General features: G+C 37.7%; 4 pseudogenes; 3 read left to right on the top strand and 1 right to left on the bottom strand.

Annotated features, from left to right (window-relative positions):
* Positions 1-6,276, bottom strand: part of LOC122143983 — a 7,190-nt pseudogene extending 914 nt beyond the window's left edge.
* A 27,364-nt stretch (positions 6,277-33,640) lies between these two features.
* On the top strand, positions 33,641-50,574 carry LOC122143982 (annotated as a pseudogene).
* Positions 50,575-53,784: 3,210 nt separating this feature from the next.
* On the top strand, positions 53,785-62,856 carry LOC122143981 (annotated as a pseudogene).
* Positions 62,857-68,506: 5,650 nt separating this feature from the next.
* LOC122143980 lies at positions 68,507-71,404 on the top strand (annotated as a pseudogene).
* Positions 71,405-72,089: the final 685 nt, after the last annotated feature.

Raw genomic sequence — 72,089 nt, 5'->3', positions numbered from 1 at the left:
AAATACATCATCGCTTCCAAGGGCTATTCACTGTGGGCTTTTGCCCAATTTTTTTTCTTACTAACAGTGACTTTTTTTACTATTTAAGCCGCTTCTTCCACTGTCGCGATACAAAAACTTACTTAAAGTCATCCTTTTCCAATGAAGAGTAGAGCGGGAGCTGCGGGGAGAGTTCACGATCCTATGGAGCGATGCTGAATTTTGTATCTGATTTGAGCTTCAATGCATTCAAATATTTGAACCGATGGCTAGACCTATACACCAACCCGGATGTGATGTATTCTATAAAAAACTATGGTAGCAAAGGTTAGAATTACCAATTTCTTTATTCACATTAACATTATTTTTTAAACACTATTTCTGTGGGGAAGGAACTCTATAGCCCTCTTGAGTACTGGAGGTTTGTTACCACTGCCAAGAACACATTAAATATGTTCAAATTTGAATGCTATCCTTAGTTGTATACCTGCTTGTGGCACCTGCAGTGCTGCACTCCTCTTCATCATTATAGTCATCCTCATCATCAGAATAAGTGGGGGCTGAGGGGGCCAGGTAAGGGCGTGAGCGACCCACACCTGCAGCAAGATCCTCCCTCTTCCTGTCAATCATCAAGCATACTGAATGAAAGCACACATCAGGCTAACTATTTCCAGATATCCTGAAAACGCAACCGATCTTACCTGCATGGGGGACTTGGCATAGTTGTGGTTGTCCAGGAAGGCTGGCAGACGCTGGACGATGGGACTGGGAACAGGTAGAGGGGTTGTTGGTAAGGTGGCAGGTTTAGTCATGGGTCTGACTTTTCCAGCAGGACTTGGGAGAGCAGCGGCACCTTCCTGAGTTTCTAAAGTGTCATGGGACATGTTTTAGGTTCTAATTTTAAATAAATTTAAGACATTCAAATTAAGTTAAATTCAAATATGATACCTGTAATGGGTGTGGCCTGCTCTGGCACACAGCTGCTGGCGTTAGTATGCCCCTCCTCCTTTTTCACAGCAGGAGGCGCGTGTCTTCTGAGGAGGAGGAGTCTTCGGTGCTTTCGGATCCTGGCCTGAGCCTTGTTGGGTCATCCCTGGACTACCTGTAGCATGTACATAGGTGTACAAAACATCCACAACTGACCTAGGATTTGACCACACATATGACGCCTTTTCCACTGTGTGATGCGAGCTCAGCTCAGCCTACTCTTGCTTTGTGACAGTTTGCTCTTCCACTGCGGTTAATGCTTGCGCAGTACTGATTAAAGTTGTGCTACTACCCCCGCCTCTACTAACCGCGATACAGCCATTTTATTTTTTTTTAAGTTGTGTCGCGCCCGGTTGTTTAAAACAAGTTGTTTAAAAAAAGTTTAAATCTAGCGCTTTTGGTGTCTCGTGTTACAAATCCAATGAATCTGCTGTGTTTACATCGTCACATTTAAGTATTGGTATAGCCAGCTTTGGAACCTCAACTGAGGTGGTACTAAAAACAGAGTACCAGGTACTGCAGGTACTGTACACAGTCAAAAAACCCCAAAAAGTGAGCCGTACCGAGGCCGTGCCACGGAAAAGTGCCAATGGAGGAAATCCTTCACAGAATGTTTGAGACTCCAAAATTTGGAATTTTATTTTACACACACACACACACACAAAAAAAATACTCACTTTTTTCTCTCCCTAACCTGCTGGAGCCCTTCCAGAATGATCTGCTTGTTCCGTTTCAAGATCTCCAGCTTAGACTTCGTATTTATCCTGCGATCTGTAACCACCGCCATAAGATTGAACCGGATGTCACTTGGTAAGGCTCTCTGAGGAACATTAGAATACATTGTGAAAGAAAAAACATTAGTTTTAATATTATTTTAATTATAAATACATTTATATCCCCTTGAATTCATATTAAAATATAAAATAAAACTGCTCAAATAAAAATAAAAATAAATATAAAAAATAAAAATAAAGGAAACACAGTAGTATAGCATCAAGTCAATTAAACTCCTGGGATACTGACCTGGTCAGTTAAGTAGCAGAGGGGGTTGCTAATCAGTTTCAGCTGCTTTGGTGTTAATGAAATTAACAATAGGTGCACTAGATGGGCAACAATGAGAAGACCCCCAAAACAGGAATGGTTTTTTGGTGGAGGCCATAGACATTTTTTTCCTCTACTCATCTTTTCTGGACTATTTTTCACAGGTTTTTGCATTTGGCTAGAGTCGGGTGTCACTATACTGGTGGTAGCATGAGGCCATTACCTGGCACCACCAGACACCTCTAAAGGCTAAACAATGGCACCCTGACTGCCATTAGGTACCGGGATGGAATCCTTGACCCGCTTGTCAGACCCTACGCTTGGTGCATTGGGTCCTTGTTCCTCCTGGTGTGACGATAAATGCCCTCGGGCCTCATGTGGTGAGAGTATGCAGGCCGTTCCTGGAGGATGAAGGAATTGATACCACTGAATGGCCCCCATGCTCGCCTGACCTAAATCCAACAGAACTTACCTCTGGGACATTATGTTTCTCGGGTCCATCTGATGCCAGGTTGCACCTCAGGACTGTCCAGGAGCTCAGTGATGGTCCAGATCTGGGAGGAAATACCCCCAGGACACCATCCGTCACCTCCTCATTAGGAGCATGACTCAAACATTGTCAGGCATGCATACAAGCACGCGATGGGCCATACAAAACTTTTCACTGAGTGCCATTCTGAGTTGCTGCAATGAAATTTGGACTCAGCTTGCTGCATAATATTTTGACTTTGATTTTGAGTGTCTTTGAATTCAGCCCACTGTAGGTTGATCATTTTCATTTCCATCAAAGGATGTGACATCCTTTTGTTCCCTAACACATAACCCAAAGTCCATATCAGTATAGATATCTAGCATGATATCTTTCCCCTCGCTGAGATCTGCTGATGTTTTCAAAGCGGTCCTTTAATTTTTTTCAGCAGTGTATCTATGTGTGTGTATATATATATATATATATATATATATATGTATGTGTGTGTGTGTGTGTGTCGCAATGTGTGTGTGTGTATTGTGTTCTATATATCCACTTTCCTCTCAAATCCTGGTGGCCAAAGATGTGAATATTGATCAGTTTAGCTCTTACCCAGCAGTGGGCCAGTCCTATTCGGGCTCCATTATGACCCGCCTGGCTTTATCCGTCCAATCTTCATCCTCACCCCACGGCCCTGAGGAAAACAGACAGATTCATGTAATCTCTCTTCTCCTTAAACTCTCACAAAAGACAGTTTATTGACATTATGTTCTCACCATGGTGCGATGGGATATTATGCCTTTCAGACCGCCCAGCTCAAAACACAGCCCGGTCTTTGATTGGCACATAACCTGACGGCGTGAAATGCCTCCATTGTCCGGTGACGGCACTGATTCCGTTCTGTTATGCCGGCAGGTGCCGCGGCTCCGGTCTACATGGAAAACAAGACAAAAACAATGACTACAAAACAGCAGATTTAGATCGGTTTGTGTAAAATCTACTTATTCTATGTTAATGGGGAAGACGTGTAATATTAAAGCTTGACTCTACCTGGCATGGCTGTTGTGGGCTTTTTGCCAGCTCAGGAGCATCTCTAATGTAAGTAACCTTTACTCTGAGAAGTCAAAACAACAAAGACTTGTTTTAAAACAGGCAGAGAGAATATGTAAGTGTGCCTTTAACGCTACTTTTGTTGACATTCAGATTTTTAAACATGACTTAAAGTGATAAAGGTAACCAAACAGTTAAAGGGTTAGTTCATCTAAAATGAAGGGCTCTGTCGAATTAATTACTCACCTTTTCAGTGTCGTTCCAAACCTCGTAAGAGCTCATTCATTCTTTAAACATACGGTAGAATATTTTTTGATGAAATCCGGAGGCTTTCTCCTGACCCTGCATAGACAGCAACATAACTGCAATGTTCTGGCAGGTCCAGAAACGAGCAAGGACATCGATTAAAGTAGTCCATGTGACATCAGGTTCAACCCGTAATCAGCGCTATTACGTTTAGTAGAAAGCATGCGATGCTGAATGTAAACAACATTGATTACGCTTGATTACGCTTCTAAGGGTACTCTTCAACATGGTGAAAGACGGTAAACCGGAGACAAGAATTGTTGAATAAATGATGTTATTATTGTTTTCTTTGTGCACAAAAATGTATTCTCACTGCTTTGTAAAATAATGGTTGCACCCTGATGTCACATGGATTATTTTTGCACCGATGTCCTTGCTACGCTTCTGGACCTGGGAAATATTTCAGTTTTATTGGAGGGTCTGTGCAGTCTATGGAGGGTCTGATAGCTCTCTTTGATTTCATCAAAAAAATATCTTAATTTGTGTTCTGAATGAGCGGAACGAGAATCTTACAGGGTTTGGAACAACATGAGGTGAGAATTAATGACAGACATTTTCTTGGGTGAATCCAACTCCTTGAACGCAGCCATTGATTTCTCCATAGTATTTTTTCCATACTATAGAAGTCAGTGGCTACCATCAACAAATTTGGTTACCAATATTCTTAAAAATATCTCTTCAGGTGTGTTCAACAGCAGAAAGCGGTGCATGTTATCAGTATGTTATACGGGTTTTGAGGGTGTTTAGTGTTAGTAATTTTTAATTTTTTTTTGATTTTTTTGTTTTATGTTTCTTTAAGTTTATATAAATGATCTTTATGTGTGTAACACTGAAGCCCTTGCGGAAAGCCTTCACACGCCTAGAGTCGTTCCCAGCTCCACGCCTCTGCAGTTCAGAAGCACACTCAGAAGAGCGTGAGTGGCACAGGAGTTCGGTATCAACTGCACACAACATCAGACAAACAGTCTAAAGAAAAGGAGGATAATAACTGCAGATTTATGTTGCAGTGCAAAAACAGTTGGGACTAACTTGGTGAGCAAAAAACATATCATTAACGATCTCGTCATCGATAACTGAGGTTTCATCCACCAGCGTGGAGACTTTACGCCGAGATCTTCGCTCCTCGATCCACTTGAAGAGGAAGATGAAGCCATAGACAGGACTGAGAAGACAAAAAAAGAGAGGACAGCTTTAGAATAATAATAATAAAAAAGTTTTTGTTAGATAGATAGATAGATAGATAGATAGATAGAAATCAATATTAAAATTTATATATTTTTTTAACAAAATGTATATTTTATTAATTGTTATTGTATAAACATAAATGCTTAAAATAGTAAGTGGTAAAAGAGGTAAATTGTTTGATGAAATAACCAATACAACATTATATATTTATATATAGATAAATAGATAGAACAAATTATAAAAAAATAAAAAATTAAAGGTTAACAAAAATCCAAATTAACATTATAATTAATATTTAAATTATTAATATCTTTAGGAAACCAATATAACTTATATAACAAAATTATACAGGCTTATAAATGACAAAAATGTAATTGTGATAATCATAATAATAATAAACATTAATAATATTAATATATGTATGTATACATACAACATTTAAATGATTAATATTGTTAACAAATTAATATTAGTTTATAAATATTAAAGGGATACTCCACCCCAAAATGAAAATTTTGTCATTAATCACTTACTCCCCATGTCGCTCCAAACCGGATAATGACAGAATTTTCATTTTGGGTGGAGTATCCCTTAACATACAGTCTTAAAATGACAAAAGTGAAAGCATTAATCCACCTTTTGATATTCTAGTTTCAAAGATCATAGATCTCTCCACCTGAACGCCCTTCACACCTGAGTCCAAACATAAACATTGCATCGTACTCCTATATGTAATAGATTGATAAAAGCACGCCTGTGCTGCACAACCACCAAAAGTCTTCCCACCAAGTATGAACAACCCTGAAAAGAACGCAACATCACTAAACAGACAGTATTAGAAAACGAGTAGACGTTTATATGATAAAGTATTTGTATATGAGAAAACCAGAATGAATACGACGTGCGTGGACTTGTAGCATTTTAGCAAATATAATGAAAATACAAGCTCAAAATACGCTATTGGGAGATGATAGTTACCTACAGAATACAAATATATTATTGTTATGTATATAGAGGATGTATGCCTAACTTGTTAATTTACGAGATTCACCCGGGTCACTTTCGATAACTCCAGCCAACCTTTGTCATTTTCGCAGAAGTACTCTCCACGCGCTTAACAAGTCGGACCCGAGTCCATAATATTATATAACACTCCATCAGGGTCAGTTCCATAATACATCATGTGCACAATATTTATCGGACGGATTCTGATTTTCGGATGGTAAACACACATAAGAGCCGGCCAGCGTGCGACTCATCGTTGACGTGCCGATCTGCGCTGACGCCGTTTTTGGCCGTTTTGAGTCATTGACGCCATACAGTGAGGCTAGACCAAGGGCGTGGATGAGCGCTGCGTCTGTGCTGTGCGACGTTCACAAGACGGATGAGTGTCACGATAAAACGGGGTTCAGTAATAGTTCATTTTATCTCAGTTTGCTGCTTTTTTTGGGTAATGTTTAGCTGTATGTGGTTGTCCTGTAAGCTCGATGCCCAACCGCTTTATGCGGACATGCCTTATGCCTCTGTGGCATTAAAATCACTCTTTACATAATAACAAAAGTGATTTGTAGGTACTGAATGCTTTTGAGGGCATTAAGGTCAAATTACAGGTATTGAGACATTTAATATAATATGTAATAATATGTATAGCCTATAGTTTAGTTGCATGCACACCTAACCGACCACACACCAACACCATAGATAATAATAATAATATCATAATAAGTAAACGAAATGAATTATTAAACGGCATGATATTGTTGTGGTACTGTTCTTTTTTCCTTTCTTTTGTTTAGTTTAATTTTATTTTTGTCCCAAACTACATATTAAAAAGTTTGCTAGTTTGATTATGCTCAAGTTCTAGACAGTACGAAACTTAACAAAAAAAAAAAAAACATCAAACTGCTGTTTTTTTAACATGCCATACAGCATGCTTTCCGAATAATATAATAGTTACCATAACATGAATAAATTTTATTTGTCAAATATTGTTATATTTACATAATTGCTCCTGCTTTAAAATATTAGAAGTTACATTTTCCGTTACGATATTTCTAAACATATATATTGAAATATCAAAACAATATGAAAATTCACAGAAGATATATGCTTTAAAGTAAAAGGCTTTGTATACAAGTATGAAACTTAGATGACAAAAGTAATTATTCTACATTATAAGATTAGTAATGTCAGTACTACAATATTGCAATAATTATAGTGTCTAGAAAGAAGATAAATACAATGAGCTTGTATAGGAACAAAAGTACAATACATTTAATCAATGCCTATATTATGTGCTAGTCTGCTAGACACGCAGTGCTGGTAGTCGCATATAGAAATAATATTTATAATCAAATAAAAAGTGAAAGTCCTCTACATGGATGTATGTTACAACAACCTTTTCTTGAAACGATGTTGTTTCTATAACATGCTATAAACTGCTTCTAACTATATAATAAAACATATAAACATACAATAAATCAAATTTATTGTGAACGCAATAACAGTAATATATTACATTATATCTCATAATAAAAAAGTTTGTTAAATTCTATCAGCAATATTTTAATTCAGACAAATGTTTAGAATGATATGTAGGCCCTACCATAGTATCTTTTAATGAAATGTATATTCTTATTCGCAAACAATTGTAAAACCAAACTCCCTGAACATTTTTGCCATTTAACCAACCTTCTGATCCAGAAACACGGTCTGTTTCGGTTAACATCTAACACTAGACTATAATGAACTGTATGTTTAGTATGTAATGAATTTACACAATACTGCAATGTAGCGTCACCCATCATAAATACAAAACATGTCACAGAGAGGACTAGCTATTTGTTAAGAGAGCATCTAATTAGTCATAATATCTTAAAACTATCAAAATGCACGCATAAACCTAAATGTAGCTACATCCCGAGAAGAACAAAACGCAGGCTTCGCGGATTGGAAAACGATGTCTATTTCGCCTTTGTACAATCGTTCTTGAGTTGGGTACTTCCCTTTTGTAAGTCAGTACTGTCACGCAATTATTCCCAAGGCTTTTGGCACAACACATCACCGTGTTAGTATTCTACATTTTAAGGCAAAACGCTGCTAGGTGAGTACTGAGAAGACTCAGAGGTGACCACTCAGGCCCCCGGACCGGTAAGAAGAGGCGGAAGACATTCAGAGCTAGTGTGCGCTCCTCGGGGCGTCTGAATGTCGCGGCTTCGGCTCAATCTGATAGATAAAATAAAAGAACTGGAGTACTGCATAACGACCTTAATATGTAATTACTTTGGACTGAGCTTCCTACAGCGCATGCCGGGGGATTTTCACTAGACCAGGGTTTTTGTAAAAAAGGTAAGATCGCCGGTTTTACCGCCCGGCAAACACGCTTGCTCTCCAGCGGGCGATCGTGTGTTTTATTACGTCATAATATGAGCAGCAGTTAAAGCGCGGAAGCTAACGTCATGACAATAAGAGGAGCAAGTCGCTACGCCCCCCAAGTGCTAACGCACGCTAACGAGATAGCACCCACTGGAGAGGCTTCAAACGACTCGGTGTGTTGAGCACAGCAGAGCATATAACGACAGTGCAGAACACAGCGGGCGTGAGTGATGTGGTGTTAAAGTGCGGGTGTTGGGGGTGCGTGATCGCGGATGTTTAGGTGAGTTTTCCGGGTGTGTTGGATTTAATCTTGGTAGCGGCGACTGATGGACTCACCAAGTGAACAGGTATTTAAATGTACCTCATTCGCGAGGTTCAGCCCCGCAGAAGCGCTTGTTACCCACCATTAATGTGCATAGGGCTACAATAATAGGGTGACAGGTGTTTAGTGTTATTCGATGTTTGATGGGGGGATGTTTGTGTTTTTGTTTGTATGGCACTCGCGCGAGGTGCGAGGAGTATAATCTAAGGTCTACCTGAGCTTCAGACATTTTTTACACCAATGGAAAAAAGATGTTTCTGGTCTCCACTATTGTTCGTAGCAATTACGATGATGTTGGAGTCAGAGGTCAGTGGGTTTTGTATTCAACATCTGGATTGGAGTCGTGGATATCTGCTGTTGATATCTGCTGTTTTTGTCTGGAAGAGCTGTACCAATAATAATAGAAGAAAAGATTTACAGCTTTAAACTGAATAGGTTCATTTTCCCAAACTACAAATCTTTTACTGTCCTCATGACATTTCCAAACTGTCTTTGTCATACTTATCCAATACATATATATAGCATATGTGTATATATATATATATATATATATATATATATAGAGGTGTATATATATATATATATATATGTGTGTATATATATATATATAACTATGTGGTGTGTGTGTATATATATATATATATATGTATATATATATATATATATATATAATATTTTCTGCACATATTACCAGTATATGTGTGTAAAAAAAGTTAAATTTTATTTTACGTGTGTAATTAAAAGAAACTATAACTATGTTAGAATCATATAAAATTACCACACACACACACACACACATATATATATATATATTGCATTTTACATTTAGCCCTTAGCAGACTTTGGATCAACCAGCAAGATTACAAATGGGGACAATAGATATAGCGATCAAACTCAACAAACAGAGCAAAGGAGATTAGTATGTAAATAAATGATGCGCTGTAATTTATGTGGTATGACATTTATATAAAAAGTTGAATGGCATGGCCATTATAAATTCTGTAGATATTATATAAATGACACATACAGAAAAATACATACAAACCCTGTCTGTAATTTAACTGAATATGAGAGCACGTTCGTACCATATATATTGTTTGGTTAATAGAAAGAGGATCGAATCTTCTGTGTATTTTATCGTTTAGTACAGTAGGCTATATATGTGTGCATGAATCAAGACTATACAAGAAAATACGGATAGTTAAAATGTATAGGGTGGCTGAAGTGACGTGAAGACTGGAAGGCTTTGGAGTCATGGAGGCCACTTTTATGGATTTATTTATGGTGCTTTTTTTTGTCATTTTTGGTGCTTGACAGCATCCAGCTTCATTCTGCTTTCACTGCACGGATACAATCTTCCCAGCACGCAGCATAATTCCCGTTCCTTGGTGGGTTACGGGAGAATGATAAAGTGATATACAGGCTTCTATGAAGACAGCCGGAGGCTTCTGCTTGCAAAGTTTCCATCTGTACCAAAAAAGATAAGCAGACGCGGGCTGATGAGGCAGGTGCGGGGTGGAGCGGATGAGTGTGTGTTGTGGAACAGGCTGTGCTGTACTGTGTGAATGTGAGGTTGGTCACGGGCAGCGTGGCCTTACATTCACACCGTCACTGCCTACAAGCGCTCGCTGCCTCTCTTTATATAACCCGCTCTTATGTAAGAAGCCTGAATCTCTTTGCTCCTCTAATTCCTCCCTCTTCTGTTTTTTTCTTCTTCTAGTTCTTTCTGTTTCTTCTCTTTTTTTCTTCTGTTGCTGAACTGTGGTTTTACACAATGCTGAATTCTGTTAACTGTTTAGTTTTGTAGTTACAATTTTGCGTTGTTTTTTCCCTCTTAGCTGAAAAGTGTAAACATGTAGCTGTAGTTTTTTGCTCTTTGTTTGCCTTTGTTTTTTTGGCTTATACATAAATCACGTTTGGGGCCAGTTCTCTATTACAAGCTACTAAAAATATTTGCATACATGGATTTTTGTATGTTTATTTTTATGTATTTAATTTGTTTGTTTTCTGTGGTGTTTTTTAGTTTTTTACTTTTTTATAATGTTTTTTGGTAGTTCCCTTTCCCTTTAAACTGTTTTGCCCAAATGTCAAAATTTTTCCACCCAGAAGTGTTTTAAATTTTTTTGGGAAAATTTTTTTTTTTTTTTTTTAAAAAAACAAAAAGGCTGGTGGGTGGGTGGGTGGGGGTTTTTTTTTTTAAACCCGGGGCATATTTTCTTGAAAAAAAAGGGGGGGGGGGACCAAATGGGGCAAACTCAAATTTTTTTGGGGGATTTTAAACCAAAACCAAAAAAAAAAAAAAGGGGCAAAAAACCAAAATTTTCCTTTTGTGGGGATGGAATACAAATTTAAATTTATTAAAACAAAACTAAAAAAAGGAATTTACAAAAAAAAAAAACTAACCCAAAAAACCACAAAAAGGGATTTTAATCAAAAAAAAAAAAAAAGGCTTATGGTGGGGGGGAAGGGGAAAGAAACCCCAAAAACCAACAAATTAACCTTTTTCCTTTTTTTACCGGGCAAAACCCCAGTTACTTCTTTCATTTTAAACAGTTTCAAAAACCCCCAAAAAAAACAACTGGTATTTAACCTTGGAATGGGTTTAAATTCAAACCGCACAAAAAAAAAAAACAAAACAAAAAAAAAAAAACAAAAACCAACCAAACTTTTGGGGCATTTTGAATTAGTGGAAATTGTTTTTTTTTTTAAAAATTTTCCCAGCCCGTTGTAACAAAAAAAAATTCCCAAATTATTTTGTACGAAAAGGGGGAACAATTGAAAAACAAGGGGACAAAAATTTTTTTGAAACAAACAAAGAATTTTTGGGCCTTGGGACACTTTTTGGGGAACACAAAAACGACACAAAAAAAAAAATTTAACAAAAAAATTTTCAAAAAAAGGAAAAACAAAAAAAAACAAAGGGGGAATTTTTTTCGGCAGATTTTGGGGGGCCCGGCCCCAAACCCCCCAACGCCACATTCTTTGGGTCCCTTGTTTAGGGTTTAAAAAAATTTCCCGGTTTAAATTCCCCATCATTCATTTAATTTAATTTGGGGGTTTTTTGGTTTTTTGAACAAAAAAAAACGTTTTTTGTTTGGCAGCGTTATGTTTTTTTCACAAATAAAAAAACCCCAAATTTTTTTGCAGAGGGACCGCTTTTTTTTTTTTTGCGGGGGGGGAAACGTTAAAAACTTTTAAAAACAAGGGATTTTTGGGAAGTTTTTTTTTTGGGTTTTTTCCAATTTGTTTTTTACCACAGTTTTGCCAAAAAACTTTCGGCCAAAATTAGGACGGGGGAACGGGTTGGGGAGGGGAGGTGCTTTTGGAAAAACAGGTTTTTTTATGCGGGATTGGGGAATTAGGTGGGGAACCAATTTTTTATTGTTCTGGGGGGGGAAACTTTATCCAGGGTTGGCGACCCCTTTTTAGAAAAAACAACAAAAAAAAAAAAAACCGGGAAAAAAAAAAAGCAAACAGTTAAAGGCTTTTTGGGGAAAAAGGGGGATTTTTTTTTTTTAAAGTTTTTTCTTTTCTTGTTTTCCCAAAACAAACAAAAGGGGTTTCCGATTTTTTAAGTTAAAAAAAATAGAACAAAACATTTGAGCATTCTCCCAAATGGGGCAGCCTTTTTTCCAACGGGGAAAAAAACCAAGGGGGAAAAACCTTGGGTGTTCCCGAGGGCCGACTTTCCAAAATTTTTTTTTTTAAACCATTTTTTAGGGAAAAAAAACGGTGTCAAAAATTTTTGTTGGCCTTTTATCTGCAACGAGTGTTCGCCAAAATTCTGCTTTTGCCCCGCCAATTTTGGGGGGGGAAAATTTTGTTTGTTTTGGGGCCGGGTTTTCAATTGTAAACCCCCCAAACCTGGAAAATAAAACTTTTCTACCACGGGGGCCCCCCTTTTTAAGAACTTTCCACAAGGGGGGCACAAAACCCGGGGCCCAGGGAAACAAAACAATTGGAAACTCAAGGGGATTTTCAAACAAACATAATTTTCTCAAACAAAAAAAAAAAAAACAAAAAAAACTTAAGAAACAAAACATTTTTCCTTCCTTTGTAATCGTTGGGGTTAATTGGTTAACAAAAAAAAAAACCCCCTTTCCCCCCCAAAACTTCTTAAAAAAATTTTTTGTTTTTTTTAAACGGCGGGGAAGGCTCCCTTCACTTTTCCAATTTTTTTTTTCGGGGGGTTTAAAATTTCAAGTTTTTTTTCCAAGTACTCTAAAACAGAAAAAAAAAACAAAAACAACTTTGTTGCCGTCCAAAAAAAAACAAGCGGTTTTTTTTTTTTTTCAAAACAGTTGGTGCTATTGAACTTTTTTTGTGTGCGGGTTTAACCCATTTACCTTAAAAAAAAAGGGGGGGGGGGGACCATTAAAAAAAAAAAAACAAAAAATTTTTTTTTTTTAAAAAAAATTTTTTTTTTTGTTTTTGTAATGGGGGGGAGTTTTCTTTTTTTCCGTTCTTGGGGGTTTTTGGGGGGTTATCTTAAAAAAGCCGGGGGGGGGCTTTAAAAAAAAAAAAAAAATTTTTTGTTTTTTTGGGGGGGGTTTTTTTCGGAAAAAACTCTTATTTTGCGCCTTTGGGGGGAGGTTTAAACAGTTTCCAAAACAAAAAGGGAATGGGAAAAACTCGATGGGGGCCCTTTTTGGTGGGCCAACAGTTTATTTGGGGCGTTTTTGTATTTTTTTTTTTAGGTTTTGTTTTTTTACATGGGGGGGGGGGACCCCCCTAATGTTCTAATATTTTGGGGGGCAAGAAAAAATGCGGGGGCCCAAACCACGGGTTATTTGGGGTTAAAAACACGGGCTCCGGGTTTTTTTTTTCCGGGGGACAAAAAACCCCCATGTTAAAAAAAAAAGGGCCTTTTTTTTTTGCAGTTTTTTTTTAAAAGGAAAAAAAAACAAAAAACCAAAAAAAAAAATTTTGTTTTTTTTTTTTTAAAAAAAAAAAAAAAACCACAAATACTTGTTCAAACAACAAAAAAGAAAAAGGGGGGCAAATTTTTTTTAACTTTTTGGGCACAAAAGGGGGGGGTGGGGGAATTAAAAGGGAAATAAATTTAACATTTTTGGGGGGGGGGGGGGGGAAAACTTTGGGGGGGAAAAAAAAGGCGGGCTGGGGAACAACAAAAAAAAATTTCCAAATTTTGTTTTTAAAAAACCCGGGGCCAGGGGGGGGGGGGGGGCTTAAAAATTTGTTTTTTTTTTCTTTTTTGGGTTTTGGGGGGGGGGACAGGGGGGGGGGGGACCGGGGGGGGGGAAAAGGGGAAAAAAACCCTTACCTTACCAGGGCACTTGGGGGGGGGGGGGGCATCGTTAGCAAAAAATTTTTTTTTTTGTTTCGGGGGGGAGGGAAACAAAACCTTTTAAAAAAAAAAAAAAGGGTTTGGGGGGGCCCAACGGAGGGGTCCCTGTTTTTTTTTTACCCCTTTTCAGGGAAAATTTTTTTGGGGGGGGGGGGGAAAAAAAAAAAAAAAAGGGGAAAAACCAAAAAAGGGGGGGGGGGGGGTTTTTAGGCCGGGGGGGGGGGGGCTTTTTTTTTTTTTGTTTTTTGATTGGGGAAAACCCCGGTTTTAAGGGGGGGGGGAAAAAAACATTTTTGGGGAACCGGGACGGGGGGCGGGGGGGGGTTTGGATGGCTGGGCCCCACCAAAAAGTAAAAGTTTTTTTGTGGGGTTTTTTTTTTAAAAAAACAAAAAACAAAAAAAAAAAACCCAAATTTTTTTTTTTAAACAGTTTTTTGGGGGGATAACAAAAAAAAGGGGGAATGTTTAAAAACAAAAAAAAAAAACCAAACCAACATTTTTTTGAATTCCCCAAACAATTTTTTTTTTTTTTTGGTTTTTTTCCCAAGGGGGGGGGGGGGGAAACTTTTCAAAATCCCGGGCCATGGGAAAAACTTTTTTTTAAAAAACCTCTTTGGGGGGGAGGGGCCCTTTGAACAAACCTTTAAAGGGGGGGTTTTTTTTTATTCTGGGGGTTGGGGGGGAAAGCTTTGTTGGGGGGGAAATATTTTTTTTCTTTTTGGGGGCACATTTTTATTTGGATTATTGGGAGGGGGGGGGGGGCTTTCCCCTTTTATTGGGGGCCTAAACCCAAAGTTTTGGGGGGCAGGGGCCCGCCCAAAAAGGGCATAGGATTGGAAAAAAAACAAAAAATTTGGGCCCCCGGGGGGAAAAAAAAAAAAGGGGGGGGGGGGGGGGGGGGAAAAAAAACCCCTTTAAGCCCCATGGGGGTTTACCCCCCCCCCTGGGGGGGGGTGTTTTTGCCCAAAAAAAACTTTTAAACAAAAAACTGGTAGGGCCGGCGGGGGTTTTTAAAAACAGCGGGGTTTGGGGTTTTTTTGGGGGGGGGGGGGGGGGGGGGGGGGGGGACCCCCCCGGGGGAGGGGGGTGGGGGGGGGGGGGGGGGGGGGGGGGGAAAAATGGGGGTTTTTTTTTGCGGGGGGTGAAAAAAAAAAAAAAAGGGGGGGGGGGGGGGGGGGGGGGGGGGGGGTCACCGGGGGGGTTTTGGGGGGGAACGGGGGGGGGGGGGGGGGGGGGGGTTTTTTTTTTTTGCCAAAACACCCCCAGGGAAGGGGGGGGGGGGGGGGGGGTTTTTTTTAAAAAAATTTTTTTTTTAGGGGGGGGGGGAAAAAAAAAAACCCAAAAGGGGGGAAAAAACAATTTTCCATTCCCGGGTTTTTTGTGTGGCTTTTGGGGGAGGGGGGGGGTGGGGTTATAAAAAAAAAAAACCAAATTTTGGGAAACTTTTTTTTTGGGGGGGGGGGGGACCCCGGGGGGGGGGGGGGGAGGGGGGGGGGGGGGGGGGCCAAAAAAAACAAAAAAAAAAAATGGGGGGGGGGGGTGGGGGGGGGGGGGGGCCCAGGCAACGGGGGGGGGGGGCAACAAACGGGGGTTTTTTTTATTTTTTTAAAAAGGGTGGGGGGGGGGTTTTTTTTTTTGGGGGGGGGGGAAAAAAAAAAAAAAAAAAAAAGGGGGGGGGGGGGAAAAAAAAACAAAAAAAAAGGTTTTTTTTGGGGGGGGGGGGGGGGGGACAAAAAGGGGGGGGGGGGGGGGGACGGGGTTACCCCCCAAAAAAAAGGGTTTTTTTTTTTTTTTGCTCCCCGGGGGGGCTGGGGGGGGGGTTTTTTTTGGGGGGGGGGGGGGGGGGGGGGGGGGGGGGGGGGGGAATGGCCCCCAACATTATTTTGGGGGTTTTTTTTTTTTGGGGGGGGGGGGGGGTGGGGGAAGGGGGGGGGGTCCCAAAATGTTTTTGGGGGGAGGGGGGGACCCTTAAAAAAACCAAAAAAATTTTTAGGGGAAATTTTTTTGGACCGGGGGCCGGGGGGCCCCGGGGGGGGGGCAATTTTTGGGGGGGGGGGGAAAAAGGTTTTTAAAACCAAAAAAAAAAAAGGGCAATGCTCCGGTTTTTTTCTTTTTTTTTTTTTTTTTTTTTTGGGGGGGGGGGGGCTTTTTTTTTTTTACCCTGGGTTCCTTTTGGGGGGGGGGGGGGGGGGCCAAACAAAAAATTTTTAGGAAAAAGGGGGGGGGGGGGTTTTTTTTTTAGGGGGGGGGGGGCGGTTTTTTTTTTCCAGGGGGGAAAAAGGTTTTGGGACAAAGGTGGGGGGGGGGGTTGGGGGGGGCAAGGGAATGGGGGGGGGTACCCCCCGGGGGTGGAGGGTTTTTTTTGGTTTTTCTTTTTTTTTAATTGGGAAAAAAAAATTTTTTTTTTACGGGGGGGGGAAACCGGGGGCCCCGGGGTTTTTGAACAAAAAAAACACTGGTTTTGGGGGGTTTAAAACTTTGTTTCCGGGGCGCCCTTTTTTTTTTTTTAAAAAAAAACAACAAAAAACCAAAAATCCGGGGGGGGGGGGTTTTTAAAGGGGGGGGGGGGGGGGGGTGTTTTGGGGGGGCATTTTAAAAAAAAGGGCCCCAAAGAAAAGGGGGCCCTAAACCCCCCCCCCCCCCAAAAAAAAAAACCGGGGGGGGGGGGGTTTTTGCTGGGATTTTTTTTGGGTGCTTGGGGGGCAATTTATTTTTTTTTTTTTTTAACGAAAAAATTTTTTTTTTTTTTTTCTTTTTTTTTTGGGCCCCAAAAAAAAAGGGGGTTTTGGTTTCGGGTTTTTTTTTTCCAGGGGGGGGGGGGGGGGGAAAAAACAATAAAAAAAAAAAAAAGCTTTAAAAAACTTTTTTTGTTCCTTTTTCCCAAAATTTTCTTTTTTTTAAACGGGGGGGGGTAAGGGGGGGGTGGGGGGGAAACTTTTTCTTGGGGTTTTAATGTTATTTTTTTTTTAAAAAAAAAAAACAAAACAACGGAAAAAACCCTGTTTTAAACTTTTGGGGGGGGGGGGGGGGGGGGGGTTGAGTAGGGGGGGGGGGTTTAAAAAGGGGGGGGGGGGGGGGGGATTGGGGGGGGGGACAATAAAAAAAAAAAAAAAAACCTCGGCCAAATCTATAAAAAAAACAAAATGGGGGGAAAAAAAAGGGAGTATGGTTTGTTGGTTTTTTTTGGGTTGGGGGGCTTTTACAAACTGGGGACAGGGGAGGTAAAACCACCTAAGGGGGGGTTCCCAAAATTAAACTCCAAGTTGGGATTTTAAAAAAGGTCACCTAAGGGGGATGCTTTTTTTAACAACAAGGGGAAAACAATTTCTCCTTTTTGCTTTTTGGGGTGGAAATGGGGGGGAGGTGTGGGAATAGGGTCTTTTTTTTTGGGTTTTTGGAGGTGGGGGGGGAACCCGCTTGGCCCCCAAAAAAATTGTTGGGGGGTGGGGTGGTGGCATGGACTCCCTTTTACCCAAAAAATTAAAAGGTCAAGTTGGGGTGGTTTGTTGCCAAAAAAGAAAACCAGAGGGGGTGGGAATTGGGGGGTGGGGTTCGGGGTGGGGGCGGGGGGGGGGGGGGAAAAGTTTGTGGTACAAAAAAGGGGGTCGGGGGGGGGCCAGGGGTTTTTGGGGGGAGGGAAAGGGTGGCACTTTTTGTTGTTTTTTTGAACAAAAGGGGATTGGGGGGCTTTGTTTTGGGTTTTAAACCCCCAAGGGTGGTGGATATGGGGTTTTGAAACCCGGTTTATTGGTGGGGTCAAATCGGGGGGGGAACAGGTTTATGGGTCGCTTCCAATTTGGAAACCCCTAAAAGTTTTGGGGATTTTAAATGCTTAATTGAAAAAAAAAACCAAAAAAGCAAACATTTTGGGTCGGTTACCCCCAAAAACCAATTATTGGTGGGAGGTAGGTGGGACCCCATGTGACCCAAATGTTGTGTGGCCAAAAAAAAAAACATGGGTTTTTTTTTTCTTTGGGGAATTCACGGTTGTTGGGAGGTTTATTTGGGAGAAAAAACACCCCATTTAAAAATTTTAAGGCAAATAAAAGTTTGAAACAGGGGATTTGTATGGGGCGGAAACCAAGGGGGGGGGGAAACCACAAATTTTTTTTTTTTGGAAAAAAGAACACTCAAGAAACCGTTGTGAAGGGGGAACCCCCCCCCCAGTATGAATGGTTGAAAAGCCCCAAAAGTTTTTGGGGGCTTTGGGGGTTTATGGGTTTTGGTATTGTTTGAATTCAAAAAAACCCATTTTCAATGGTAAATACGGTTTTTTTTTGGGGTTTTGTTGTATGAAAGCCCCAAAAACGGCTTTGTAAATGGAAAAAAACAAACAAATCAAAATGGGTCAACCACCATTTGGGGTTTTTTTTTACAAACACAGGGTGAAGGGGTCTTTTTGGAAAAAGGGTGGGGGTTCAAAAAACAAATTTTGGTGTTGAGAATTTAAAAGGGGGCTATGTTGTAAAATAAGTTTTGATTTAGTGGTTGGTAAATGGTTGGAAAACTTTTTGGAGTTTTTAATTGAATGGGAATAAAAACAAAAATGGGGGTGGGGGTTCCCCTTTATTGGGGCTTTTTTTTTTACAATAAAATGAAAAACAGACATAAGGTTTCAATTAATGGATGGTTTAATGGGCCACATTTAAAAAAGCAAAAAAAAAATTTTTTTTCCCAAAAATTTGGTTGGGTTTTTGTTTTTACCAAAAATTAATTTTAAAAAAAACAAAACCAAACTGGGTTTTGGGGGCCTGGTTAAAAAAGGGGGCTTTTACAAACAAACAATTTTGGTTCCCAGGGGGGACAAAAAAAACTGTTTTAAAAATTTTTAACGGTTACGGGACTTTAAAAATTGTTGGGTTTAATGAAAAAAAAAAACAAAAACGATTATGGTTGTGAATAAAAGTTAAATTGTATTACCTGTTAAAAAACTTGTCCCCTTTTTTTTGAGTGTGGCCATGTTTGGGTAAATTTAATTTTAATGGGCCTTAATTTGTTTTTGGCTTTTGGTTGGGGGAAAAAAAAATTAAAAAACCCATGTGCCCATTTGGGGTGGGTGTAAGTCTTCAAAAAGGAAAAAAACTGGTTTCGGTCTGTTTGAAACAATTTTTTGTTTAACACAAACAAAAAAAAAAAAACAAAAAAAGGAGAAAAAGGGGGGGTGTGTTTTGCAGAAAATTAAAAAAAAAGGCTAAACACAAGCCACCAACAAAAAAAAAAAACAAAAAGTTGCGAAAAAAAAAAAAAAAAAAAAAAAAAAAAAAAAAAACAACAAAAACAAAAAAAAAACCCGACAATAGGTTCCTGTAAAAAAAAAACAACTTTCTTCCCCGTTTTTAGTTGTGAAAAAAAACAAAACCCAGCGTGTGGACCCCTCGAAAAAAATTATTTAAAAAAAATTTTAAATTTTATAATTAAAATTTGTTTATTATTTTTATTATTTATTGTGATTTTATTAGTCTACATTGTAAAATTCAACGTTAATTTATGTTTTTTTTATTTTTATTTAATTTGTTTATCTTTTTTTTATAGATTTTTTATAGTTTATTATTTTATATATTTAATATATTAGGTTAAATTTATTTTTTTAATTATTTTTTTTTTTTTTTTTCATTTTTATATTAATTTATTTAGTATTTTTTAAATTATTATTGTTTTGGTTGGGGTATTATTTTTGGGAAAAAGAAGCTAACTTTTTTTCCCCCCTGACCCGGCGGGCTGATGTTCTCCGGGAAACACTTCGGCAAAAGAGGAGCCGGTCCTGGGAGACATTTGCCTCAGAGGGGGTCTATAGGTTTGAAACCCCTTCAGGGGGGCGGGAAAAAACCGGGGGGCTGGGCTACCTCTTTAAAATTTTGTTTTGCGCAAGGACTTACTCCCAAAGACCCACCCGTTTATACCTCATATATATATATATATATATAATATATAATATTATATATATAAAATTTAAAATAATATATATTGAAAATTGTGTGTTATATGTATGTGTGTGTGTATATGTGTAGTGTTTGTTACTTAGCCTATTTTTTGGCCCCTTAGATCTGTCATCCAGATTTTTTGTACAAAGCCTGCGAAGGAAAACGGGCCCAAATGACAAGATTTTTAAAGGGAGACCCCAACTCCCCCCGGGGGCCCCGCTGCTCCGTGGGAATAAAGGCGGGGGTTTTCCGACCCCCAACGCAAGATGGCTGCTATGGCCCCCTAAACCCCCTTACAGGAGGGGGCCAATCAATAAACATATAATGGGTAAATGCGAAACTTAGAATGTTTGCACTTTGCATTAAAATAAAACCGAAATGGAATGACTTACACAATGTAAATTGTGATGTTTTTACCAGATTTTTTCGTGGCTCAAAGTGCCTCATTTCACATACATTTTTAAAAAGGGGCCTTATAAACAGCTTTTTGTCAAAAAAGGGCTCTCTGCTTTTTTAAACCCCGAAGCTTTTGGTAAATTTTTAAAAAATACAGAAAATAAGATAATCAAAAATATGGGTTTATTAAATTAAAAATTTGTATCAAAAAACTAAGTTTTTATTATATTTCTTTTTGTTTTTTTTTTCAGTGAAATATTTCAAGGCATTTTATTTGTATTAAATGGTAATTTTTTTATTTTTTTTATTTTAAAATATCCACTTTTATTATTTTTTACTTTATATTTATTTTTTTTTTTATTTTTTTATATTTTATATTTGTTTTTTATTCTTTTTATTTGATTTATATTTTTGTTTTTATTGTTTTTTTTTATTTTATTTTTAAATTATTTTTTTATTATTTTAAAATGTTGGAAAAATTTTTCAGCCCACAAACAAAAACAGCCCCCTTTAAGCTTTTTTAAATTTTCAGAAAATTACAAATTGTGTTTTTCCCCCAAATCGTGCAGTCCTAGAAACATTGTTTTTCTTTTTCCTTTATTCTTTCTTTTTTTCAATAATGTAGAAAAAGCAATCTATTTTTTACAAGCCATTTTTTGTCTTTTCTCTTAGAATTAGAACCCGGTTTTTGTAAATTTTGTAACATTAGATTGGTCTTTTTTTTCACCAGGGGCTTTAACTTGAATAGATTTTTGTTTGGGAAAAGTTTTGGGGGTATGTTTTAATTTCCCGCTATAGAACACATCGAATCCTTTTTAAAACATTTGTTTTCGTGCGGGTCATACCAACTAAGAGGGGGTTTGGAGAACTCGGCAAATGGTTTGCTTTTCCTTTTGAGAAGTGTCAAAAGAAGAGATAAAATTTGTTTTCAGGGGGAAAAGTTTTTTTTTAATTTTGTGACAGTGTAAATTTGCCTTTTCTGTAATCTCCCTTAGGCATCCCAACTTCATCATGCTTTTTTTTACATTACCAAGTTCCTGGTTCTTTATCTGTGTTGTTTTGTAGTCAGAGTTTATCAACGCTTTTTATAGTTATGGAAGATTTCCCTGAGTTTGAGGCCCATGCCGAATCCAAAATGAAAACTGGATGGCCAACTGGGTCCCGGAACGCCAATTACTAAGTGAGTTTCTTTTAAACTGACATGCCATGACCAGCGGCGAAGTTATTTTTTGTTAATCAAAACTTAAAATGATAAAAAAAAATAAAAACAATATAAAACCAAACTAATACAAATCATATATATAAAAAATTTAATAGAAATCTCTGGATGTACCAACAAAGTTTTTTCTGAAAGCCTCCTGACCTTCTTCCAAAGCAGGATAAGAAGCTATGGCATTTTATGAAAGAAAACAAAGGAGGCGGAGTTATTAGGAATTAAAAATGAAATTTTAACCCGGTGATTTGAATTTTAACTCTACTAAATTTTGGAAAAATAACAACAATACTAATAATAATAATAATTATAGTTACTAAATGATCCATAACTAATTCAAACATATTTTAGAAAAAGAATTAAAAGACAAACATATTTTTTAAAAAGCCATTTATATTGTATTGGGATAAAAAAGAAATATGTGTGGGAAGGGTCCCATAATTTTAAATTCTAAAATTATTTACCAGGACAATGGAGTAATATTCATGCATCGTTGGTTCTTTGAAGTCATAAATTCTGGCTTTGTTTTTGAGTCATAATTTAAGGTTTTACTATGATCTTTAATATATCTGCAGAAAAAAATGTTATAATAGTGGGAAAAAAAACGATAATACCAGGCTTATCTCAAATGTTTTGGTACATCCTAAAAACATTATAAACAATTGACCCATGATTAATCATATCCAAAAAAATAAAAAGTTTTGCCTGGAATAAATATAAGGTAAAAATTTCGCATATTTATGCATATATATAAAGGTACTACATGTTGATGTGAGAGATTGTGGAAATATTTACATGTATTTATACGTATATTTATGGCTTATTTATTTTACGGAGCAAACATATTTAAATATACAAATATAAATCAGATTTCTTCTTAAATACATATATATGCATGCGGCTTGCATTTATATAGACATGCAATAAAATATGGCACAGCCCATGACACATATTATGTGGGGAAAATGAAAAACTTGATTTCGGATGCGATTAATCGCTAATACATCATCGGATAGCGCCGCGGACCCATATTAAATAATATTTGAGCATTAATACTTTCATTTCCCCATTTTGGCGGATCAACTGCCTAAGCTCTTGTTGCAGGTGGCTGGCGTGGTAGCTCCTTCTTAAATTCATGCCTTTTTGTCCTCCTGTGCAGGCTTCTGATGGGAAGCTCACATCGCCTTCCAGAGAGAGAAAGATCTCACCACCCAGCTTGAATCAGACCCAGCAAACAAACGTCGGCCCTCCCTTCCAGCCGTCCACCAGGCGGAACTCTGAGTGCAAAAATACGCCAGCCAAATTAGGCGACAAACGATTATGGTCCGGACACCAACAGGCACCGGCATTTCGCAGGGCCGCTCGTTTGGGGGTGAATCTGATCGGTGCGACCGCAGTGGTTTCTGACCGACAAAGATCGCGGAACTGGTGGTCATGACGTTCAGCCCGCCCGCCCACAAGTAGGAGTCACAATGGCCAGCGCAGCGCTCCTGCCGCCATCTTATAGGCTGGTGCGTGACTTCACGCTCTGGAGGCAGAAGATCTGGCCACCGGCAGGTGTCCAAGCAGGGGCATGTCATGTAAGAGAGGCTGGAAAGCCTGGGATTTCGGTGTTTTGTCTTTATATATTCATGTGAAAACAGTTCAAACGCTATGGACACCTGGCTGATTCAGGATTCCAGTCAGGGATGATTTGAACCCCTGTCCCCAGCCCTTCACGCTGAAAAGGAAGTGGATCTGGCCAAGGCACTTTGAAGAGGAGGAGCATGATCGCAGCCTAATCACAGCCGGTCCCCTGCGAGGTGACTTGGAAATCGGCCATTAAACAAGCCTGTCTGCATCTCACCACACCCCAATATGCTGGGTAAATTACTTCCTTTCACACCCTAGTTTCTTTCAAACAGCACTACTCCAAAAACAAAATCCCCAGGAACCCAAGAATCCCATCTCACACAAAATTCCCCCCAACCATGCATAGTTTGGAAAGTGCTTTAGCTCCTATGAAAGCATTGATTAGGGCCAATGCTGGACATCTAGATTCAGAACTCCTTTTTGAGCCTTCTTCTAGGCGCTTTCTCTTTCTGCAACCATCCAAATCAAAAAATTCCTTGGTCCTTGTAAAACTAAATTTTAAGTACTAGCTTTGTATTTAGCTTTCTTGTATGAATATTAATTTAGTTTGAGTTCACATAGTTATTGTAACTTGCATGGAGCACCCAAAGTCATGTAAGCTAATTCCCCACCAGTAAAATCAGCACCAGCTTACCTTTTGGTACACTCTTCAGCTTATCTACAAATATTTCTTTGAACCCTGTTACATTTTAGGCCTTTGGTTTATGAAATCTTTAAATCATTTTCTGCAAAACTAAACATATCTTGAACCCTAGCCTGCCCCTGCAGTGATTCTGGCTTAAAGAATATTTAAATTTAGGCTGTCATCGTAAGCCTCATTTCTCATCTTGTGTTCCTGAATGCCACAATCTAGCCGTCCAAATTTTACTAAAAAAGCGAGCTCATGAATATTGGCCTGAGGTCCCTTTCCCAATCAGCTTCCCATGTAAATATAACATCTCAGTATTTTTCCAATTTCACCAGTCATTTAGTCTCCCAAATCAAAGCTTTGCATTCTAGCAGAATTGATTAATAGAAAGTTTATCAAAGAATATTACCTCGGGGTTGAGCTTGCATGTTTCTTCATAACCTTTCTTGAGACATCCAGCTAAAAAAGGCGGTAGCCCTTATCCAGTATTATGCTACCGCCATTATGCGCCCAAATTAGTTCACTCTTTGCCGTGTGGCCTGGCGAAACTCACTGGTGTGCGAGCTCGCGACATATTCATTGAGGAAATGGAGTCGATACGTTATTTATATAAACTTACTGAAGCATCCAATAATCAAGTTACCAGAAATCAGAATGGCACACCAGCAAACATTTCGGAGGGCTATGCCTTGAAGATTTCTTGCATATCTAAATCCTACAATGCTGCTGCTTCGACTTACCCATACTGATAAGATTAAGTAATGAGAGTGCTGGTATTCTCCCTAAGCCGCCCGGTCAATTGGCGCCAATATCTGTCTTTATTTTCTGCCACGGGCGGCACCTTTCTTTCCAGCACGAAGCCCATTTTGACCTACCTGAAAGGGATTTGAAACTGACCAAAGCCGAAAAGAGAGCGTTTCAAGAAAAAAGCTATGAAGATGAGAAGTGGGCATCCGTAAGGTTTGATTAGCGCCCCTTCCTCTTACTCATATTGGCTGCCTAGGCTAGGCCACCAGAGACTCCACTCAATAATATCCCTGCTTTCAGTTTTGTGAGGAACTGGGTGGAGCCCGCACCATGGTGAAACCCCTTAATGTAGCAACCCACCTGTTTCTAAGAGTATTTCAAAATGCTTTATCCAAATCTTTTTGTTTAGGCGGCCCTCCCCAGCTTCTTAGAAGAAATCTCGGCTGCAAGCTTGAGCTGGGGTTCAGTCTGACAACCGGCTCCCCGCTGATGCCCCGGAGAGGTACCCCAGCGGGTGTCCCTGTTCAAGCACAGGACTCCCGCCACAATTACCTGCCATCCAAAAGGTCAGCGCTTATGTGCAGCTGGCAGTCACTTTACCTCACTGGCGCGTACACCTACTTGTAGAGCCTGGTAACTTTGCTTCCTGGTTCCCAGTTAGTTTCTTCATGATTTTAATTGTTTTGTTCCCCAGTAGGATATTGTGATCCCAGGTTCCCAGCCCAGCAGCACATGTCCAAGCCCTCGGATTCGCAGGAGAGAGCATTCACGCGTATCAGAGGATCCAAAGGTACCTCCCCGCTCTGAGAAACCGGTTGAGGAGAGTTGGCTGAGGCAAGCTGGTAAGGCTTTATCTTCACTTCATATTCTGTCATTTGCAATGCAGGCATCGCGATATCAGGACTGCACGGATGGAAGGATATCAAGCTTGCTATCCGGGCTTCTGGAAAGCTAAGACTACCGGAAGGAGTGAGCCACAGCTTTCAAGAGAGGTGTGCTTGATTTCTATCTGAATACTTGTAAATTAAAAGTTCTTTCTCTGGTATAAGCTTGATGCAAAAATTGATCCCATCTTTATTTAGACTTTTAAATGCATTTCTGCAAGATGTGGGATATTCCTACTTCATAAATCCTTCTTTAAGTTACCCTTTTAACTCACATGCAGAAGATGCTAAAAACATAAGAAAACTCAAATGATAATGGTACCATTGTCCCTGGAGCTTTTGAGGATAAACGGCTGCTGGAAGTAAATATAATTCCCTAAAGTGCTCTATGCAAGTGAGGAGTGCCGAAAACATTACAGTAAAGCATCCATTGTACATTTTTTCTAATGACAAAAAGACTTGCTGTTTACAAAGATTGTCCTTCTGGGCCTCTCAAGTTTCACATGATCTTAGAGGTCTGGCGTAAGATGGGTGATTTAGTCCTGTTCCTGCAAGATTTTGTCCTGAATATTGTCCGCTCCTGCCATTGTGCTGCACAATGGTAGAGGTAGAGGCAAATGAAGGTGCTTCCACCTCGGCTGGTGTCTACCATCAAAAAAACACTGAGAATATTGAAAACATTACCTGAAATTGTTCATTTTTCATACCACCACCACACCTATTAATTCAAAAACTTGTTAGTATCCACGCAGTAGTCACATGGGTGTAAAGGCCTCTACCTTGATCAAAACCACAGATTTTATTGTTGATGGTTTAACTTTTACTGGGGGTGTGTGGCTCTCACGATCTTTCGTGACCACCTCAGATCTTAAACCTAGTAGTCTACACAAACATAAACTAACAAAAATCTTTTCTTTCTCACAGAGGAATCGGGCCCCTCCCTTGCATTCTGTCAGTAATGGTGGAGTCGCGCATCACTTCAGGAGCCAAAAAGCGTTTGCTCTTGGGGAGGCTCCGCCCAGGCCTCCAAGGACAGCCCCAAGCTGCTCAGAGAAATTCCGAGTAACAAGGACCCGGGTTCCAGTGGGAGAAAAACCTGCCATCTTCTGGAACACCGAACCCTCACGGAGTGGACCCGACCATCAAAACCCAGTTGAATCCCTCGACCAACACCGGCAGCTCAGCAATGGCGTTCTTCGTCGTCTGTGGACATTCAAAGTTTGAAGCGGAAGCTTTTAGAAAGTCGGACATCCAAAGCATCTAGCACCAAACGGGACTCCTCAACATCAACTGCGGTGTAGCCGGAGTTACAGGGGGATTTCCTTTAAGCAGTGGATTTGGGTTCCCATCCATGGGGCTGAACCCTGCCTTGCTGGGTACACTGGGTCACATGACTCCCCCTCTCTCTCTTGGAAGCAGGTGGCACCTCCTGCAGCAAGGCCGTCAGGCTCTGGGTGACCTACATGCCATGTTCCCACCGACCCACTCGGACTTGGCATGTCCAACAGCACTCTTTCCACGACCTGCTCGACCAACACCACATCCTCCACCCATGCTGGAATTCTGGCCCCTTCTTTATCCTCGGTGCCCTCTTCATCCCATCCTCCTCCACTTCCTCCTCGCTCCCCACGCCTCTCTTCTCATGAACCCCAGCATGGCAAGCATGCTCTCCCCGCTCCGGTACCATTTTCCCAGCCGCTGTTCCCAGGGTCCCTACACCCCAAGAGGCATGTCCTCAACGCCAGCCCCTGCCTCCACCGCCTCCAATTTCCTCTCTTCCTCCAGCCTGCTTGGGGGCAGCGTTTCAACCGCCCTGACACGCACCCCTCACTTGCAGAAAAAAGCGTGAGGAGCAGCTTCCCGGACCCGATGATGTCATAGAGGTGATGGGCCAGTGATTGGCTGCCTTGGATTCCGTTGTTTGTCCAAAATGGAAAGAATCCTATTGGATGGATGGAGCTGAAATTATATAAATCCAAAATGCTGAATATGCATGGAGTTAAGAAAGGCGATTATATATTTTTCTTTACCGTATGGGGACCAGAGTACAGGGCTAATGTGAAGAGCCCTAGTCGTGATTCTCTCTCACGAGGGCCTGGACCACGGACCTGACGCATTTCCCTCAGAGAGAATACCGGAACCAACTTAAATGTGATTGTCTTTACAGACTGTTGTATTCCTAAGAGATGACTTTAGAGATAACTTAGCCGCTTTGCTAGACCTTGTAGCATCACTCTGGAATGATAAACGAAAAAACATATGTGACCTTTTTTATTATAATTGTAAGTACTACTATTACTTTTGTAAACGGGTGATCTTACATGAATATTCATATTAATTTCAAATCGAGACTGGGCAGTGGGGGAATCTGGTAACAATTGAGCTATAGAACGACAGAAGCTATGCTTAGCATTAGCAATCACGACCTTTTTGCTTTCCTTTGAGAAAAAAAACAGCAACAAGGAAAAACCTAACAACTTGAGATGTATTTTCATGTTAGCCTTTCCAGGTTGGTGGGAGGGGGTGTAAGTTTAGATGCGCGTTTAGTTAGATATTAGCCTTGTAGCGAACAAATGGATCTGTGTTCTCGGTTAATTGCGTGAGGCAAACAAAATCATCCGTTGTTCTCCACTGGGATCATTTTGCTTAATGTGTAGACTGTTGCGCGACCCTACTTAGCCGTCGTTGCTGAATTTGGCTTGGCGGATCATCTATAGCGCTACCATTCGCTTTCATCTGTAAGTGGGGGGCCACAGTCATGACCAAAAGTGTTCGTCCGGGTCGTTTGAAGAATCTCAATGTTTTAAACGTTTTTGCTAATGTTGACTCGCTTTGGCGCCAGCTTGGTTGGACGGTGATGGCAGCCAATAACACTGTTCATCTCTTCTGTGCCCCTATGGAAGCTCTTTTATTTGACCTCTCCACAGTCTACTTTCTGATTGGTAGATGCCCATCGTGTGGAACTTTATGGCCTTCGTCTGCAGACGCGGCTATATAAATACAAATGTGTGCATTTAACGTAATGATTATATGTTTTTTGTTGTTATTTGAATCGCTTTTATTTTTTGTAACATCTTACGGCCTACCTGTGTATTAGGTTTGCTCTCTTTATCCTATCTATACACCAAATTTAAGCAGAAATATTTATTTATAATGCTGACAAGTGATCTACATTTTCATTCTCCTTTTATTATTATTTTATCTACGTTTTCAACCTTTTTTTGAGAAGGAAAAAGCGAATCCCTCTTTCAAAAGGCGCGGGGTTTTTCCCCATTGGTGAGTTCAAGACCACGATCTGTGGCGTTTCAGCGTCCGGGACCGCCAAACACCGTGATCTCCTTACAGTGCTGTCCGGGGAGATGGCCACAATGCACTCACATAAGTCCTTCTAAAAGCATTATGAGAGAGGCACATTCAAAATGATACTTTTATTTATTAAACATTGTTTTAAAATAAATAAACCTGACTCCTCCTGTATTTAGAAATAACTGTGTGTGTGTGTGTGTGTGTAAGAGCAAGAGAGAGGCAGAGGAGAGTTAAGCATATATATATATAGAGTATATATATATATATACAGCATATATACATATACTTTTATTTTTTTTTGAATAACGGTGCTTAGTAAATATTCATGGCAACATAAATATTAACATCATGCAGTTTATGCAGATAGAAAATGCATAAAAATGCAAAGAATTGAAATTATAAAATAGTGAGAAAAATCAAGCATTTTATCCAAAATTTGAAATGATCTGTTTATAATTAAAAAACTCAAGATTTTGAAAGATATTTAGCAAAATGTGAGTTAAAACTCCATGTTGCTATGAATGAATATATTAATATTATATTTTAATAATTTGTATAAAATAATATTTTCAAGTAAAAATGGCTTACTGTTTTCAGTACAGGAATCCTGTTCTAAATTCAAAAAAAAATCCTGATCTCGCCATTTGTGAAATTATTTGCTCCTGCTACTTATGACTCATTTTGCTTAATATACTTTAATTCTCTATATTGCACATAAGTAAGCTTTCTGGCAAAAGCTGTGTATAATTATCTCCACTAACTGCTTAATTTGAACGGGAAAGGATTTTCAGTAACATTTTAACATAAATCTCTAAGATTTGGTGATGTGTTGCTTCGCATATTACTACCATATTTCCATCAGCCCTTATGCAGCGCAGCCCAGTGAATATGGGTTGTCTCTCTCTAGTGGTGTTTACTGTAACGCCGCTCACTGGGATTTTGGTACCAGCTCCTTATTCTGCCTGACCCCTCTCCCAAACCACACACTACAGCACAGCCAGCCTACTATATGCCATCGCTCACAATCCCAAAACCCATCTGAGCCGCTCTAACCTCAAACTACAGAATCCCATCTGACAGTTTCCCCTGTTTACAAACCCACCGCCCAAAATAAAAGTCTTGAAATTTCAGGCAATATTGATTTGTCACAGAATATAAACAGGATGTTTAATTAATTGCTGGCTGTCACCGCGAGAAATCTTCTCACAAAGCCTGGGGATGACTCCCAACATCGTGATCTAAGAATCGGATCCCTGCTTGAATTTCTGATATCTGCTGTGTAGGTAGGTAGCTTTTACTTTGGCGTGTAATAGTGAAGAATTTCTCTTTGCAGATTTGCCTTTGCTCGCGCCACACGTGGATTTGATGTTTATGTCTTCTTTCCACTGCTCCTGACCTGCAGTGATCAAGCACTGGATTATTTTTCCCCTGATCTCTGGGTATACGGATTAAATCCTTCACATCCCCCGCCTCGTTATCTGTGTCAGTGTAGATTTTACTGGGAAATTAGACCCCATCGGCTATTGCTATTATTTTTATTATTATTTATTATTATTAATAAAATACAATGAGAACTTAAAAAGAAGAGAAATGGTATTTTTGATAGTAACATTTCTATTTATTTCTAGCGGCATTGATTGATCAATTATAAACCTTCTTTAAAGGTATGTATGTTTTGTGTTTGTATTTTATTTTTAGATTAAATATTTTTTTGATTTTTACCTCTTAGATTCGGCTTATTTTTCCAGATGTATAAATATGTAAATAGCAGTGGCTTTTAGCTTTAAAAAGTGGGTAGCTTTTGTGTGGCCTCCTATTTAGGTTTATTTATTTAAATTATTATATTTATTTTATATTATGTTTTATTTTAATTGTATTGATTTTCAGTCAATAAATACAGGGTTCGATTACATTTTTACCTTCCTTGAAAACTTAATGAATATTTGAAAAATAATAACGTAGTGCATACTCAAGTACTTCATACTAGTTTACACCACTTTTTATTTTAGGGTCATTCATTCACAATTTCAGTGTATAACAAATCTATTTTATGAGTGCACAAAATGCATCTTGGCATTGACCCATGCATATACTAACGAGACAGTATATATTCTTGATTAAAGATTGAACAGAGTGCATACTGGACATTTTTCTGAATCAATTAGGTCCTCAATATAGTTAAGCAGTCATATATCAGGAGAACAGCAGAACTTGTTCCGGTGAAATGACTGCAGAACCCAATGAGCGTAACAAAACAGAGACATTCATCACCAATTCCTGGCACACAAGTCCTGTGTGTCCTGTGAGTCCTGAACGGAGGACAGAAACCTCCTTATCTCCCCAGACCTCCCTTCCTGATGATAGAACGACATCCGCTATCAGAGAAAAAGAGAGAATAATGAGAGTTACATCAAGCCTGGTGGACGCCTGCCAACTTCTAGTGTGTGCAGCAAGTTAAGTGCACTAGATTTCCATACAGTCACTGCACCGAAAGTTTCACATGGGAAAATGTAAACTGATCTTCTTCTCTCATTTGCAATTTTTCAGTTTCTAAGGTCATATCCAACACATAATTCTGTAGCAATATTCGATAAATTGTCAAAAACGACTTAAACTTCTTTTAGTCTGTTCCTTGCACAAAACCATCATGTGGACTTTATCATATAAATTGCATGGAGCGGTTTTATGGGAAAAAGTGTTGCGTCGTAAGAATCTTTGTTTGTGTTCCTCAGAGGAAAGAATGACGTGAGAGTGAATCATTTTGCCGCTCTGTTCCTTTTTAAGAGCGAGTTTAATTTTTAAACAGGGTCATTGTGAACAGACCTACAGGCGGGGGTTCGCGTTATAAAACCTGAGGGTCCACCCGCTAAATGGTTCAGGGAAACAATGTCCGCTCAAACTAGGACAGATCAGCGCCGGATTAAGCGTTAATCTGAGTCTACTGCGCATGCGCAGAGACGCGCGCTACAAGTTGGACAAGGCGCGCGTTCAGAGGAGAAACTCACATGCGACCAAGGAATCCACGAGAAAACCATCTAAGTGAAACATCTCGCTGAGGTGGAGGACAGTTTTCGCTTCAGTCTTAGAGTAATGCAAGGAGTGTTTCTCAGCTGTTTGCGCGATCATTGCCGCAGCTGTCTGCTTCTCTAACGCGCGCAGATTACGCTCAATTTGAGACGCAAAAGCGGATTTGATGGAAGCCAACGCGGTTTATGTCAGTTCTGAACATTAAAACGCGGACTTGCTTTGGTTTAAGGTTAGGTTTGTCTTCTTACACAGTTACTAGAAGAGGTCCAAACACGATGGTAAACTGTGGACTGGACTTTTAAACAGACAAATTATACACGTGCTTTTCACGAAGTTTGTAGGCTTTTTCTCAACTGGACGGTCAAGGTGCTAATCAAATCTGTAAAAGATTATTTACTTCTATTTGTTTATTTGTCGTTTTTTCCCTGGTTTTTCTTCCTGGGTGCAATTGTACGCAATACTACACCCATTTCACATTAGTTTTTTTATCTTGGTTATTGTGTTAATATATAATTTTATGTATGTAGGCATTAATGCCATTTATACATTTATGCTTTTATTGATCTTATTATTCATCGTTGATTTTTATTTTCCCGATAGTATTTAATACTCTGTGATTTGTTTATTTATGCGCATTTTAGTTATTTGTTTTTTAGTTTTAGTATGCAGCAAAGGCATTTGAAGTCACGTTTTAGACCACATAATCTGTATTATGGTAATCCTTATTCATTTTCATTAAATGAATTAAAATTAAAAATATATATTTATTCATTTAATTATTATTTTTAGGCATGTATTTATAGATTTATACATCTATGTAAGTAGTCACATATTTATTCGTGCATTTATTTATTTGCTTATTCTTTTAGCTAATTATTTGCATTATTTCCCAAGTAATTTGCAGTTGCACCTGCTTTCAGATCTAATCTTTATCCGGTATTCTAGTCCTATTCTATTCTATTCCATTCTGTTCTGTTCTGTTCTGTTCTGTTCTGTTATCGGTCTGGTCTGGTATGGGGTATTCTATTCTATTCTCTTTTGTTCTGTTTTGTTATTTTTCATTTGCTATGCTTTTGTGACCCAGTTTTGTGCCTCTTTCTGTTAATGATTGGTTGTTCAGGCCCGTTCTCTGGATTAGGACAGTAGCCAAAAGAGGTGCCCTTCAACAAAAATGTTCCAAAACACCCTTGAGTGCAATATCCCTCCTCACGCATACTGATCAGCCTCCAGATAGATGTTGTCAAGTGGTTTTATAAAGGACAGATTCATTTGCACAAAACCCACTGGAATGTTAAATCCAGATTTATTCCCATTTGTTGACTTTCTGTCTGATGTTTAATGATCATTTAATTCTTTTCAACAAATATCAAGGGTCCTCACTTATCTATCTATCTATCTATCTATCTATATCTATATATATATATAATTATTATATATTATATATATATATATATATAATGATGATAGTAAAAGACATTAATGGAGTCCTCTGAAGATCAGAGAGATTATAACTGTCCATATTTGCTGTAATCGTACAGAACCACAGTACAGAGCATAATCTAATCTAATCGCTGTTGTTTTTCCTCAGATTGAGCCAGATGCTGCTGAAAACTGACTTGAGAGGACATCTTTCTCCGAAAACTCATCAAAAAAACTATCATCTCTTTTATATTAAGACTGTAGGATCGACAAAGCGATCCATGTTTGTTCTGAGCCAGATTATGCAAAAAAACAATCAGAACCAGATCCGAAGTCTGTCGGCCTGCTTTGGCGTAAACAGAATCGCTCTGATGTCGGTCTGAAGTTAAAATCATCTCCCATGACCTACTGAGCCATGGCTTTTCAGCCTCCTGTGTTTCCCAATATGGCAAAATGTGAACTTATTGAACTGCCAGGACTTGACTCCGGATGACCGCATCGAGTTAGCGCCCCCTAGCGGCCCTCCGCCCCTGCACGGGGCCCACTCTAGAAAGGTGGAGCAAAGAGAAGGTGGTGCGGATGGTGGGGGAGCAGAGCGCGTGCGTCTGGAGGAATAGTGCCCTGACCTGGCTGACAGGTGTAAACCGGGATGGGGACACGACTTCCAGCCCTGCAGCCAGACGCAGCTGAGCTGGTGCGACCTCTGCGGAGAGTTTCATCTGGGGCCTGTACCGCAGCCAGAGCCTCCGCTGCACACGTGAGTCATTAGGAGATAATCCAGACCATTTCCACTGCCATGTCTGTCGTCTGCTGCCTCTCAAGACAATCTGGCCCTCAGAGAGCGTAAGCAAAAGGGAAAAGGAAGTTTAGACAGCGTCTTATGTTGGATAGAGATTGTGTGGGTGTTTGTTGTAAATACATGGTTAAGGAATTAAATAGCAAATCAATCAATAATGTCATCAGTTTATTTATGGTCAGTTAAGTCACAAAACATAGCAAATAAATTCTCAACATAAATGCATTGTATTTAAATGCATAAATGATCAACATAAATACAACAAAAAAAAATTAAATAACCTTATACAGATTAGATGTAAAAATACATGCAGTTAATTTATAATGCAAATATAATAAGCAAATAAAAAATACTAATACATGTATTAATACATCAATGTAAATCTATAAATAAGTTAGTGCTGGGCAACGATCAAAAATAAAAGTTATTGTGTACATAATAATATGTTGTATGTACTGTGTTTATTTATTATGTATATATAAATACACACACACGCATGTATATATTTAGGAAAAAAATATTTTTATATATTAAATATATTTATAGATCATAAATTATATGAATATAAATATATACATGTCAGTATTTTCAAAATATATACTGTATGTGTGTGTCTTCATATATACATAATAAGTATACACAGTACACACACATATATTATATGAACAAAAACTTATTTTGGATGTGATTAACGCTATTAATCATTTTACAGCACTAAAATAAATGCATAATAAATAATTAATAAAATAAATGTTATACCTGAATTGTGTGTTTAATTGAATTGAAAAGTTAATAAATAAATTAATGGCATGCTGATTAGTTGTTAAAATATGTGCCACTGACTTCAATTGTATTTTAAGTAAAAAACTGCATAAGCAAACAAGAGAACAGATACAATATAGAAAATGAACAAAAATAGCAGAGAAAATAAATAAATGCATAAATAACTGCATTAATTCATAAATGAATGCTTTAGCAACCACCTAAAACACTTTAGCAACCAGCCAGAACACCTTAGCAATTCTCAGGCAACATCCCAGGATATATTTTAGTGTTATAACAGTGAAACTTGCAAGTGCTACCCATATTTTCTTCAGAAAAGGAAAAAAAATAAATAAAAGTTTTTTCTGTTTTTCTCATTCTTCATAATAATTGATCAAATATTAAGACGATCATAAACAGCATTGTTTTTACACTTCGTAAGGCCTTGAGAAAAATGGGTCAGTTGAAACCAGACCACAGATGAATGATTTATTCATCAAGTAAGCCAGAATATACATCAGCATGACCAGCAGGCGGCGCTGTACATTAATTCCTGATGAACCAGACCTTTCTGGACTGGAAACGCTTGACCTCTCTGTCAAAGATCAGTTTGTGCCACCAAAAAACAGACTTTTGATCTCTTAAACTGTAGTTCTGTGAATGGAGAACTGCATTTAAAGGGACAGTAACCCAAAAAATTAAATTCTGTCATCATTTATTCAATCCTCACTTTTCTAACCAGTATGAGTTCCTTTTTCTTCTGTTGAACACAAAAGAAGATATTTTAAAAAATGTTGGCAACCAAACAACTGACGGTAGCCATTGGCTTCCATAGTATTATTTTTCATACTATAGAAGTCAATGGCTACCGTCAACAGTTTCTTTACCCATATTCTTCAAAACAGCTTTATTTCTAAGTATTTGTGGTTTCGGTTTGTGAATGAACCTTTGTGTTTTTTAGACTGTAATTACACTTGTCACTACCGCTGTCAACCCTTCATTCAACTGGACTGCAGCTTGAACTGCGACGCCATCAGCGAACAGCTAAACTACTGCGAGGACACGATCGAGACGGACACTAATGTGGTGAGTGAACTACTAACACTACTAGAGGAGAGTTTACTAGTAAATGTAAATCAGAGACAGGCGTTACATTTAAACATAATTAAATTGTTCCACCCTGTCATCTGTCGCTAGACGCAGATCAGCGTCTCAATGCACCATATGCCATTAGCACGCGTTTATTACCATTCTGCACACGCTGTGACACGCGCAATTTACGACAGCGCCACAGAGGAGCAGCTGCTTACATTTTAGCATTTGAATTGTAAATACATCAACTATCCCGACTTCTTAGATTGATTTATTTTTATTTCAGTTTTCTGAAAATGCGGAATTTATTAACCGTGTCTGTATATTTAAAGTTGCATGGGATATCTGGTTTATTATTAGCTATTGTTTACATAATAATGGAAGGTTATAGTCACAGTAAGGGAGGGATATGCCACAGATTTTCAGTGTAAGTGAGTGCGTGTTGAGTAATGGTGTGAGAGTGATACGGGGGTGGGGGGGGCTGACAGCTGGGTGAATGAACTAATCAGCTCAAGTCAATAGTGCTTCACAATGGAGTTCTTACCTAATTACAAATGTGCAAATCATCTTAAAATCTCATTTGGCAATGCAACATTTGCGTGATGGTCTTTCTTATACTTTAGATCCTTTTAAATACTCACAAGACTTTTTCCAGCCGCACATTTTATGCAGATGGCATAGAATATATATATATATATATCCTCCTGAAATCCAGCAATTATGCCTGTAATAATAATAATAATAATAATAATTATTGTTATTATTATATACATTTGATATACATAATAATGTAAATACATCTATACTGTTATTAACTATAATGAGTGTATCATTTAATGTAAATGTTAATTACATGTAATTAACTTTTAATTTTATTTTAAATGTATTTCATTATTTTATAATTATATGTAAATTATATTTTTAATTTTCAGCAATATTAAGTGATTTGTTCGTTTCACAGCTTTTCTGTCATATAAAATGTAAATTTTTATAATATTGGATATAATTATTATTATTATTACTATTATTGATATAAATAAGTATTATTTATAATTATTATTATTATTATTAAATATACCTTTTATATACGTAAGAGTATAAACATATTTAAAATACATTAATACTATTATTTACTATTATAAATGTTCTATTTAAAATAAATGTTATATATTTGTGTAACAAATATTACTGTAATTTTTAATTATAATAATTTTTATATTTTTTTGTTACTATTATTACTGTAATTATTTTATATTTGTTATATTTAAAATAAATGTTATATATTTGTGTAACAAATATTACTGTAATTATTAACAATAATTATTATTATTACTAATATACATTTTATATGCTTGATACTGTGTATATATTTAAAGTACATTTATACTATTATTAATTATAAATGTACTATTTAAAATAAATGTTATATTTTTAGAAACATTACATGTTACTATAATGTAATTTTTGATGTTTATTTTATGTTTTTTTTGAAGATTTATTATTTAATTTTATTGGGTTTAGCAAATTAATAATAAATTATAATTAAAGTTAATTTTTAATAATTAATTAATATTATTATTATTATTTTTTTTTTTATTATTTATAATATTTATTATTATTTTTTAAAATAATATTATCAATATTTGTAATTCATAACAAATATATTACTGTATGTAATGTTTTATAATTATATCATTATTAGTAGGTGTAATTATATTTTTATTGGTTATAAAATATATAGAAACGAAATTTTATACGTGTTTTAAACCGCAATGTTCTGCGGGGTGTCAGGGGGAGGGGCAGGACTGGGGATTGGGGGAGGGAGCCTGTATGCACCCCCCCCCCCCCCACATATACTCATCCCGAGGGGCGGAGCTCAGCGGAAGGGTGGGTTTCAAATAACGCCTAACGGTTGCGTTCCGGTTGCACAGAGGTCGGTCAGATAGCCACATCATCCTCTCAGATACAGCGGAAGTTTCTCGCACCAGTCCCGGTGTACTCTGTTTCGGTTGTGATAATGACGGACTGCACCGAGCGTTTGGACATGGACCTGGGGCAGCAGCGCGAAGACAGGCGGATACTGCAGCCAGAGCGGCCTCCCGAGCACGAGCTCGAGCAGTTTTACACCGCGCGCACCTCGACTCAGAAAGACCAAAGATCGCAAGGAAAAAAGTAAGACAGCAGTTAACTGGTCATAAGAATACAATATTAAACCGCCACTGGGTGTTCTTTTGGCCGTTTTTGGCAGCTTCGCGACTTTATAGTACCGTTTGTGAACGGGAGAAACTGAACTAAACGTTAACGGAACATCCAATGCGCGCGCGCGTGCGTGTTTGTTTTTAAATGATGCTTACGTCTGGATCTACTCACGATAACTCGAGAACCAAAGTTCAGTAATGTATAGAATTATTAAAAAGTATAATCAGTAGTTCGAATCTAATTTTATATATATCATTTTTATATATATATTTATTGTCTGTATATGATATTGAAACTTGCTTAGTTCTCTCTCTGGTGTGTGTGTGTGTGTGTGGTTGTTTGTGCGCGCGCGGCGCCTGGGGGGGGTTTTCCTCTCTTTAGAGTGATGTTCATGCTGAGTAGCTCCTTAACGTGATTAACAAACCAAGCATCGCTGCAGTCTGTCATGTCTCTTATAGCACATAATCATATAATGACTTGATTCTTAAATGAATAACCAGCTTTTTTCATTCAGAGATAAAAACTGCACCAGATTTATATTTATTTCTGATGACATCAATGAAACACTTTCTGTATTATTTAGTGGTGCTAAGCACCTAATTATTTGTGGAGTTCGTCTTATCTATTTTAAAATAGTCTATCAAATTTTTAGATAAAAAACTGGTAATTTTATTTATTAAAGGCCCTAGAGTACGTGTTTATTATATATATCTTAAATTACATATTTATAACTACTTCAAGTTTTAGGTACTTTTCACAGTACAGCTTTACTATATAGATATATATATATATATATATATATATATATATATATATATATAATATACACATACCATAACCCATATGAATGTACAAAAGGACCAATAAATAGATTTTTAAAAATATTTAAACTATTAACGTTGTTAATTTAAGTAGTTTATTACATATAATAAATATGTAATAAATACCTTAATATATGTAAAATAAAACTAACTTTTTGGCTCTCAAAGAAGGAATTAATTTTCTCCCCCAAATTTTGGAAGATTTTATACGTGTGAAGTTATGGATTGACACTAAAATCTGAAAGCATTTTAGAGTCGACATGAATGTGAGTGTGTGATGTATGAGTGAGTGTGGAACCATGTGTGGGGGTGGGTGTGTTCACTTCCTGTTGCTTATTTTCTGATGAGGGAGGGTTATTTTCTCTGTGAGTTGTGGCGTAAAAGGCATCCAGCTGGATCTGAAAGGATCTGTTTTTCACAACCCAACTTTATGAGCCCACTCAGAGGTCAGACTGCGATTGTTCTGCTCTACTAACACAACCAGCTATTGTTGTTAAAATAGAGTTGTGTAAAAGTCAGAATTTGTCAAAGTTCTTCTAAGTCTGATCCGTCTAAGTCTGGTTGTATCTCAGAAAAAACATAAATATCAGAGTTTTAGGACAAATAATCAAGTTTTGTTACAGCACTGCATATCCTTGCTCTTTTTGTTGATTGTTCTCATTTGTAAGTCGCTTCGGATAAAGGTCTGCTAAATGACTTAATAGTAAAAATGTTCTATCCTGAGGAATACATCAGCCAGTTGGAGTCTTAGTTTTCTTCTTTTCCCTTTTGACCGCCCGCCTTGTGTCATGTGACCATCACACACTGTCTTCTTGTCCCACAGGATGAGCCAGTGCGACTGCAGGAAAACAGGAGCTGTCCCTCAGTGAAGTACAACAGAAAGTGAAAGAATACAATGCTCAGGTCAACAGTAACCTCTTTCATGGTTCTGGTAAAGAAACCTTTCAGTGTTACAATATGTAAATATAGGTTACACTTTATTTTAAGGTGTCCTTGGTTGTTACAGTGTAATAATATATTAAGTACTCAGTAATATTAATTAACTTCATGTACTCACTATATGGTTATGGTTAGGATTAAGGTTTCGGCTTTGAGGCCCGTTCCTTAAGGCCCATTCACACAAAGCACGATAACTATAAAGAAAATTAAAGATATAGTTCTAAAAATTGTTCTCGATATTAAAGAATAGTCCACACCTCAGCTGTAACGAAAACGTTATCGTTGGAATCACTTTCAGAAGGATTTTTTCTAGCTGATGAATGATAAAAGTTATCGTTGGCCCGATCCAGAATCCATGCTGTAACGAGCTTGAGAATTTAAAGCGGCAGGCAAGCGTATTGCGTTAGATATAAACAGAGGATATCGTTCATGATGTGGACCCTAATATCTTGTGTTTTATAGTCATCTTTATAATTATTGTTATTGGTCTTGAACGGTGGCTTTAGGGGTACTTGCATGCCAAATTTATGTTTATTTGTGTATCGTAAGTACAGAAAGGTGTTAATAAGGGACACCTTAAAAAAAAATGTGTTATGTCTAAATATATCCTACCGTTTTTTGTGTTTTGTTTTTTTTTTTTTTTGTTTTATGTTTTTTTTGTTGTTTTTGTTTATTTGGTGAAATTTTTAATGTTGATGTTTATATATTCTAACAGATAAAGTCTGATTTATAATTTTATTTAGTAATTTTAGTAATCTAGAAATTATTATATGTAAAATCTTTAATTTATTATAAAATCTATTAGTTTAAATAATAACATTTATAAAAATATATGTACATTTTTGTTTATTAAAAATATAATAATAAAAAAATTATATACAGTTATGACATATTACTAATTACTAATACTATTCTTATAATTTATTTAAAAAATAGTAATACATAATTTAACTTATATATATAATGTTTTTATTTATTATATAATCTATTTGTTCATATAATAACAAAATGGATACCTCAAATATATATATATATATATATCTATTTATAGTTTATAAATTCATAAAAAAAAATATGTATATTATATTACTTTTTAAATTCATAAAAAAATATGTAATAAAAACAATAATATCTAAAATTATAATTACTTAATGTTATTATGTATCTATATAAGTGCTGCCTGGATTATAACTATATTAATAATACGAATGTCTTTTACATTATAATATTGTAGGTATATGAATATATTGAGTGTGGTTGTTTGTATTTGTAATCATGGTTGTAATAATCACATAAATGTAAATAATGTATATAATTATAATATAATAATATACATAGTATTATATTAGTTAGACTTATTATATATTTGTGGTATTTACTGTAAGTGTTAAGCTTCAGAGCGTAACTGCAAAAATGTTTCTGGTCCTCCTCATCAGAACGTGATGGATCTTACACTGGCTTCATAAAGGTCCTGTTCAAGCTGGCCCGGCCCGTGTCTCTCCCTCCTGCCACGGGAGCACCTCCTCCTCGTCCTCCTCCTCCTCTGGACGGGATGGGCAGTTTGTCGTGAAGACAAAGCACTGAAGCCACCGCACCTCATTCTACCTGCCCAGAGACACGGTCAAACACCTGCACATCAGCTCCAGCACGCGGGCCAGAGAGGTCATCGAAGCACTGCTGAGGAAGTTCACCGTGGTGGACAATCCGGCCAAGTTCTCACTGTTTGAACGCAGCGAGCGACACACATCAAGGTTTGGAGAACTTGATTATTATTATTCTGACATCTTCTCTACATTGATTTCTTACAGGAAACAATAAAATACATTGTTACAAAAAATAAATGTCATGTTTTCTCTTCTCTTTTTAGTGTACCTAAGGAAGTTAGAAGATGATGAAACGTCCACTTTTTCCTGCGCCTGTGTTGCTGGACCCAACGAGAAGGTCCTCAGTTTAGTCCTTAAAGAGAATGAACGGGGGAAGTCAATGTGAGTAAACAACCAGTTACCAATAATACCAATTTAGATATGCAAAATAGTTTTTAAAGGCATATGCGCACATTTGAGGGATGAACAAGATCTTGTTGGTTTCTTCTGGCAGTGGGATGCGTTCAGTTTTCCTGAACTCCAGAATTCCTGCGCATCCTGCAGCGGGAGGAGGAGAGATCACGTGCGGCAGACGTGCGGCGCTACACTCTGGCCAGAGACAAGATGAAAAGAAGCTCTGAAGAACTTCAGCAACGCCGGGTGTGAAACAAGCTGCTGCTCATACCTCAGAAACGAAAGAAAACAAAGAAGGAAACGTGCTGTTTGAATCCAAAGAGTGTGTGGAAGAGCCCTTTGTCCTGCTCTGGACGTGAGATGGGTCAGAAGCGAAAGGGGAAATGAGAGCGGTGAGAGAGATGAGTAGGCGTGTGTTGAAGCGTGACTGGTGAGCGTTTGAGAGGAGTGTTGTGACGTTAAACTGACTGGGAAGAGAAAGCTGCAGTCGTAGCTTGTAGATCCAGATGTGGCGTGACATCATTCCAGTGTGAAGCCCACAGATCGTTGGTTCTGTGGTGAATGAAATACATCAGAAAAAGATTATAGAGTATTTTTAGCATCATTTATTACATGTAAGAGAGAAAAAAAGATGTCTGTATTAAAGTTAACACCCATTTAGTAAAACAATACTTGTCCCATGTATATATGGATTATTCCCTGTAAAATTAAATGAAATTAAATAAAATACTTTTTCCCCTTTGAAATGGCTGTTTTGTTGTTGTATGCAGGAGCCATTAAATGAACCCATAAGTTAAAAACATAAATTTAATTATAACATTTCAATAATGATGATGAAACTAAGCACTTCTGTTATATAAATTGGGAAGGGAAGTCTTTAGTTTCAAGGCATTTGAGAAAAAAGTCTTGCTGTGTGAATACTTCACTGTGCCAACATGTATTAAAGAAAGCAGTCATTTTGATGAAAAATTATTTATTGTGTTTTAATGTTTGATAGCGGATATGCCAACCATTTTTAAATTAAGTTTTTGATTTTTTTTTAAAAATCTAATTCAATAATGTATGTGCACAGTGTATGAAATAAATTTCTGTGTTTGATACATAGTGTGTTTCCATTGTTGGGTGATCTTATGTAGAAATAAATATTCTGTAAATATAATGTTTTGATTATTAATGGCTTTTTTAAAAACTAAAAATCAAGCGATTAATAAAATGAAATAATCATGACATAAGGAAATTTTGACTACAAAAAAAACTTTAGACATTTATTCTATAAAATCTCGAACTTTTAGTTTTGTCCATTCTCCTCACCGTTACAAGTCACTTCGGTTTCCAGCAGGAGCGGCTCTGAGCGTGTCTTGATTCACTCTGTGATCTGCTGCAGCGGTTTCTGTCTTGTGGGTGGACTTTACACAATCAATAAAAAATCTGTTCAAACCGGCGTTAATCCGCCATTATTTCCACTCCCCTGCTTACATTTAACACCAGGAGACCAAATCTCAAGTAAGTGTCATACGTTATACATGTGAATCATGTTTCTGTTAGAAACTCAACGTTGTAGGACCATGTATAATGTGAGCCCTATTAGCATGACAGCTAATCAATTCAGACTATTAGAAAAATAAATAATTTATTATAACAATACATATATGCAAATTTGTTTTATTACTTAGGTCTAAGAAATTAAATTGTTTTTTTGCTGAGTTCACTTGGCTGTCAAACACAATCTGTCTATGTTTACAATGCTAATGCTGAGGTGAAAATTTGTTACTGTTAATGAATTCTATTATGTTTCAAAATGTCACATTATTAAGAATATTTAAGACATTTAAAATGAATTTCCTTCGATAAGGGTTTAGTGGGAAAGTAAAGCTCACAGGTTTCCCATGTCATAATAAAAAGTAGCCATATTTCATCTGGACTGACATTATCAGATTCATTGACAATCAGAAGTATGTCAAATATTTAACAGTATGAGGTCAATGACAGTTTATTGTTTCTTCCCCCAGAGCTGTAGGCGACCCGAGTGGGACCCGAGCAGGAGGAGAATGTTCTGTAGCCCATGATGGGCGGCCAGCGGGTCTAAAGGGAAAGGCTACTGGCCGTTCTCCGGTGCAGGGTGGCGGAGATGAGCCTGCAAAAGGACGGCCAAGAGCAGAGCCTTGGCCCGGGTGCGGAGGCATCCGAACGCCAAGCCTTTCGTTGTTTACAGGCGGAGGTAACTATAACCCCAGCTCCTGGGATGTGGACTTGATTTCAGACAGCAGAACTGGACCGCCGTGCCAGATACACGGCCAACTAGAAACAGATCATCCGAAAAACACACTTTTCTTGAGTTTGAAAGTAACCTTTTCAGAATGTTCACAGTCATTGAGGTAAACTGAACCTTTACTGGTAAGTAAAGGATAAAGTACACTAACTGGGATACATTATGTGCAGAACAAACACAGTGTTTTATTTTGCAATAGAAGACGGTAGACTATACATTACTCCTCTATTTTATGGACTAGTTACTAAATGAAAAATACACTTCTACAGTATGTACAGTACAAAACGTTATACATAAAATTTGTAGTAGCTGTTAATTATTTTACCAAGATAAGAGTGTTCATACAAAATGTGTGTTATTTTTTTATTTAGTGCTGACCTGAATAGGATACTGTATTTCACATAAAAGATGTTTACATATAGTCCGAAAGAGAAAATAATAGTTGAATTTAAAGTCTTTTGTTTGTCCTGAACAGATAAACTGCCTGCTGTTCTTCAAAAAAAATCCTTCAGGTCCCACAAATTCTTTGGTTTTCCCATAGACTGTATAAAAACATGGATGTAGTGTCCGTGATGTCACCGTAGTTTTCTGAAGGGCGTTTTTGAAGCTGAAAGTAGGCGGAGCCGGCCGTCACCATCTTGGCAGCGCATCACTCGTGGGTGGAGGAAAAATGGGCTAAAAGGCGGGAGCTAGTTGCTGAAGCCACACCCATCTAGCTCGACAGTGACAGCAGCGGCAATTCCACCTGTCAACTCAAATGCCCACGCCCTAATTATGCAAAATTTTAAGGCTTAATATAATTTTAAACAGATGAGTGATAAAAAAAAAATCACCCCCCTCACAGTTACTTTGAAGGCAAAATACGCTATATAGAACAAAATAATTTTTTTGCACCAGGCTGTAAACATGTTTTTTCTGCTGTAAAGTTATTTTAACATGGGGAGTCTATGGGACGACTGAACTCCTAGTGGCCCAGTCGATGAATTGCAGTTTTAGTCACTTCCTTGTTGGTTCCCACGAGAGAGAGACCGGAAGGTTTCCGCTTGGGTTTTGCAGCCATCTTTTGCGATTTTGAAACCCTTTGCAACAATAACGTATGATTTTAAGATCCATCTTTTCATACTGACGGACAACTGAGGGACTCATACGCATCTTTAACAAAATTTAAAATGTCACTTTATTTATTTATTTTATTTACTAGTACATTTTTAAAATGTAATTAAGAAAAATACTGATTTTCCATTAGAGGTCAACTGATTTATGTTTAAGTGTCTGGCAACGATGATATGCACAAACAATTTAATTAGTATTTAATCTGCTTTTGATGTTTAAAAAAAGTAATGTCAGTAGTTATGCAAAAACAAACAAATAAAAAAATTTATTTTATGAATACATTTTTCTGTAGAATACACAATGTTGTAATGCCCATTGTTGGTACTATTTATATGGGGAAAAATAGAATATTGTCTCCAAACTTTCAACCTTATATTACAGATTTCTTTAAAATTAAAAGTGGAAGTGACCTTATATATATTATTATATATATCATATATATATAAATCGTCGTGTGTGTGTGTGTGGGTGTGCGCAAAAAAAATACTAAAAATTAAATGTCTTAAATTAAATACTTACTTCAAAGTCTATATTAAATAATTGGTGTCACATGTTGCACAATGACAGGACATCATTCAGTACAAAACCATTCATCTAGTGCATGTTTACATTAAAAAATTATAAAAAAATATGGGGCAGTGGAATGCAAACAAAACTTGTATTCATGTTTTTAAGCTCTTTGTACTTCGATGAGGATGGCGACCTGGCCCACGAGTTTTACGAAGAAACCGTAGTAACGAAAAATGGCCGCAAGAAAGCCAAGCTAAAACGAATCCACAAGAATCTCATACCTCAGGTAAATCAGCATGGGTGTGTTCTGCGAACGTTTGTTTGAATTACATTAAATTAGAATGGCAAGCTGCGATAACGATAATGTTTTATTGCAAATCTTTCCATAGGGAATCATCAAGATCTGGATCACCTCTTGTATCCCACGTCGATTTTTCGGTCCGTCATCGTGTGAAGTTGCATGACGTTGGTGACCTCCTGCGAAGAATCCGCCCTCCTTCAATTTTCCTCCCGCCACGCTGGATCCGGACACGCTTGCTGAGTAGCGCCCCTTGTGTTTGGAAGGGCTTGACGCGTGTATTTGGAATACCGGCAAACGAGCCGCGCGGACGCTCCGGCTGTGTGTGCTGAGAAGAGGCTGCGGCCTGACAATGATGTCCTGACTTTCTTCTTAGTTTTACAATAATGCTCCACATGAAAGATATTATGGGCTGTCCCACGGCCAAGACACTACAAGTGTGGTTTGTATATGAGTGTATGTTTGTTTGTATGTGACCATAGAAATTAGCGAAAATTTAGCGACTTTTATCAGGAGCACATCATGAAGGACTCCGGAGGACCTTCTAGCACGTTCTGTGTAGTTATCAGGAGCACATCATCACTCGGGAAAAGATCAGGTTGCATTTGAATGCTGTGAAATTGATGGGCACGGTGTAACAGGCAGAGCTTCACAGATAGTAAGGATGCGATGTTCGTAGAGGTAACGCAGTTAGGGTTAATACAAAAGTGAGCAAAACTACAGCTGGGATTTTGCATGTAGTTCCTGTGTAGACCCCGATTCTGCTTTCTTTTCAGCCGAAGTCTAGAAGAGAATCAATGGCTGTTTACCATGCTGGGATTTGTTTGAATGCTGATTGGAAATGATGGAATTGCGCGGCTGCTCTTTGATTGGACGGTTTGAGGCTCTGACTGACACAGTGCTGCCAGTCACTGTGAGAAGAACCCCGGCCCCTTTTCACTGTGTGTGACAGTCTTTATTACAGTTGAAATGATCAGATGGCATTAAAGAAAATACCACGTATAAATGCACAACTGTGGTTTGTCTCAATTGTAATTCAATAGCCAAAACAGAATATTATGTGGGAATGTAGGTGAACCGGATTTGAGTGGAAAAGAAGGGCTATTAGGGGCTGTTTGGATTCTCATTCTGACGACACCCTACATTGCAGAGGGTGAGCTAATTTAAAGTAAATGGGTTCCAAGGTGAGTTCATGTTGTTATAAAATCTAGAAACTAATATTTATGTTTTTCCCCCCAGTGATCAGTTTAATTAAGTTCATCACACACAAAGCAGTAGGACAAGTTCAAATACTTAAAAGCTATTTTATCTCTCCGCCAGTCGACTGTCTTTTCCCTCCTGCGGTTCTGTTTTTCTCAAACTGTCCTCTACTCGAACTCTATTATTCTTTCCTCGCAGAGACTCCTAAAATCAATCTTTGCCTCATTCCTTAATGATGTTCCATCCACAAACAAAAAGAGCTTGCCATCTTCTGCTGTGGGAAACTTTTATCATTACTAAGACCAGCAATGCAATTCAATGAACTAAACAAAGGACTGGCAGAGACTCGGAAAAAACATTTGGACCTGAGGGAAGCCATATATTTATAGGATTATTGCTAAATCAAGCCTCATTATTCCTCGAAGAGATCTGAACAAACCGCTATCACTAAAGTCACATACAAACTTAAAGGACGATAATAACTTAAGTTTTAATAATAATGTATGACAGTGAGGAGGGAAAGGTACAACTATTACTAAAACTATAACAGAAGAACAACATGTTTGTATTCACTTTAAAAAACGACTTCTTTTCAAACTGATGAAAAAACACTTACAGCCCAATTCAGAACCCATCCCGCTTTTTAAAAAGAGCGGCAGATGACCAAAACGGCAGCCGCGCGCGCTTTTAGCTAACAGACCGTTAGCGTGCGTTGATAGACGTTAAAGTAGACTTTATCTAGCTCCTCCCCTTTCCAGCCCTGCGATAATCTTCTGTCCTCCTTTTGTGTTTCCAGAGCATGAATGTAAGCAAAGACTATAGAAGGTCGTACGATTTCTTTTTAAGTTCTTGCCGGTCTTCTTTAGTTGTTATGAGCATCCGCTTTGAGTATTACCTCTATAATAAGTAAATCCACTTCACCAGCAAGGCTACAGAGCTACTGCAAAAACGAAATTATAAAGATGGCTGCGCACTTGTTTCTCTTAGGTCTGTAGACTAGTTTGGTGCAGGCAGTGTAAGTGTTTTACACCATTTGTGCTACAAACGTTAATGATTTATCATATCATTTTGGCTTGTAAGTGATTAAAATGAGTGAATAATACCCGTCATAGAGACTTTGGGTGGGATTTACTGACTCCGGCCAGAACAGCCAACTAGCAACCACTAAGAACAAGTTACCACATGATGTGGTAATAACAACTTAAGAACATTTTAGCAAGCAGATAACCTGTTTAGCTTTTTTTAAGTACATTTTTCTCCCGAAAAAGTTGTTAAATTTTTTTATGACGTTGATTTTGTAATGATTATCACTTGCTGAACGAATCTACATTCCATGTCCATGATTCCATCTTTAAAGGACTATGGTCTCAGACCCACCCATAGTCCTAATTGGGGACGTTTATTCCCACTTGGTTTCCGAAGATTAGCTGTGATTTCCTTGGAGACACCAAAAATGAGCTGTGATGGCTTTTAGCTGCTGTGCCTGGAGCCTCATAATCTCTGTCATATGAGTTACTCAAACTACTTGAGTGCATTTGAAATGATTTCATATCCCAAATCTGCAATCAAAACTCCCACGAATGAACTGACTCAGAATTACATGGATGCTTTCATCCATCTCAGCTGTACAGCTGCATTTAGAATCAGAAGAGAGTATCTAGCAGTGGCTTACAGATTAAATTCGCACTCAGTTTCATACTGATGTCACAGTGCTTGTATGTAATACAATATGTTTGAAATGAAAACAGAATTTTGTATAATGTTATTAATCTTATTTCAGTTAGTCTGACTTATTTTGAACCAACTCAACTGACAATAAGTCCGACTAACTGAAATAAACCTAGCTTATTTGGTAAGCTTGTTTTATGAAACAGGCCCCAGAGGTGTTCGACTGTGATTAGGATTTGTCTTTCTGCAGAGCAGTCCAAGTTCTTCCACACTGACTGAATCCATAATTTCTTTTTGAACCCAGAGGTACACCACAGAGGTATTGTCGTGTTAGAATAGAAAAGGGTCCTGTCCAAACTGCCGCTATAAAATTAGAAGCACACAATTCCCTAGAATATCATTATATGCTTAAACATTAAGATTTGTACTCATGGAAGTAAAACTAATGTAGTCATTAGAAGGTGAATGTCCCAATTACTTTTGGCAATATAGTGTAGTTTATATTAATTTGATTTCAGTTATAATTATTTTAGCACATCAAGAAATGTTGCTTTGTCACCTAGCTGAAATGAAATATATTTCAAAATATTTTGTGTTTAATTAATGTTAATTAATTAACAAAAGTGTTGTTTTGTTATGGTTTAGTTAACTATAATAACCCTGCTGTACACCGTTTGAGATAATCAATACTCTAGTATTTCATTCGGAGCACAGCTGTTGAGAGTGTGTGCAGGGCTGATCCGTCAACACAAACTGGTCCTCTACTTAATGGTTTTCAGATGATTCTCAATAATTGAAACCTCAGGCTCATTAGGCAACAGTGTTCATGTATATCTCATGCGAGCAGGAATGCTCCTAAAAACTCTCAGTCGTGCCATAAATGTTCCTTAAGCCTATTCAATTTTGCTTTATGGTAAGTTTGTAACATAGAAAATAAACATCCCACAAATGCCTCTTTTTTTTTCATAATGGGATTGTTAAAAAATTTCACGCAGCCCTTTTCAATGACGTGTGCTTGGGTAGCGTTAACATTCTCCCGGCATTGACGCACTGCAGCCCTGTTCTTGCTGTGCTGGGCGTCCATGTGACCTTCTTTCCCTTCCGAACAGTGACTGTCCTGATCAACAGAGTCATGGACCCTGGGAGAGGAACAGGGGAAATATGTGTTCTCATCCCGTTCACTGACACAGGAAACAAGTCAGTAAAAGTGTGTGTGACTTTAAAGGAGTAGTTCACCCAGAACTCTACTCATTCTCAGGCCATCCAAGATGTAGATGAGTTTGTTTCTTCATCAGAACAGATTTGTAGAAATGTAGCATTACATCACTTGCCTCACCAATCTGCAGTGAATGGGTGCCGTCAGAATGAGACGATAAAGACATCACAGTAATCTATAAGTAATCCACACCACTCCAGTCCATCAATTAACATCCTGTGAAGCTAAAAGCTGCGTGTTTCAAAGAAACAAATCCATCATTAAGGGGTTTTCCGCCGTCTCCAATTTTTTAATATAGATGTTTTTTCTGAGCTCAAGGGTTTTAAGGATTCAGTCTCTCTTGGTTTTTACTTACAGGTTTCTGTTCTTTGCTTTTCTCTCCCGAAAGCCGCTCCTGAGTCAGCAAAGAAGAGGAAGAAACAAGAGGAACGGGATGGAGAGCAGTCCAGCTGTGTTTACTGGCTTGGTCAAACATGATGATCGCTTCGCTCAGACATAGGAGGTCAGTTATCGATCTTCTGATTAGTGAAGACAGAGCTGATTGATTTGTACTCAGGGATTCATCACTCTAAACAAGCTCCACTTTAGACTCCACTGACGTCACTGTTTAATCCATGAGCCTAAATTTGTTTTGGAGTTCTTGTGCTTTTGACATGAGTTATAATTCTAATTGTGTGGCTTGTTAACTTTCAGTTTTTCTCAGGAGCTTTTTACTGACCTGGGCACCCTAATAACCACATAGCAATCAATGGGAGATGTAGCTTATATAGATGTAACAATCTTTGTATGGTATTTATGGCAAAATTGTGCAAAAAAACCCCTAAAAAAAACAGTTGACCAACTTGAACCCGATGTGAAATCTGCTTGGTGAAAATCTTTACCCTCACGCAAAATTCTTGATTGTGTAGATTACTATTGAAATGACTGGATTTAGCCTGTGAAAATTCAATGAACAATGTAAATATGATTTCACTTTAAATCCTTTTAGTTTTTTGATACAGTAGTGATACACTAGTGGTCTTGGACTTATAATATACTGACACCTACTGGTGTGGATGGATTAAATTTTTGCATTAATAATTCAGTCATATGATCTCCATGAGGGACTCCCCACTAAAAATAAATCAGCTTTTTTTTTAACCTTTATCACATGCTTTTATCCACAAAAAGTGCATTGAAGCCACATATTTTATCAGTATTTACTGTATATTCCCTGGGAATGAAATTCATGACCTTAAGTGTTGTTATAGTGCCATGTTCTACTATATTTTTTTTAAGTACTATTCATTTCTTTAGCTATAAAACTTTTTAATTAACATTCTCGCCTCTACCTCTGTCACCATCTCTAGTTCCATAACTTTCGCAATGATTTATTAGTTTATTATACCTTAAGTTCTGCACAGAGGTGGGAGTCTTTAACATCACCCTGGCAACCAGAACTGGGTTCTGCATGGGGTCTCCCGCAGGGGCTGATCTGAGATCAGACTAAAACCAATTATATCCAATCCTCAATCACAGTAAGATCAAAGTTTGGCCGGGCTCCCGGGGCTGGTGACGGGTGGGTGAGATGGGCAGGAATGTGAAGGAGGTACAGGGGTGTGGTCTCTCCCAGATCAAAACTGTGGGTCTCTCTTAAAGCAGCTGTGCATTCAGTGACAGGCGAGCTGAAGCAGGTGCACATCTACATATAGAGACTACTGAGGACCATCTGTCTGCTGGGAGAACGATAACCTTTCCGCACAGTAAGTAGAAGCTTTCATTTGAAGTGGCATAAGTAAGCACTGTTAATTTGAAAAGTTTTCTGAAGGAAAAAATGTTAAATATTAATACATGTTGCGTTGTAAGCTACATTTAAAAATATAACAAATGCAGTGTACCATAGTAATATGGAAAAAAACATGGTATGTGTATAAATATATAAACTAAAGTTTTTCAATTCTGTCATCATTTACTCACCATGATGTCATTTCAAACCAATATGATTGTCTTTTTTCATAGAATGCAAAAGGAGACGCTCAGTAGATTGTCCAGGCTGCTCTTTTCCTTACAATAAAAGTAAATGGGGACTGCGTTTTTCAAGGTCAGAACCAAAAACAAAGCTGTAAAAGTAGTCCATGTGGCTTATGCTTTGCATTATAAGTCTTTTGAGATCATACGTACATTTCTAAAAACAGAGAAAACTACATTTAAGTCACTTTCATTGACAATATTTCCCTTCGCCATGGATGTGAAATCCCAAATGCGCTTGGGAATTTTTCCAACATTTTGCGAAAAGTTTAACATCATCAAATGTTGCGCGGACTACATTTTAAGTCGTTTTTAGACCTCAACATCTTCATTCAGTCCTTATTCACTTTCATTGTGTATTTAGAAAATATTAGCCAGTTTAATTTTTTGAATGAATTGTTACTTTAAGCCATGTTTTTATTTTAGTACCATTACTATACTATTATTAATATTTTTGGATAATATTTTGGATTTTTAATTTTTGTTTTTTTTAATTTTTTGTGGTTTTTTTTTATTTTTATTTTTAAAATATTTATTCCATTTTTATTAATTTTTAATTTAGTTTTAGTAATTTTTTTTTTTTTTTGTACTTTAAACAAAATGTTTCTTTTTCAACTAACTTTTTCTATAATATTTTCCTTTTAACATTCCATTTATTTCAATTCATGGAAAATATTTTTTTCCACTTTTTATTTTTATTTTTAATTAACGATAAAAACAGGCCATGTGTCTTCCGAAGATGTGAGAGAAAGAATTTGAACATAAGGGAACAAACACCTGTCAAGTCAGATGGAGAGTTTTCATGTTTTTACCTCACGTAATTAGATATTAGTGGTGATAATCACTCGCAGCTGTACGATCTGTCCTTAGTTTATAAGAGGCTGTAAGGGTCTGTGTTGGCTCTTACAGTCCCTTATTAGTACAAGATGTGTTTTAGTACTGAGGTATTCCGCCCGGAGTGGGGACTCGTCCGGAATGTCTGCCTCCTGCTGCGGACAGAAGCAAACATACACACCGCATTCGTCATTTGAGGGAGAAATGCACTTGTATTACTCACCAAAGCATATTTTCAACTCTAGATGAAGTATCAAAACTATCTTGATTCCAGTTGTGACGTTTTCATGACATCTGCCCTTCAAAGGCAACATCAAAGATGACCCCTTTGGCCTGCAGCTGTGGGTGGTTTTCCTTCTGTGTTGGCCCCTTCCACTTTTCCACTAATGTAGACCTCAGAAGTCCTATAGCACTGACCACAACATGTCATTACACCCATCTTCACTGTAACACGTGGAAACCAGGTCTTTCCTGGAGGCCTTTATATTCTGTAGGCGTCCTATAGGGATTCATAGTTTGATGCTGAATGAGCTTTTGTTCTTGAAACATTAGCAACCGTAAAAAGCAAGTGGGTTAATCGGTTACTCGTGGTGAAAAATGTTTGCGTGCAGAGGATGGTGAAATATTTTGAGGTGCTAAGTTTGCCACATTTATCCGTCAACACCATGTTGCGCAATGTCATTTTTGGCTTATTTTGCAGTCTTAATGCACTGTTTTAAAAGTTAATGCTATTAATCTAAGCTCTAAAAAGTTTGTAGTTAGTTTTAAAGTTAACTGACTCGGCTGTATTTAAGCTTTTCCAGAGTAGTCTAATAAAATCAATTAAGAGTTTATGGCAGTGTAATTCAAAAAGTACCATGGTATTACCATGATTCCTGTTCAGAAACATGGTATTAACGTGATACATGTCTTAAAAAATCATGGTAGGCTACTATAATGGTACTGTGTTCAAAAAAAAAACAACAGTAGTATTAGGCTACCTTAGTACTTTTTGATAGTCAGTCTTTAGTCATGCTGTAGTTTTACCCTCATAAAATAATAAACAGAGCAAAGGAAGGAAAAGACAGAAAGGAGAGTGATTTCGGAGTGAAATGTGATATGTGTATAATGGCTCTGGACTCCTGCAGGTCTCTCAGCTCGGTTCAGTAGAAACGCTTCTTCATCCCCAGCGCAGAAATTCGGATTAAACCAATTCGCCATGTAGGGGGGGACAGGGGGCATGCTTAAGACAACCACTGCTTTAACACCCAAAGTAACGACTTCAGCACTTTTATATAGACTTAATCTGTTAGTTTATATCGTGTTACATCGAGTGGGCTCAAAATGTAATGTTACAGAATAGCAAATTGCGTCATATATACCAACTCACACCCCTCTATCCACAACTACATTTATCAATCTGAGGGCCGAGATCCGCACATTCAATCACTGATCCAGATGAGGCAGCTGAGCGCCAGCGCTACTCAGCGAACGCGAACGGGGCGTTTCAAAGACGCTGAAACAGTGATAATAGACTGTTTTGAAATAGCGATTGGGATTTATAGTTATGAGGTGTTGGCATTCGCTGGATGAATGGGTGGAGGCTACGTGGTAGGTAGTTTATGAGTAATCGGACCGGTGTGCTGGACGGGTTCAGTCTGATCTATACAGGTCTGTATTTCCTCTTAACATATTACAGTTAGTATGTGTAACTGTTTCTAGAATGTGAACGGAAGCGGTTTTGTAACGTACAACAACACTGAACGGTGATCCGAATCGTATGTTTGAAACAAGTTTAAACGTTCTGTGGAATGTTCAATGTTTCTTATTGTTTGTTTTCTTTTGTTCTATTTCGAATTCAGAACTGCGTTCTTATACTAAGGGCATGGGTTTGATTCCCAGCGATCACATGTAAACTACTGTAAAAAAAAAATTTTTTTTAGAAGCATTTGACAAAAGTTGGTCAATCCCTGAATGTAAATGTTCTCATTTATTTGTGCAAGTATGTTGATAATGTTACAGTGAATTAATGATGACTATTTTTAATGCTTGCAGAGGATGCCATCATGCAAGTGGTTGTTTGGTTGTTTGTCATATTTGTCAAATAGTCATATTTCCTTCCTTATTTTAAAAGTTCCTTCCAAACTTTTTTACTTTTAAACTACATTGGTTTGGCTTCCACGAAATGTGTTCTTTAAATAAACGGTGCATTTTTATCATGAAATTGTGCAAAAATCATAATTGTATTTGTTCTAATATATGCATAATGTACCAGTGAACCAACTGCACATGAAACAATGTTTTTTAACATGCTTTAGAACACTCAAAGTGAGTTTTGAAATTGTATTAATTGTAGTGGTTTGCTGTATTCTTAGGTCTGAAATGAAAAACATCACTGGTCTCTTTGGGGCGACCCGACCTCTGAGGGGTCTCCTGGTTGCGACTCTTGTTTTTAATGCTCTTTTGGACCTGTTTAAAAAGCACGGCAGTTAAAAAACTCTAGATGGCCGCTGTATTTCCGGCAAAGCCATTGCTGTTGGCTTGGAACGCCCCTACAAGAAGACTGTAGACCTCGACATAACATCACCTTCCAGTTGGATCAATTCCAAATAGTGGCGTCCACCATCACCAAATGAGGGCTTCACCAAGCAAAATCTCACCATCTTCTATCAGGACCGTTTGGGTTTGTACCCGAGCCAGATGGCACTCCAGTCAATGGCGGCCTACCGCAGGTCGCAGTCTCACGCAACACCTAGAACGGATGCCGGAAGGGCTCAAGAAGTACATCAAGGACACGACAGTGAAAGGTCTTGCTGTGATTGACTGGGAAGAGTGGCGGCCCCTCTGGATACGTAACTGGGGCACTAAAGATATTTACCGCAATGGTTCACGACGGTTAGTCGCTGAGAAAAACCCAACTTGGCCTCAAGATCAAGTTGCCAAAGTGGCCCAGCAAGAGTTTGAGCTTTCTGCACGCAAGTTCATGTTGGAGACGCTTCGATCGGCCAAGAGCTTACGGCCCCATCAGCTTTGGGGTTTCTACCTCTTTCCTGATTGTTACAATCACAATTACAAAAAATAAGAGCTACAACGGGACACTGTCCGGACGTGGAGTTGAAAAGGAACAACGAACTGCAGTGGCTGTGGACGGAGAGTACAGCTCTGTATCCTTCCATTTACATGGCAAATGTGCTGAAGGACCAACCGGCTGGGCGCCAGTTCGTACGGAACCGGGTCAAGGAGGGCATGAGGTTGGCGTCTGTTGGGAACGGGTCAGCCAGGCCTTGTGTTTACTACACGCTGGCCCACTTACCAAAACAATCCTCCTGCTTTCTAACGGCAACCCTACTGAACTCTCCGCTGCTGACTAGAGGTGAGATTTTCGTAAGATGACGCTTGGTGTGGCAGTGTTTGATTTTTCCTCAAAAAGAGTGGAAACCAGTGTGGCCACTTGTTTATTTAAGTTGACGTGAACTATAAGTAGTCGTGCACAACATATTGGTATCGTGTTAGTTATCGGGCAATAATAGAGTTTTCGTTTTTAATTTATCGGTATCAGGTGATATTGGATATTTAATTGTTGCTTATGGTTATTTGCTCTATTTGTACATTTGGATGACCTCTTTATCTGATGCTCACTGAAAGTTACTCTTTTAAAAAATATTTGTTAATTTAATAATGCTGGTGAATGAAATATTTAGCAGATCTCCAAATGAATATCCATTTTTATCCTTTATACTATATATCGTGAGGAATAAACTTGTGGTATTTAAAATAATGGAGTTTAATTTTCAGTTATTTTATTTTATTTAAGATAAAATAGTTTGGAATTGTAATTATTGGTTATTTATCGGTTATGGTCTGTAACTTGAAAATAATTATCGGCCAGATTATCAGTATCTGCCAGAAATTTTATGTTTGTTACATGTATATACCATATGTGACCCTGGACCACAAAACCAGTCATAAGTAGCACGGGTATATTTGTAGCAATAGCCAATAATACACAGTTTGGGTCTAAATTATCGATTTATCTTTTATTCCAAAAATTATTAGGATATTAAGTAAAGATCAAGTTTCATGAAGATATTTTGTACTTTTCCTACTGTAAAAATATCGAAACTTAATTTTTGATTAGTAATATACATTGCTAAGGACTTCATTTGGACAGCTTTAAAGGCGATTTTCTCAATATTTAGATTTTTTTTTTGCACTCTCAAATTCTAGATTTTCAAATATGTATCTGTTGTATCTTGGCCAAATATTGTCTGATCCTAACAAACCATCCATCAACGGAAAGCTTATTTATTCATCTTATGTATTTATAAATCAATTAAAAAAAATGGACCCTTATGACTGGTGTTGTGGTCCAGGGTCACATAATATTAAATCTATCATGCATTTTTTTTTTTTTTTTTTGAAGGTTTATTAAAATTTAGGATTAGTTGCAATTAAAAAAATAATAATAATAAAAATTAATTGTATATTTTAGTTGATTTTTTTTGTTTTTTTTGTTATTTTTAAGTTATTATGTAATAAGATTGTAATTTAAAAAAAATATTACAGTCTACAAGTAAGTTCAACATTAAAACGTAATGTACGGTATGAAAAAATTATATGCATTTTGAGATTTTCATTTACATTTTACAGGGTAAAATGATAAAATTAGATCATACAGTGTAAAATTATAAATGTTTTAAAATATAAAGTGGTTTAAAATGAGCATTAACAATTAAATATCTAATTAAAACATTTTTAATTTTGGCCTATTAACAATATGGTCAACCGATATATTGTGTAGTCTTACTAAAATCGCTCATGAAATCTAGTCAATAGTCATTTTGTTGACATTTTAATCTAAAGGGACAGGTTCCTGAGGTGAGTAACCTGAGATCTGTCTTTGCGGAATTCAAATGTACAACCTTTTGGACACCAGCCCAGATCTTTATCCACAAAAAATACCAGAGGCAAAACCCAAAGCTTGAGCTACATTTGTCCAGCTGAACCAATCTTTGTGATGGTCTGTTGGCTTCTGCGACTGTTTGAAGGAAGTTCAGATGCTCCTGAGGTGTTTGTATTTCAGGACTGCTGTGTCAAGGTGTGTTTTTCCTGCCGTTGAGCAATGTTTCTAATGCAATGTAGGTGCAGAGAATTTTAACAGACTGATATATGTCACGGCTTGTCCTGAATATAGCAATCACGCATGCAGAATCTTCTCACCTTTCTGGAGACTTACTGTGAATGCTTGCAACATCTAATCATATCACGCCTAGTTAGCAGACCTTAACTAACTGTTCATACAGACATCACCGCAGGTCACATGACACATCTGTGACGTCTGTAAAACCGTCCTTAAAGTCTGTAGAGTACTTCTGGTCTGTCAGGAGGCTGAAGATCACATAACATCTTCTGGATATGTCCATGTTTTGGGGTGGTGGTTGTTTGAGTTTGGTCTCCAGATTGCCAGCGCGTGTGTGTGTGAGGGAGTGTTTGCGTGTGTAAGGGAATGACTGAGGTTTGACGTTTGAGGTTCGTCAGACATGTGTGGAGAGTCTGAGCGCTGCCAAGTATAAAATACAAGCCAAGCCATTTTTCCAGCACATCTCTGAGAGGAATGCCACACTTGAGCTATAACACACTCCTTGTGGAAAACGTTTTATGAGACATTGGAGTCTGAATTCGTCACATGACCTGGTGAATTAACAGCCTTACAGGGCTTTTTTTGTCTGAATAAACTCTTCACACTAATTACACTTAACGCAAATGAAACCGAATACGTTTTATGGCACTCTTAGTTCAACAAATCACCACAATACTGTGATATATTTTGTTTACATTTACATTAAATCATTTAGCAGACGCTTTTATCCAAAGCGACTTACAAATGAGGACAATAGAAGCAATTGAAACTAACAAAAGAGCAATAAAATGCAAGAGCAATGACAAGTCTCGGTTAGCCCATGTAGCAAGGTTTTTTGTTTTTTTAATCTACAAATATATGTACAACACAACACAAATATTCATTATATATAATGTATATGTGTGTAACACACACAAACATACATTATATATATATATATATATATATATATATACACACACCCATGCAAAGAAAACAAGGAGATAGAATAGAAAAAGAATACAGAAAGCTAGCGTGCCAACATAAAGCGTCGTTGTGCTACGGGTGTCCCGAGTTCGAATCCCGGCTTGTGGACCTTTCCCGATCCTGCCCCCACTCTCTCTCCCACTTCGCTTCCCGTCATTACACTGTCCTATCTAAATAAAGGCAAAACGCCAAAAAACAATCTTTAGAAATACCCCATCATACGTCCTACCAATTTTTTTAAAACTCTGGCCATGTTTTACATGAGAATCCAACTCTTTAACAGTGTAAATAAGTCAGAATGTATGAAATAGCATTAGACATCCCCTTTAAATAAAGTTTTCACTACACAGTACACACTGCCAAAATAAATGTTTATATTACTATTTATAATGCTTCTTTTTTTTTTGATTACATTTTAAAAGATTTTTAAAAAATTGTTAACATTGTATGATAAAATAAATGTTTATATTACTATTTATATGTTACATTTATATATTAAATATATTTATATATATAATATAAAATATAATAATATTAGGCCTTATACTTGTAAATATATTCAAAATATTCAAAATATGTACTGTATGTGTGTGTATTTATACATACATAATAAATATACACAGTACACACATATATATTATGTATTATATTATATATATTATGTACACAGAAACTTTAATTTTGGATGCGATTAATCGTTTGAAAGCACTACTTATTTAATAATAATATAACATTTATAATTAATAATTTATATTTTATTGTTGTTATTTTTATTTTTTTAGTATTAGTTACATATGAATGCTATTTTTATCATTGCTCTTATAATGTTATATTTTATAATATAATGTTTTATACATATTGATATATTAATGTATGAATAATGGATATTGATATAGTGTTTTATTTATTGATATTTATTTATTGTTATATAGTTGTTGTTTTTTTTTGTAATTTTTTTATTTATATAATAATTTATTATAATTAATCATTTTTTATTTTTATTACAATAATAAAAAACAAACAAACCAACTTTGCCCAAGTAAAATATGACAGACATAATGTTAACATAATGATGGACAAAAAGTAGTTTTCTTGTTGTGATTTGATACACCGTATGACTGTCATTCATTTATCAAGCAGAAAAGTTTAGACTTTTGCAGGAATTGACGTCAGTGTCTGTGGAACAAGAGGTGAAGCAGTTCAACAAAAGCCAAAGAGTGAACGAGTGATTGTCACTAATGTAATGAAAAGGCTGAAGACAAAGTGTGTGGTCAAGAAAGAGAAGAATCAAGTCTTTGTCGTTCATCACCGATGTCACTTGTCACAAATATACAAACGGCAGAACGATTAACAAATACTCACACAGGCCAACTATTCACAAACACACAAGAAGCTCAGTGTTTGGTGAGGTGATTTTTCTGAATTCAGTGACGCATGAAGCCTTATCTAAAACACCTGTTTATCTTCCTGATGGGATCCTCACATTCATGCTGAGTTGAACTGACGTTTCTTTCGTTCTGTCTGTGTGCAGACGGATCTGGTGTCGACCATCGGCGAGAGCGTGGCCTTGGGTGTAGCGGGCGTCATCCTCTGGGGCGACTCCAACTACGCCAGCAGTCATGTAAGTTTGTGCACTAATCAGGATATTAACTAGCCTCCTTCACATTAATTGACTTTAGGGGTCAAGTGATGTTGGTTTCTTAATGGCAGATGGTGATAAATATGTATTCTACATAAGTAATGGGTCATGTACAATGAGTCTGTTATTATGACAAAATAAACCCTAATCAGGACTTTAACATGTGGAGAGGTCTTTTAGGATCATAATAGGGTTCATTTAGTAATGCACAATATTTCAATACTATATTGGGTGTCTGACTATTATTATTATATATATATTTTTTAATGCATCACATTAATTTGCCCTATTTTCACTTAAAGATTACCTTTGTCATCTAACGTTCATTTTTTCATTTAAAAGACCTTTGATGATTTAATTAGGAAACAAATTTTATTTTTCAGTGTTTATTTAGTGTTAATTTATTTAACATTTCTTTCATCATTTTTCAAGTATTGCTTTTATTGTTTTTATATAGAGAGAGTGTACAAAACAGCTGTATTAAATATTTTTAACAATTTTATTTATTTGTAGTTTTATGTGCATATATATATATATATATATATATACATATATATATACATATCACACATTATTATTTTTAATAATATAATATAAAATAAAATAAACTTGAATTGAATTATTTATATAAAATAATATATATAATATATATATATATATATATATATATATATATATATATATATATATATATATATATATATATATAATTATAATACACAAATATACAATTTTTTACACAAATTATTTATATTTATGCATATATGCATAATTTGAGTCTGAGAGGGTGAAGGAACCAATATGGTAATACATTACATAATTGCACAAATGTGTACAGACTTTGAGTCTGAGAGGGTAGCGGACTGCAGACATACAAAAGTCGCTGCTAGTGTGAACGGGGCTTTACAACGAATACAGGCAATTCACTCCCAATCCAGAAGGGGGTGCCCGCAGTAATGCAACGCTGTTTGATAACCGGCCGCCAGCAGAAGAACAGGGAATGCCGTGTGTGTTTGTGTGCGCGCCTGCGCAATCACTTCAACTGTTTCCTTATACCAGCAGAATCAACTTTAAACACTTATTGTCTTATTAATAATGCATCACTGTATAATGGTCTGCTTTTATTTGTGTACACTCACAATTAAAACAAAATATTGTGCTTTTGTAAAATAAAGAAAACAAATAGGATGTCGGTTTCTGTCATTTGAGCTTCCTTTCTGTAAACAAATTAAGCCTGTCACAAAAATGAACTGAAACTCAGCATATATACACTACATTACGTGTTGCACTGTTTTTTCCCCCTTGTCTATCTGTAAACTAAATCAAATATATTTCAAGAATGTATTCTTTGTATGTATATATGTACTGCAGATTTTATATGTATAACAATGTAATAATATTTAGTATTTTCACATCTAGGCAGAAAAAAATTGCAATTTGTACTACTGTCTGTTCAAAATAAATTAAAAGAAACTGAGCATAGTCTATTTTTTTCCCCTGTTGTAACGAAATCGTATCGAACCGAGGTACGTACAGAACCATTACATCTGTGTACCGTTCCACCCCTGTAATCATAGTAAAAAAAACATTATTCTATCGATTTCGAAACAGACTCAAGGAGCAAGTATTTCTTTTAAAATGCCAGTGTAGAAATTGGCCAAAGTAGATAATCATGAAATAAAAAGTTAAATATTGGACAATTAATTAGCGATTGCGAAAGATATTGGTCTAATTTACAACCTAATGTACAAAAATTCTAAAAGTCATTTTTGATTAATTCTTTAATCTTGTATCTTCCAGGCGGCTTGTTACCGTCTTAACGAATACCTGCGAGGGCCGTTGGGTCGCTACCTACTTAACGTGACGTCGGCTGCCGAGCAGTGCAGCAGAAACCTCTGCAGATTTCGTGGCCGCTGCCTTCGCAAACAGCCCGACACGGACACGTACCTGCATCTCAGCCCGAACACCCACAGCATAGAGCGGCAGGGAAACACGCTGAAGGTCTCGGGCCAGATGGGAGAAGAAGAGCTGAGCCGTGTGCGCGACGAGTTTCAGTGTCAGTGCTATAACGGCTACGTCGGTGACGACTGCAGCCAGAGGGATGCTGGGAATAGAGCCGCGTCGTCTGGACCACGTTTTTGCAGGTTTTGCTGTTGCCACTGCTCTTGATGGGGTTCCTGCACTGAGGAGTTCGGTGGTTTGAGGTTGATACACCCGACTTTTTCTCGTCAAGAGATGCGCAACGGCAGGAAGGCCTTTTGTTCGCTAGAATTTGAAACAGAAATAGAGAATTTGAATATGCGCGTGCTAACTCTGTGGACTGTATGTACAGCACAGTGGTGGTTCAATGTGTTTTTTGGGTCGAGTGCATCGCGCACCTGCTGCATGGGGAGGAAGAACTGCGCCAGGAAAGAATTGCGATTTTTGACTAGGTTTGTGTATGTGCGATTAAAATTTGTCTTATCTGTGTGCATTTTTTATAAAGTAATTGATGTGGTGGTTTCCGCTGTCATTCGAGGCCTTTTTTTTATTACTTTGCTGCCTTTATACCTGCGTAAAACCAGTTGTGACCTTATTTCTGCTGTGTGTCACATGACCAGCTCCTTAAAGGGACACATTTTGTTACTTGCAACGCTGCTGCCTCATTAAAGCCTCACTTAGATTGAAGCCTGTCTTCTGCATCACATTTCACTCTAAATTAAAAGAAAAAATTAGAGAAAATTATTTTACATGAGGAAAATGGAGCCTGTTATAGGATCATTTACATTTTTTTTGCATCATATTTGATTTATTTTCATGACGGGTTGTGCATTTTTCCTTCCAGAAATTCTCATAATACATTTTTTTTAATTATTCTCGTAATTATGCATTTGTTTTCTTATAGTAAAAAAGAAAATCTTAATGATTTGTAAATTAAGTCATGATTAAAGGCAATACAATGAGGTATAAAATGTGCATTATTATAAACTATTATACTATAAATTATTCATATTAAATCAGTAATATTAAAATATGCTTTTAAATCAGTTTTCCGTGACAATTATATGTTATTGTATAATACTATAAATGTTTGTTAAATGAATATTAATTAGAATTTTGAATTAATCTTTACAGTAATAAGAATAAGGATCTAAATGGTCCTATAATGAGGTTTCTTTGTGCAAAAATATAAGTTTAGTCATTATTTTCTTTTAATTTGGGGTGAAATATGATTTCAGACATGTTCTTAGACCACTGCTGGATAGTGAGGAATTTTTGAAAGTCTTGTAACAACTTCTGCCAAAAACATGAATGTAAATGGCAAATCCGTGAACTGCGGTTCACACAAGCAAATATGCCTTTTCATTTTTCTGCCTAGGTTGCACAAATCTGTTTTGAGTCAGGATTTCCCCTTTAATTGCTGAACTTCTGCTCTTTTTTTGGTGTGGGATAAACTGGAAAGGCTTTATTTGTGTTTCCAGCATTTTTTTTTTTTTTTTTTTTTTTTTTTTTGGTGTGGGATGTTATTTTTTTTGTGTGTTGTTGTAGTGCCTTTAAAAGGCATAGTTCACCTAAAAATGAAATTCTGTCATTTATGAAATTATTTCCAAACCTGTTTTGACTGCTTTCTTGTCTGGACAACAAAGCAAATAATGATAGAAATTTCATATTTGGGTGAACATTTATGTCTAAGACCCTCACAAGTGCAACATTAAACCTAAAAAGCTTCATTTTTATTTTCATACAATAGAATTTTCATACCAAATTCTGTTTGTTTTGTCCAGATCGATATGTATAATGTCAGTTATACAAGATCAATTGCTTTCTGGTTGAATTCTATCAGATGTTTGGTGACTCAGTAAAGTGAATTGTTCTGAAAGTGTTCGTTTTATATTTTTACAATAAATTTCATATTTAAAAAGAATCACTTGCTTGTAATTTTGTAGTTTTCACGGAGTAACTCCAGTAGAGTCCTGAAATCATGTTAAAAAGATGGGGTTTATTGTATTTAAACTGGAAATTTTGCTTCAAACATTGAAAATTGATGAGACATTATTTAGGAATCTGTTTCTAAATGTCGATTTCCCCTCATCCTCACTAGCTAGTTTACTTTTCCTCTAGTTTTTTCCAGCTCTTGGTTTCTAGATCCTGCTCCAGTTCTGAGGGGGTAGTCGATGGTGCCAAAGGGAACATTACGGGCCAACAGCACAGAGAACGCCTTGTGTTATAACTCAAACCAGACATCCAGACTCCTTTTATTCTCTCCCCCTCTTCTCGGACCCACAGCGGGGCCTTTGCTCTGGGATCTTCCAATGTGTTTGTTGCTGTGTGTGAATATAATACTGAAATCTGTGGCTCAGACTGTTGGGATTCGCACTGCAATATGGCATCCACATGTCTAAGCCAATACGTCATTGGTACAAAATTACATGCGGCTCTGCTGAACAATGGCACTTATTTTTCTCTTTATCTGACTAGAAAAAAAAAGTAAAACGATCCAGGCCAAGTTGTGCCTTTTTTTTTTTTTCTTTTTTTGTTGTAGTCACAATTGTTGTCCTTGTGTACCATAGTCAGTAATAGATAGATAGACAGAGAGAGAGAGAGACAGATAGATAGAGAGAGATAGAGAGAGGAGAGAGTGAGAGAGATGGATAGGACAGATAGATAGATAGACAGACAGAGAGAGAAGAGAGTGATGATAGGACAGACAGAATAGAGAGAGAGAGAGATGGATGCGATAGATATAGCTAGACAGATAGAGATAGACCCGAAAGACAGACAGACAGATAAATAGACAGAGAGACAGACAGACAGACAGATAGATAGATAGATAGATAGATAGATAGACAGAGAGACAGACAGAAACAGATAGACAGACAGGATATAGATAGACAACAGATAGATAGATAAGAGAGGACAGACCAGATGAGAGCCAGACAGAAAGACAGAAAGACAGAGAAAAGGAACGAGGGAGAGACCAGACGAGACAGCGAGACAGAAGCAGAGACAGAGAGAGAGACCGATAGATTAGATAGACTAGACAGACAGAGACAGATGAGATAGGGACATAGATAGAGGAGATAGACCGATAGATTGATAGACAGACAGGGATAGATAATAGGGCCACAGCTAGACAGATAGATAAGAGAGATAGATAGAGATAGAGATAGATAGATAGATAGATAGACAGACAGACGACAGATTTAGACAGATAGACAGACAGAGAGACAGACAGATCAGATAGATAGACAGACAGACCAGATAGAGCGACAGTACAGATCAAGACAGAGACAGACAAAACAGACAGATAGAGGAGGACAGACAGCTAGATAGATAAGACCATACAGATAGCTAGAACAGACATACAGACAGATAGAGAGAGAGATCAGAGTGAGTGTATAGGCACAGACAGATTAGAGAGGAGGAGAGAGATGGCTAGATAGATCTCCCAGATAGAGGATATACCGAAAGATATATATATAAATAGACATAGAGGCGAACGGACAGAAGATAGATAGATAGATAGATAGATCAGAGAGACAGACAGACGATAGAGATAGAGAGACAGACAGATAGATAGAGACAGACAGACAGTAGATAGAGAGACAGACAGAGAGACCAGATAGACACAGACAGAGAGACAGATGACAGACAGACAACTGATATAGACGACAGACAGATAAAAACAGACAGACAGACCGTTACTGAAGACAGACAGACAGACAGACAGACAGACAGACGACATATGCGTACACAGATAGTAGACAGACAGACAGACCGTTAGATAGACAGAAGATCAGATAGAGAGACGACAGACAGACCAGACAGACAATAGAGAGGTAGTAGATGTTATGTGATAGACAGACACGATAGAGCGAGAATAGTTGATAGATAGATAGATAGACCAGTAGGATACCAGAAAGACAGCTGAAAAATAAATCGACATATATGACATATAGAAGACAGTACAAACAATAGATAGATTCAGATAGAAACAGACGACAGACAGAGACATATAGAGAGACAGACAAATAGATAGACGACAAAAATAGATAAAGATGAAACCCCAAGAACGACAGATAAAAACCCAGCAATAGAAACGATAAAAGAGATAGAAGACAGAAAGACAGATAGAAGACAGACAGATAGACAACGAAAAAACATAGATAGATAGAAAAATGAAGAAGAAGATAGATGAAAATATTTTTTCCCCAAATTTTTCATTTTTTCAAAAAAAAAAACTTCACTAAATATTCCTCTGAGAAACCCGCATTCAGCACAAAATTTTTTTTTCTAGAAAATAGGGAAACAATATAATTGTTCCTCCTTCTTTTTTTTTTCTTGATCCCCATGTTTTTTCGGGGTTTGGGGTTTTCCCAAATGTAGTAACATGTCTTATTATTATGAAAAATTTAAATTTAAAATTTCCCAAAAAAAAAAAGGGCCCAAAATTTTTGGGACTGACCCAAAAATTTTTTTTTTGCAAAGTTTGCTGCTTGCGTTGTAAATTTTTTGGGGGGTAGATGCAATTTTAAAAATCCCAAAATTTTGGCCAAAAAATTTACTTTTACAAAAAAAAAAAAAAAAACCTTTTTTTCTTAAAATCCGCACAAAATGGCAGCACTTAACCCAATGGCCCTTGGGGGGACTTTAAAAACTTACATTTGATGTAAAACAGACTTTCCCCAAAAAAAACGCAGCCCCCCCTTTTTAATTTAAAAACAAAAAAAAAATATTTCCCCAAAAACCATTTGGAAAAAATTTTGGGGGAAAAGGGTGACTACTGAAACCCTTTAGACCCCAGTGCAAACACCCCCAGGACCCTTTCCCCCGTGTGGGTTTTTAAACCCCCTTCTCAAAGGCCCAGGTTTTTAGATTCCCCCAAACCCAAGGGGGCCGGGGTAAAACTAAAATTTTTTAAAAAACGAATTGAAACCGGGGGGAGTCCCGGTTAAACAAAAGGGGCAAGTTTATTTTTTCCCAAAACCCCCCCGACGGGGCCCCCCCGGAAAAACAACTTGGGGAAAAAAAAGGAAGTCCCCTGCCCGTTGGCCAAAACCCAAAACATGGGGTTTTTCCCAGAAAGGATTCCCCCATAAATTTTCCCCCAAAAAAGCCTAAAAAATTAAATCCCAATTTTTAAGGGCTAGAAACATAAAAAAATTTTTAAAATTTTAAAAAGAAAAATTTTACCCCAAAAAATCCCCAATTCCCCCCAAACCGGGGAAAAAAAAGGGGTAAAGCAAACCCCAAATTTGTTTCCCGGAACTAAAAAAGGGGGGGGGTTCGCCCAATGGTTTCCCAACTTCCCCAAAGGGCCCCTCGGGGTTTAAAAAGGAAAACAGAAAAATTGCTTTAGTTTTTTTGCCAATGCCTTTAAAACAAATTTTCCCTTTTTCAGTTATAAAAATCAAAAAAAATTTATCATATGAAAAAAAGGGCAAAAAAAAATTTTTAGAAAACTTTTTTTTGTAAACCCAAAAAGGGCCGTAAAAGCCGGGGCCCCCCGTTATTTAAGAATTTTTTGTGTTTAAAGGGGGTTTAATGCTTATGAAAAGTAAATTTTTGGGAATTTATTTTTTTACCTTTTTTTTTTTTCAAAGCCCACTGCTTGTATTTTGTGCTTTACGGAGGGGGGGGGCCCGGGAGCCTTGGGCTTTTTTTCCCAAAGTTATTTAATTTTAGCACCGAAAAAAAAAAATTCGGGGTTTTGTGCAAATTTTTACCCTATGCCCTTTTTTTATTTTTTTATTTTTAAAAATGTCCCCGGGGTTAAAATGGACCCTGGGGGTTTAATCTGCTGTGGTTAATGATAATGAAAGGGTTGTTCCTCGTGTTTGTCAAAACCGAGTGTGAATGTTTTATTTGCTGTAATGATGGGTTTACATGCAGCTGATGAATTTCTTCCACCATGCGTCTGAGTGGTTTGGGGCTGGTGCTGCTGGCCACAGTGCTGCTGTAATCTGCTGATGCCCTCCATGCGGCAGGGGAGGCATGGAGCCGTCTCTGGAGGTGCAGCCAGGCGGATGGGGCTGATCGCCGCCTCTCCTCGCCGCCTGCCGCCGCCGAACATCAACAACACACGGTCAGGACCGCGACAGCTGCCCAGGGACCCGCCGCTCTTCTTTCAGGGAGGGCTCTGCCAATGGACAGCGCTGGGCGACAGGGGATAGTGCCCCGGTAAGGCTACTTCATAATTTCAGATTGATTTCATAGTTATATACAATATGTACAATAGATAGAAATTAAATATTAAATCAACTCGTTTGTCTTCTACCGTAGGTTTGTGAGACAGACAGGTATTTAATTAGGCTGCTGTCCCTTTAAGACCATAATTATGTAATATACTGACATATATTCTGGTTTTTCACCCACCACCATCTACTACCCTGCTTTTATCACCCAGTCGTACAGAAATTTGGAAATACGGGACAAAACTGGATTTTTTCTAAATAAGTCAGGACACTAAAATGCTTAGCTGAAACTACAGGAACGGAGTCCCGAGAAAAAGATGGGGCGTCTAGGGCACCCCTAGTTTTAGACCACATCATTATTAGCAGCAGGGATAAATTTACATGCAGTAAGTCTTAAAGTACTGATTAGTTCTTCAGTTTGTTCCCATTAAAAAAACCCATTAAAAATCTACATTTACAGTCTATGGACGAGACGAGGCATTGCGCTAGAATCCCTACAATAATTAACCATAGCTTTATTGCCTTTTCTTCTTGTAAAAGATTGTTCACAGAGAAACTTTGCATTCTCACAATATTATATTGCGTTTCTATGAATATAACCCGTCCTCACTAGCGAATTACCTTGCAAAAACCTTTGTGTTCTGATTGCAAGAGAACCATTGTGTAGGACAGATAAGTTCACTTGTTGTGTATCAAATCTTGTCAAACATAATCACCTTCTCTCAAAATATGGTTTTTCAGACCTGAAACTCAGGCCCCTTTTCAGAAACAACTTTTTGTTTGCTCATAGTAATAGTTATGTTTGAGTGAGTTATTCTGTTATTGCTTTTTGCTTTGCAACAACAAGTATCTTAGTCAGGCTGTGTGCGAAAATATTGAAGATTTCTCTTACAAGTTGTCAGCATAGGAAATTTCTTGCAAAGTCCGTAATATGATTTCTCACAGAATCAATCTATTTAGTAAATTTGCCGAAGTAAACCTGATTCGCTGCTGTCTCACATGAAATTCAGAAAGCGTGTGGATGGTTACCTGCAAAAAAATTATTAGTATTGGTGCATTTGGCTAATTGCTTGGAGGGGTTCTGATAGTTAGATGAACAGGTAGACAGTGGGTTATTTTAATGAAAACTATGGTAACTATAGTGATTTCTGAACTTACAAAATTCAGCAAACAAGTATTAGGACCTCTCGCTTATATAACTGTACAGTTATAACGATGTCTCCTCTCCAATAGAGCTGGTTGGTGCTTCTTCATGGTCAGAGCCTTCACCCTCTAAAACCTTGGGAGGAGTTGGGCACCCTCGCCCTGCTGGCCTCCCAGCCGTTACCAGGCCCTGGCTCTCGACCTGCCGGTACTTATAATTCACGCTATTAATGTTGCTTAAAATGCAATTTTTATATGTTCAAAACATATAAAACAGATGCATAAATAAGTCTTGTTTCTCATCAGGTTTTGGGGAATTCTGGGACTCAAATTCGGTAAAAAAGTCGGATCAGAGCGCGTGGACCTGCTAGGCGTTTTCTGGAGTCTCCTGGGTGTGCTGGCATAGTGTTACTGAAACCCATCTATGAGGCGGTTGTTCACGCCATGCAGTTCCTCCAGAAACACAGCGTAGCAGCTGCGGCTTTAATGCCCTTCGCCCCATTAAAATCTGCCGAGCATCACCCCACAGCAGTACCGCGACATCCAGGTGTAAGTCATTTCTTTTGATTTATCTCACACACAAGAATTCCTTGATTTTTAATGTTTTTAATTCTCACTTCTCATCTGTATGACCAGATTCCTACACTAGGTGGTTATATGGATGAGTTGGACGCAATGTCAGGCGCCCAATCCCATAGAGGCTGAGGATTCAGCTGCCTCATCACACCGTGGGTAGAAGTTGGTAGGAGCCACGACCGCGCCTGTTACATGGACAAACCCCTTGAGTTCCACGGCGGCTCTGCTCGACTTCCTCTTGTAAACTCAGGCTGAGGGGCCGGAGAGAGAGTGAGCCAGGGGTCAAACAAACAGCAGAAAAAGACTTGAAAATGATGAACAGGACTGCAGATGTAGCTTTGTAAGGCAGTCCTGAAAGCGTAGCTACCACCAGAGCGTTCTATCAGTCATCCACATCTGCTCATTCCGCCTCATAATTCCCTGCATTGCTGCCATCAAAGAGATGAGGTGATGCATAATACATCAAACAATCAAAACTTCTTCAAGTTACTATAATAACGCTTCTTTTCTAGATTGTAAACATCCTTTTTATCAGTTTTTGACACTGTTGCATGTAGTGGCCCATCTGAACATTGTTATTTTTTCAGATGGACGTTTCCAGACATCCAGTCTGAGGAATCGTTCCTGTAACAACTTACAATAGCCATGGTTTTTCCAGTCTGAGGGTTATTAAGTAGCACTATTTGCCATGGTTTCCTTTATGAGGATTGTTCTGTAACACTGTTGCCAGGGATGTTCCTGTAACACAGTTGCCAGCGGTTTCCAGTCTGAGGGATGTTCTGTATGCGTTGCTGCCATGGTTTCTGGTCTGACAGATGTTCCGCCTAACACCATTGCCATGGTTTCCAGTCTGGGGATTTGTTCACGCTAACTCTGTTGCCAGGGGGATGTTCCTGTAACACAATTGCCATGGTTTCCAGTATGAGGGGATGTTCTGTAGCGTTGTTGCCATGGTTTCTGGTCTCCTGACAGATGTTTCACTGTAATATAATTACAACGGTTTTCTTTCAACAAGAGTTGTTCTATAGCGCTGTTGCCAGGGGATATTCCTGTAACACAATTACCATGGTTTCCAGTCTGAGAGGTTGTTCTGTAGCGATGTTGCCCATAGTTTCTGGTCTAAGGTTATTCCTTAACACTGTTGCCATGAATTCCTCGCTCAAAGAGTTGCTCTGTAGCAGCTGTTGCCAAGGGATGTTCTGTAACACAATTGCCATGGTTTCCAGTCTGAGGGATGTTCTGTAGCGTTGTTGCCATAGTTTCTGGTCTGACAGAATGTTTCCTGTAACGCAAAATTGCCATGGTTTTCCAGTCTGAGGGTTGTTCTGTAACTCTGTTGCCATGGTATCCTTTCTGAGAGTTGTTCTGTAACTTTACTGTTGCCAGGGATGTTCCTGTAACACACAATTGCCATGGTTTTCCAGTCTGGGGAATGTTCTGTAGCGTTGTTGCCATGGTTTTCTGAGTCCTGAATAGATGTTCCTGTAATATAATTACAGGTTTTCTTTCTAGAGTTTGTTCTGCATAGCAGCTGTTGCCAGGGTTGTTCCTGTAAC

The sequence above is a fragment of the Cyprinus carpio genome, unplaced genomic scaffold (assembly GCF_018340385.1).
Source record: "Cyprinus carpio isolate SPL01 unplaced genomic scaffold, ASM1834038v1 S000006552, whole genome shotgun sequence".
Taxonomy (NCBI): domain Eukaryota; kingdom Metazoa; phylum Chordata; class Actinopteri; order Cypriniformes; family Cyprinidae; genus Cyprinus; species Cyprinus carpio.
The sequence above is the reverse complement of the archived record's forward strand: the minus strand, read 5'-3'. Positions and strand labels throughout refer to the sequence as shown.